The sequence below is a fragment of the Triticum urartu genome, chromosome 1A (assembly GCF_056163025.1).
Source record: "Triticum urartu cultivar PI428250 chromosome 1A, HENAU_Tu73, whole genome shotgun sequence".
Classification (NCBI taxonomy): domain Eukaryota; kingdom Viridiplantae; phylum Streptophyta; class Magnoliopsida; order Poales; family Poaceae; genus Triticum; species Triticum urartu.
In genome coordinates, this window is record NC_141873.1 from 509,003,955 (window position 1) to 509,076,043 (window position 72,089).

Here is a 72,089-nt window from a genome sequence, read left to right on the forward strand (position 1 = left end):
TCTACACACTTAAGGTTCGGTGACGCTAGGGTTATAGAGATATTAGTATGCGGTAACCCGAAAGTTGTTCGGAGTCCCGGATGAGATCCCGGGCGTCACGAGGAGTTCCGGAATGGTCCGGAGGTAAAGATTTATATATGGGAAGTCTTGTTTTGGTCGCGGAAAAGTTTCGCGCATTATCGGTATTGTACCGGGAGTACCGAAAGGGGTCCGGGGGTCCACCTGCCCCGGGGGGCCACATGGGTATAGGGGTGTGTGCCTTGGCCTATATGGGCCAAGGGCACCAGCCCCAAGAGGCCCATGCGCCAGGAGATAAGGGAAAGGAAGAGTCCTAAAGGGGGAAGGCACCTCCTAGGTGCCTTGGGGAGGATGGACTCCTCCCTGGCCGCACCCTTCCTTGGAGGAAGGGCCAAGGCTGCGCCCCCCCTCTCCCTTGGCCCTATATATAGTGGGGGGAAGGGAGGGCAGCCTCACCTAAGCCCTGGCGCCTCCCTCTCCCTCCCATGACACATCTCCCTCCTCCCGCAGCGCTTGGCGAAGCCCTGTTGGAATCCCGCTACTTCCACCACCACGCCGTTGTGCTGCTGGATCTCCATCAACCTCTCCTCCCCCCTTGCTGGATCAAGAAGGAGGAGACATTGCTGCTCCGTACGTGTGTTGAACACGGAGGTGCCGTTCGTTCGGCGCTAGGATCATCGGTGATTTGGATCACGACGAGTACGACTCCATCAACCCCGTTCTCTTGAACGCTTCCGCGTGCGATCTACAAGGGTATGTAGATCCACTCCTCCCTCGTTGCTAGATGACTTCATAGATTGATCTTGGTGATGCGTAGAAAATTTTGAATTTCTGCTACGTTCCCCAACAGGAAGTCATGTTGCTAGACAAAAATGAACCTACGAGCTATGGAGAAGCGATGGTGGGCCCGGATTTTGAAAATTGGCTCGAGGCCATAAAATCCGAGAGAGGATCCATGTATGAAAACAAAGTGTAGACTTTGGAAGAACTACTTGATGGTCGTAAGGCTGTTGGGTACATATGGATTTTAAAAGGAAGATGGACAATGATGGTAAGTATCACCATTAAGAAAGCTCGACTTGTCATTAAGATGTTTTCCGACAAGTTCAAGGAGTTGACTACGATGAGACTTTCTCACTCGCAGCGATGCTAAGAGTCTGTTGGAATTATATTAGCAATTACTGCATTATTTATGAAATCTTGCAGATAGGATGTCAAAACATCGTTCCCTCGACGTTTTTCTTGAGGGAAGGTTGTATGTGAGAAAACCAGAAGTTTTTGACAATCCAGAAAGATGCTAACAAGTATGCAAAGCTCCAGCAACCCTTCTAAGGACTGGAGTAAGCATCTCGGAGTTGGAATGTACGCTTTGATGAGATGATCAAAGATTTTGGGTTTGTACAAAGTTTATAAGAAACTTGTATTTCCAAAGAAGTGAGTGGGAGCACTATAGAATTTATGATGAGTATATGTTGTTGACTATTGTTGATCAGAAATGATGTAGAGTCTCTGGAAAGCATATAGGGTTATTTGAAAAGTGTTTTTCAATGGAAAACCTGGATTAAGCTACTTAAACATTGAGCATCAAAATCTATAAGGATAGATCAAAATCGCTTAATAGTACTTTCAAACGAACACATACCATGACAAAATTTTGAAGAAGTTCAAAAATAGATCGACAAAGAAGGAGTTCTTAACTGTGTTATAAGGTATGAGTATTAAGTAAAACTCAAAGACCTGACCACGACAGAATTGAACATATAAATGAAGCTACGCAACCCGCCGTTCTAGCGCCATCGCTGGTTCAAATTCATCCGGCTCGCTCGATATGCCTCGCTGGCCGAGGCCAGCGTACTTTCCATCGCCGTGGTAAACATCCGTGCATTCATTTTTCTGTACGCTGTCTACTCGGGCTAGAGCGGCTGACGGCTGGGCCAGCCTCTAGCGCGAGTCCGTCTGTGTTCGTATTTGTGTCTGGGTGGAAAAAGGCAGCGGTGATCGTCGGTTGCCAGAGCATCCATCATGGGTGGACCGAGTCAAGCCCGAGAAAATATCCGCGCCGCCTCCTCTCCTTCCTCTCTCTCCCTCTTCGCCTCCTCCTCTCCTTCCGCTCTCCCTCCGCGCCGCCTCCTCTCCTCTTCATGCGCGGCGGCGTATCGTCATCCCTAGCCCCCGCCGTAGCCTCCCAACCCCCTCCCCCTCCTTCCTCATGAACCCTAGCAGAGAAGGAAGGAGAGGAGAGGCGGGAGAAAGGGAGAGGAAAGATGAGAGGGAGGTGTGGCGGCTTACGGGAGATGGTCACCGGCCGGCGTCGGCCTGCGCTGGCGAGGTCGGGCGCGGCCTTGTGGTTGGCGGCGGCTCGATCCATTCCTGAATCGGGAGCTGTGAGGAGCTCGAGGCTCGGGCATGATGCACGGGAGGCTGCACCCCGCCTCCATCTCTACGCGTGCGGCGGCGACCTCGGGAGGAGCTCGAGGCACAGTGGTGGTCCACGTCGCCGCCGTCGGTAGGAGGAGCGTGGGTCGCAGAGACGGCCGACTCCATCCGGCTTTCGCGCTGCCGTCCAATCCATCCACCCGAGAGATCAGTCCCCGCGTCCTCGCCTACATCTTTTCTCGCTGTCACGTGCGCTCTCTCCTCCATCCTCTTACGCACGCCCTCGTGGCCAGATATTTGGTAATTTATTTTCTGAGAATAAATAGATATTGTGCCCCCATTTGTTTGTTGTTTTGCCCAGCTGAAAGGTGGATCAAATATGAAATACGTGAACGTTCAATAGTGTGAAAAGCAAGCCCTGGTTTTGTTGAAATTCCATTGAATCTCTGTGATACCTAAGTACTAATGCTCATACTTTGCAATTTTCTCTCCACATCTTTCAGTCATGGGTTCTTGAGGAAAGCAGGTAATGCATTTTGTTTGTGTCAACTATACTGAATCTGCAAAGCCTTTTTTGTCTGCAGAGAAACTCACACTATGCATTAGTTGCAAAAGCTGCTGATTTTGATCTTAACAATTGCAAGGAAACTATGGAGAAACTTGCACAGTTTGGGCAGCGTCAGCAGGCAGAGTTGCTGTTCAAGTAGCAGCAGATCACCAGCGCGTGGACTAGGAGATCCAGGTCATGGGCCATCCCCATTCAGGTAAGCTTGCCTTTCATTTGTGTTTTTTGTTTGAAGGTTTTTTTAGGGCTTCTTTGATGAATTACTCATATGTGAGGACATTATAGGCCATGCACACATTGAGTGAACAGATTCAGCTTTCTTTTTTTATCCCTTGGTAGTTCTCATTGAATCTTCAATTACAAATATCGTTGCAATTAGCAAGCAACCCTGATGGCAGAAGCTAGCTAGATGCCTAGATTGATGTGTTCCGTTATTCTATGCAGATTCTGCACTCCAACTAATTGTTTTTCCGTTGTTAGCTGGATCCTTCATGGTTGGAGTAAAGGAGCAGGGGGGCTGGCAATGGGGGAAGGAGCAGCGAGGCCGGGCCGGCGGCGCGGACATGTTGCCTCTTCTTTCGTGGACCATGGATACTTGGTACGTCGCTTTGCTTTCCTTTGTTGGGGATGGTGACGATGTAGTAGTCCACTCCTTACACAACTCGGCCTAAACGCTTCAGTGTGCGGCAGCCGCTGGAGATTTGAGTTTTGTACAGGGAGGCACATCGGAGGGCAGTAGTCGATGTTTTAGCCAATCATGATGTATTGCACATTGCCTTTCGTTTGCCTCTCACTCTTATTCTTGACATGTTGATTTTTCACTGACATGGAGAAGAAGAGAGATTATAGGGCGACATTAACTTCCGTTGTTTTTAATTTGACTATGATTGCAACTTTCAGATTTATCATTTTCTAATACTTGGTGATTTGTATTTTGTAGGTGATGCTGGATGCTTCTACTCTGCAATGCTCATATCCGATGCAATATATTTTTGCTTTATTGAAGGGGACTAACTTGTGCTGGGAGAGATTCCTGAAGGTGATGTCAGATCATTGCTAAATAACAAGGAATCCTTGGCACTTGTGATCCAGTAGTATTTGTCTACGACAGGTATGCATTCTGTCCAGCTAGGCCGAGTGTTCCAGATTTAGTAATGCTAGAGACACAAACAGATTTTGTATACATTTTGATGTTTTAGCTTCCATAGTGAGAGCAAGTTGCAAGACCATATGCGGTCTTATGTTTGCGAGTTTCCTAAATTTATAAGATTCTTGGTCCAATCTGAAGTAGCAGTACAAATGGTTCATTAACTTTTCCACTATGTCTGCTTCTTAGATTTACTACATTCAACTCCTGCATGAATATTTTTTGGTGCCCTCTTTCTGGTGTAGAAGATTGGCAATGCCACAAGATCGAAATATGTTCCATTTATTAGTATACGACTCTGCACCAAACTGCTATGGTTGTCAAGTGCATATATAGTGGTATTCTTCTACAAGAACACCCAGTAGGTAAATGATCTTAGATTTTTTTCCAGCCATCTTCAGCTGCAGTGCTATTCCTGTTTTCTGAAGTCATGGGATGCAAGGCTATGCAATCTCTTAACTGTATATTGCACCCTGTTAGCAAGTAAGTCCTTTCTCTTTCTTCTTTATTTCCTGTTTGCATTCAGAATAATTATGTCTAGGCATACTAACCTATAGTTTTCTAACGTGTGCTTCTCGAGAATGATCTGCATTCGGAACAAACAATTGGAGGGGGGGACCTGGTTTCAACTGTTGATGAGGCACTGTCCGAGGAGAGACAGTAGGTAAATGCAAATGTCCCCCAGCGCCAGAGGAGATCCTTTCTATGGAGAAACACCACATACGTACATAATTTTCTGCCTGGATTCTGGAAACGACCAAGGATAAGCAACTCAAGCGAAAGATTGCTTTGGTCGATCCTGCTGTGTTATTCTTCTCAAACATGCTAAAGAAAGGTTGGTACGATTGGTAGCCAACTAACTTACATAACACGCACACATTACTCTGTTTTTCTAATGAGTGTATGTGGATGCATACAAATAGTTTGGTATATTCTCTATTTCTTTAGTGAGTATATGAGGATGCGTAACAGTTCTATGCTTTTCACGGATATATGTTGAAGCATGGAAAATGTATATGGTGCGTTTCATTTCTGCTCATCCTGATTTAACCAAACCAACCCCATGCATTTGAGGTTGTTGTGCCTGTCAGGTTTGGACATGTCCTTATTTGTACTAAATCACTAAACTAAACTTTATAAATAAAATAGCCTCCCCCTCCTTTCCAACAACTTATTTATTATTAGAGCAAGAAACGACGTGTTATCATGCTCGCTTTCTTGTGAGCAGTACTTGAGTTTAGATTGCATATACTCTTAGGTGTATAGAATCTTTGCCTACCTCTTGCCTATTTGGCATAGATAGATGGTTTGCTTTGGAGAGGGATTAGATAAGGCCTATGAGTCCTAAGTAAGCGTGATAAGCAGCAAGCAGTACACTTCTATTTACTATTAAGCGGCTACTGAATTTCTGATAATGGCGTTACAGGGATGATACAATCAATCCAACTGTTACCCTCGGTGTGATTTTTTGAAGGACTAATCTGAAGATGCTGGCTAGCTTGCACCGCCATCATACAGTCTAGAAGCAAAGGCAAGGATTACAGGGAAAATAAAGGTGCAATGCGCCCAATATATTTTACTTTTTGGCGAATTTTTGGTGCTTGCGCAAGAAAGTAACACCATTATTATACCTACTGATCCTTCTTCCCAGGCAATTCGCCATCCGAAGAAATGCCAACTAACTCATTTTTGTACTTCCTCTGTTACAGAGGTAAAAATACTACTGCTTTTCGAAAGCTTTTTGTTGTTGCATGTTCCCCTTTCTTAATCTTGTATTTATTCAATCTCACCATTCTATCGTTTTCCTGAAAAATTATACCCACATAGTAATATTTTCCTTATTGGTGATCTTCTGTTTGGCCTTCATTTGGTGTGCATATGGCATGGGATATTATAGGCTTATTTTTATTATTTGTTCATGCACTAATGCATACTCCCTCCTTTCCCAAATATAAGCCTTTTTCTAGAGATTCCAACAAGTGACTACATACAGAGCAAAATGAGTGAATCTACACTCTAAAATATGTCTACATACACCCATGTGTTGTAGTCCATTTGAAATGTCTAAATGACTTATATTTAGGAACGCAGGGAGTAAATCTTTTGGTTATGCTCTTATTATTTAGTCTAGAGCTATGTAATGACAACCATGGCTTTAGTCTTTAGGTGAGTGCCATAGACTGAAGAACCCTTGGCATCTTATCTAAATTCTTTAATCCTATATTATGCGTGCCCAGTTAAAGTTAAAGTACCTTATACCAGTACCTTAATTAGTCTCTTCTGACAATTGATTGTTTGAACTGTTATAGTAGGACTCGGACTTTCAAAGTTATTAGGCATGTGAACATGTTTTTATTTTAGTTTATACAGTTTTGTGTTCTTTTGGCTTCAGGTTGCTCCTGCAGAGAATGTTTGATAGCATAGGAAAAACAAAGGAATTCTACAAAGAGGTTTGAGTGGATGGAAATTTTCCTCCAAAATGTAGTACAAATGGATCATATGGAAAAATTCCTAAGGATGCCAATCCTACGAATCAAACGAGCATCACAGGAAAAATTCCTAAGGGTTTAAATCCTCCAAAAATCCTATGCAATTCCTTTGAATCAAAGGAGCCCTTAGTTAGAAGATACTCTTTTAAAGGCGGTCACTCAACTAAGTATCTTATACAATATACCCAGCTGGATGATTGGAGCAGTCTCAGCTGCTAATTAGTGCTCCTGTATTGAATCACTCAGCTCAGTATCAACACTGCCCTCGAGACTTGGCTATTAGCATAGTAGCAACGAGCTCACACACAAAATCTGCAGATTCATCAAACACTGAAGGAGGTTAGTTCTTACCTGAGTGGCAACGGCGGCTGCCGTGCTGGAGCATCCCTTGCCGTGAAAAGTTACCAGCTTCAGGGAGTGCCGGCACAGCCAAAACTGATGCCACCTACGGCCGAAACTGACGCCACCTACGGCAGGGAGCGACGGTGGCAACTAAGGATTTGGCTCGCCGGTATGAGCAACAGTGGCACCATTTGCCGGTTCCGCAGCTCCAAGCTACAGAGGTAGCTGCCGGGCCACCAAGATGCAGATGGAGCCGCAACGCCTCTGAGCTGCAGCAGGAGCCGCTCTGCCGCCAAGCTGCAGCGTCAGCCGCCGCCAAGATGGAGCCCAAAGTGTCGGTGGCAGCCTCCACCAGGTGCTTTATCACTTCAGTACGAGTAGAATGGGGAAAGGAACGGGACAAAGATGGTGAACTGGTGGATGGAACAAGACAAACAGTCAACCACGTGCTGACCTCCGATGTTACATGTGTGACGCGTGTGTATAGGTGTCCAGAGTGTGTGGTTCTCTTGTCCCAATGGCACAGTTGTAATTTTATTTTTCTTGCTAATTTGTACTGCATGTACTGATATGATTTGTACTGTTTCATGCAGTCTATTCCTATTTATTTTGACTTCCTTTTATCCTGTATCATATAATAATAAGATATAAGTATCTATTAAGTTAATTTTAAATTAGTGGCGTGCTGTCGCTTTTTGCGCCATGGGCGCAACGAGTCATCCAGTAGAGAGAAAGGACGAAGGTCGTCCCATATGCTTTAGACGTAGGCTCTAAACTATGCTATGTTGTGTACCGCACCTGAAGTGTGCCAAGCCATGAGTCAGTCAAGGGGTACAAGTGTGATCTAGGAATGGATCACAGGACAACGGTCAAGGTTATCCTTAGTAACTAGTAGACTACGGAATTTTCTCGATTATGGAGGTGGTAAAAGAGTTCGTCGTAAAGGGTTACGCAGATGCAATCTTTGACACTAATCTGGATGATTCTAAGTAGTAAACCGGATTCGTATAGTAGAACAGTTATTTGGAATAGCTCCAAATAGAGCGTGGTAGCTGCATCTACAAGATGACATAGAGATTTGTAAAGCACACACGGATCTGAAAGGTTTAGACCCGTTGACTATAACATCTCTCACAAGCATAACATGATCAAACCCAGAACTCATTAAGTGTTAATCACATGGTAATGTGAACTAGATTATTGACTCTAGTAAACTCTTTGGGTGTTAGTCACATGGGGATGTGACCTTGAGTGTTAATCACATAGCGATGTGAACTGGATTATTGACTCTAGTGCAAGTGGGAGACTATTGGAAATATGCCCTAGAGGCAATAATAAATTAGTTATTATTATATTTCCTTGTTCATGATAATCGTTTATTATCCATGCTAGAATTGTATTGATAGGAAACTCAGATACATGTGTGGATACATAGACAACACCATGTCCCTAGTAAGCCTCTAGTTGACTAGCTCGTTGATCAGTAGATGGTTACAGTTTCCTGACCATGGACATTGGATGTCATTGATGACAGGATCACATCATTAGGAGAATGATGTGATGGACAAGACCCAATCCTAAGCCTAGCACAAGATCGTGTAGTTCGTATGTTAAAGCTTTTCTAATGTCAAGTATCATTTCCTTAGACCCTGAGATTGTGCAGCTACCGGATACCGTAGGAATGCTTTGGGTGTACCAAACGTCACAACGTAACTGAGTGGCTATAAAGGTGCACTGCGAGTATCTCTGAAAGTGTCTGTTGGGTTGGCACAAATCGAGACTGGGATTTGTCACTCCGTGTAACGGAGAGGTATCTCTGGGCCCACTCGGTAGGACATCATCATAATGTGCACAATGTGACCAAGGAGTTGATCACGGGATGATGTGTTACGGAACAAGTAAAGAGACTTGCCGGTAACGAGATTGAACGAGGTATCGGGATACCGACGATCGAATCTCGGGCAAGTATCGTACCGATAGACAAAGGGAATTATATACGGGATTGATTGAATCCTTGACATCGTGGTTCATCCGATGAGATCATCGTGGAGCATGTGGGAGCCAACATGGGTATCCAGATCCCACTATTGGTTATTGACCGGAGAGTTGTCTCAGCCATGTCTGCGTGACTCCCGAGCCCGTAGGGTCTACACACTTAAGGTTCGATGACGCTAGGGTTATAGGGAAAGTATGTACGCGGTTACCGTATGTTGTTCGGAGTCCCGGATGAGATCCCGGACATCACGAGGAGTTCCGGAATGGTCCGGAGGTAAAGAATTATATATGGGAAGTCCCGTTTTACTCACCGGAAAAGTTTCGGGTGCTATCGGTAACGTACCGGGACCACCGGGAGGGTCCCGGGGGTCCACCAGGTGGGGCCACCAGCCCCAGAAGGCTGCGTGGGCCAAGTGTGGGAGGGGACCAGCCCCAGGTGGGCTGGTGCGCCCCCCACCAAGGCCCAAGGCGCGTGGAGAGTGGGAATGGGGCAAACCCTAGGTCTAGATGGGCCTTAAGGCCCACCCTAGGGCGCCCCCCTCTCCTCTCCCCTTTGGCCGCCACCCTAGATGGCATCTAGGGCTGCCGCCACCCCTAGGGATGGAACCCTAGATGGGGGCGCAGCCCCTCCCCCCCCCCTATATATACTTGAGGTATTGGGGGCTGCCCAACACATGATTTGATCTCCCTCTTGGCGCAGCCCTACTTCTCTCCCTCCTCGTCTCTCGTAGTGCTTGGCGAAGCCCTGCTGGAGTCCCGCGCTCCTCCATCATCACCACGCCGTCGTGCTGCTGCTGGACGGAGTCTTCCCCAACCTCTCCCTCTCTCCTTGCTGGATCAAGGCGCGGGAGACGTCACCAGGCTGTATGTGTGTTGAACGCGGAGGCGCCGTTGTTTGGCGCTTAGATCGGAATCGACCGCGATCTGAATCGTTGCGTGTACGACTCCACCAACCGCGTTCTTGCAACGCTTCCGCTTAGCGACCTACAAGGATATGTAGATGCACTCCCCTTCCCCTCGTTGCTAGATTACTCCATAGATTGATCTTGGTGATGCATAGAAAATTTTAAATTTCTGCTACGATCCCCAACAGTAAATACTTACGCAAGCATGTTTTCCAAGATAGTCAAGTGGGCATGGTAGATTATTTTCGAGTTTCATCATAGCTACATAAGATGGCTCAATGTTGCAGTAATCTCAGAGCTAAAATAAAACATAGCTCAAGTATCCATATGCCAGCATGGCGGGGTAGGCGAAGCGGGTGAGTGCCTCACCCTAGATGGCTAAAGTCCAGTAGCCGAAAGCATCACTAGTTTATGCTCTGACCCAAGTAGCATGGGACATGAGATCCCATGTGAATGAGAAAGGACCATCTTGCAAGGCTAAATAATCTTGGGTGACCGATAGCGAAGTAGTACTGTGAGGGAAATTATGGCGGAAAGAACCCTAGTGGGTAGTGAAATAGAACGTGAAACCGCGCTGAGCTCACTCACATCCCATTTTCAATGTTGTCGTAATATCAGACCTAAAACAAAACATAGCAAGTACCCATATGCTAGTGTCATAGACTCGCATCCCATTTATTTTAAATCTTAAAAACTATTGTTCTTATTTTCATTGAATCTAATCATCCACTCGAAGTTTATATCTATACTCCATTTATTATCTTGCTAATCCAATTAGAAGGATGGATACTTGGTGAAGTAGGATTCAAAAGGCACCTCTAAAGGAACTATCTTTCTTTTCAGATTCACCTATCTTCAATTTAGAAATTTCACCTATTCTCCTTACCTTTCACTGTCATATTCCAGGATTATCAGTTATAGCATAAAATCTAAACTCTTAATTATAAAAATATAAAAATAAATAATACAACCAGAGTGCTCTTCCTATGCTTGGCACCGCATCTTGGCGAGCTCGTGTCGTCCAACCAGAGTGCCTTTATCGCTGGCCGCGGGGTGCACGACAACTTTATGCTGGTGCAGCAAACGGTCAGATAGTTCCACAGCAGCAAGGCCCTGCGCATTCTTCTCAAACTTGACATAGCGTGTGCTTTCAACTCCGTGTACTAGCCCTTCCTCCTCGAGGCCCTGCGCACCTTGGTTTTGGCAAGTGTTGGCAAGCATGGGTATCAAATCTTCTGTCCACCTCCTCCACTCGCGTGCTCATAAATGGCAATGCTAGACCTCCCATGGATCACGTGCGTGGCCTACGCTAGGGTGCCCTCTCTCACCCTTGCTATTTGTCCTCGTCATCGACACACTCAATTCCATGGTGCAACACGTAGTTCGGTGTGGTGTGCTACAGAGGCTCACAACAAGACCTGCTGCTTCCAGCATCACGCTTTTCGCGGATGACGTTTTGATTTTTTGCCACCCATCTGAGTCTGGACTGTTGGTGGTGTGTGCGATTCTACAATGCTTCGATGCGGCCTCTGGCATGGCCACCAACTTCAAAAAAGCTATGTCACTCCGATCCGCTGCACACCCGAGGATTATGCGTGCGCGAGAACCATTCAGTCTTGCCTTGTCGTTCCATTCTCGATCTCCTACCTCAGCTTGCCTCTTTCGGTGAGGAAAGTTCCAGTCTCGACACTGATGTTGTTTGTTGAGAGAATGTCCAAGTGCCCTGCCACTTGGCAGGCTTCTCTTCTTTCCCGAGGTGAACGGCTTGCCCTTGTGTGACACGTTCTGTCCACCATGCCCGTCCATATTTTGTTGTCCATGACACTCTAACCGTCCATTCTGAAGCTTGTGATGCGGGTCATTAGAGGTTTCCTTTGGCACAGACGGCGTGAGGCCAGGGCGGGGAACTGCCTCGTCAGCTTGGCCAAAATCTGCCAATCGTTGGAACTTGGAGGTTTGGGCGTGCGTGATCTCCAGCGCATAGGCATCGCCCTTCGCGTGCGCAGGCTCTGGCTGCGAGCAATTGATCCATCGAGGCCGTGGAACCATCTTCCTCTCCCTACCACGACACGCAGGACATCTTCAGGGTTTCCACTTCCCGGACTTTGGGGGACGACAAGACTTCTATGTTCTGGCTTGACCATTGGATCGATGGCCATTCCATTCGTGAGATCGCTCCCACCCTATTTTCCCTTATGCCTTGTCAACACCTCAACCATCGCCTAGTCTGTGATGACCTCAAGTTGCGCTCTTGGATCTAGGACATCCATGGCACTCTCGGCGTGGTGGCCACTATCAAGTACATCTCTTTCTCGCAGCGCCTACACCATGTCAACCTGTTGTTCGAGCCAGACTGCTAGCTATGGTGTTGGACTGACAACAGGGTATATTCCGCAAGCTCTTGCTACATGGCCATGTTACAGGTATCTATCCCCGACCCGCACTAGCACCTAACCTGGAAGGGTTCGGCCCCGACAAGCGTCAAGTTCTTCCTATGGCTTGTGCACCTTAATAGATGCTGGACTGCAGATCATCTCAGAAATCTTGGCCTTCCGTACCCTTCTAGTTGCATGCTTTGTGATCAAGAGGCTGAAACGATCCACCATCTCCTTGTGGGTTGTGTCTTCTCTAGGCAAGTTTGGTACCATGTGATTTCATTGTGCCGCTTCACTGCCATGCCACCGAATGGGACAACAACACTCTTCTATTGGTGAGCTGCAGCGTCGGCATCCTGCCCTCCCAGTTTGCGCAAAGGATTTGACTCCGTTGTCCCTCTCTGTGTCTGGATGATTTGGTAACATCGGAGCAAGCAGGCATCTATCCCCGGCCTAGTGACATCCATCCAGGGTGAAGCACGGGCATGGACTAATGCAGGAACCAAAGGGCTACGTTTGATTTTCGAGCAACCCTGTCTACTCCTTGGGTTTGCCTCCACACCATCTTGTGTACGCGGCTTGGCAACCCCCTAACTCTGTTCTTTGCTTCCCTCTATCAATGCATTGATATGCTCCACCCGTATTGGCGAAAAAATAGTGTACTTAGCAACCATGTTTCAGAAATAATTAAATCGGACATATACTCTGTTTGGTATAGTGAAACATTTTTCATCGTGCGCCCTTTCATTACTCCCCTCCCCCTCTTTATATTTTTCAGAATCCGCCCTGCCACCGCGAAAAAACATGGTTGAGTAACCTCGACTCAACAACCCATGTCAGATTCTTTCAGTTGGTGTGTAAACACAAAAATCTTTCGGTACTTTGGCATATGATCTGGCCAGAATAGACATCATATTTTGTTGGATTAAATTGCAGCAAAGTCGCCTATTTCAGTATTCAATTTGGTCATTTTGGTTTCATTCTGAATGGGATTCAACCAAAATTTGAATTTTGTTTGAACCTAGCCGATATTGAAGGGTTGCCACCGCCTTCTTTGAGACTAAAAGTCATCGCCTTTTTCACCGGAACATAAAGTTCATTGTAATTGGGTGAAATCTCGGTGAAGAATGTCGAGCCTTCGAAATTATTAGCCTCAAGTTCATGAGAGCATTATAATTCACAAGTAACGTACTTGGCAACCGTGTCCGAGACCTCGGTTCATGAGTTTAATCGGATCAAACGAACTAAGAACAGATTCATTCACGAATGATATGATTCAGCACTTAGAAACGAAGTCCAACACAAACTTCACATGTCCAAGACTAAGATAGTTGCCAAGAACAGCACACGTTTGGAATTGTGGACATGGCAAACATGCATGCATGCATGTGCCAAGGACCTGCCAAACAGCAAAGGATCAAGAAGCGTTAATGTCGTGGGCGCTCAGGCTCAGCCGAAGAGCATCTGGGCGTGCGGGGTGAGGTCCTTGTGCACCTCCTTGATGGTGCCCTCGGCGACGCCGGTGGCGACGGACACTTCCTTGACGGACCTGCCGGCGCCGGCGCGCTGCACGACCATGAAGCTGATGGCGGCGGCGACCGACTCCGGGTTGCGGCGCACGTCGAGCCCTTGCTCGACCCTCCGCACGGCCTCCTGTGCGTCGCGCACCTCCTGGTTGCCCAGGCCGAGCCGGGAGCAGAAGCGGCGCAGGTAGTCAGTGGCGCTGACGACGCCGATGTCCATCACCTGGCCGTCCTCCTCCCCGAGGAGCTTCTTGATGTGCGTCGTCATCTTGCCGACGTCCTTCTTGGCGGCCACGCCCCCGGCGGTGACGGACGCGAGCTCCTTGTACGTGCGCGGCATGCCGAGGTTGCGGCAGGCGATGTAGAGGCAGGCGGCGTAGACGGAGTCCCGCTTCCGGCCGCGCGGGCAGCCCTTGGCCTCGTCCAGCTTCTTGAACGTCTCCTTGGCCAGGTCCCGGATGGTGGCCACGAGGCCGAGCCGGTCGGCCATGTCGGCGATGCCGCGGAAGCCGTCGACGAGGGTGTTTTCGGAGGCCACCCCCGCGTCCGGCACCGACATCCTCGGCGGAGCCTTTGTCGCCACGCCGGTGGCGGAGGACTTCCTGGTCTTGTTGGTGTAGTCGATGACGGTGGAGAGCTTGGTGTTGAGGAAGGGGTCGCCAGAGGTGCCGACGCGGCTGGGGTCGCGGTCGTCGCCGCCGCCGTCGTCGGCGAAGTTGCGCCACTCGGAACCCTCGTCGATGTAGTGCGCGTCGAGGACGAGCGCGCACTCGGTGCAGATGGTGTCGCCGGTGCCGTGGTCCAGGACAACCTCCGTCGCGCGGCGGCACTCCGGGCAGTACACGCGCTCGTCCGCCGCGGAGCAGGTGCTGGTGTACATGGCTGCTGCTGCTGCCGCCGCCGCCGTGTGCGCAGTTTTGGTATTGGTTGTGGCGACGGGTTGGGGAAAAGGGTCTGAAGGTTAGATTGGGGGCTTTGGGCTGATATTTATGGACGCATAGGTCGGTTAGTTCGACTCGGTTTTGCACGGCGGTGATTCTTTTGCGAGAAGTTTTTACAATCATTGTCCTCCTCGTACCCATTGTCCGACACCACCCACAGTCGGTTTCGGCTCCACAAAATTTGTAAACACAAGTCCACAGTCGGCTTCGGTCGAGAGATTTTCCTTTTTTCTAAACAAAGAACGAGGGCTCTCACTCGATCCTTCTCCAGCGCCGCCGCCGCCGAAGCACTTCCGTCGCCGCCGGACCAAATCAAAGCTTCGCATCGTCCCCTCCACCGGACCGTGCGTGCAGTATCTTCGGTCGCCGCTGAAGCACTTCCGTCGCCGCCGTGAGATTTTTCTGCGGAATCGATCATCCCAGCTGACCCGTCCTATCCAATTGACACGCAGGGGCTTGTATTTTTGGTGGCAGCAAATCGATCTTGGGGACAAAGATGGCAAGCAACAAGAGGAGGAAGGCTGTGGCCGCGTCGCTCATGCCGCCGTTAGCCGAGTCGCTGCTGCTGCCGCCGGATGAGCTGATGACGGATGTGTTCCTGTGGCTGCCCGTCAAATCCCTCCTCCGCTTCCGGACCGTCTGCCGCTCCTGGGCCGCGCTGCTCTCCTCCGACGAGTTCTGCGGCCTCCACAGGGCCAAGGTCGAGGCCGAGGCAGCACCGCCACCCAAGCTGCTATTCATCTCGCCGGCCGCGAGCTTCGACTCCACGGGGATTTACTCGTGCTCGCCATCAGGCAACGGTCTCCTGCTCACTCTCAACGACGTGCGTGGTGACCATGTGGACATGACGCCCGCGCCGTGCCACGGCATCACCCTCTTGCATGACGCCGTGGAGCCAGCCTACTATGTTTTCAACGCGACCACACGGGCCGTCACCCGGCTGCCGCCTTGCCAAGACTCCTTCATGGCCATTGCTGGTCTCGGATTCGATTCCAGGAGGAGGGACTACAAGGTAGTGAGGTTGTTTTTCGAGAAACACTTCGGGGTTGATAATATCAAGTGCGAGGTGTACGCCCTTGGTGGCGAGCACGGGGATCGCTGGATGCCGGCTGCCGGTGGTGTGCCCTTTAGGTTCCGCAGGTTTGCCACTGCTGCGATAATCGCAACACGGAGTGAAGCTAAGCTGATGCCGGTGTTCGCAGACGGATTTCTGCACTGGGTTGTCGACTCGCCTCTTTTCCTCGCAAAGCCAAGAGCTGCCGTCTTATCGTTCTCTCTCGCATATGAGACCTTTAGATGGTTCAGGTCACCAATCTTCGAGGTCCCAGGAGTGCACCTGGTGGAGCTTGATGGCCACTTGTGTATGGTCCGGGACCTCCGTCCCGATACTAGTATTATGGAGATTTGGGAAATGCAGGACTGCAACTCTGGTGATTGGACGTTGGCACATCGCATTGATTTGTTACAACATGTTCAGAGAGGTTTGACGGAGCCGCAAATTATTAGTCATTGGTTCTGTTGGCAACTGTGGATCAAGGAACAAGGTAATCTTGGCTACATCCAAACGCAAGGTGATCACCTATGACCCAGTATCTGCAACTCTGGAAACCGTTCTTGCAATCAGAGAAACTCATTCGTCTTACGAAACCGAGCAATCTGCTCCTAGAGTCAGTTTATTTAAAGAGAATCTTGCTTCGATGCACAGAACAAATGAAGAGATAGACTCGGGTTCTCCCTGGCCAAGGCAACTAAGGAGATCCTCCTCCGGCTCCCGGGTAATTTTGCCGTGCAGTTCAAGCTGGTCAGCAAGCAGTGGTTTACATTGATCGAGAGTCGAAGCTTCATGCGCTCTTACTATGAGCATAACAACAACATAGACAGGAGGCCCAAGATCATGCTTGTGGGCAAGGGTGCTAGAGGTCTGGGTTTCAGTTTTGCTCCCATGGGTAAATTGCTTCAAGAGGCTCCTAGTCAAGGAACATGGCTTGGCACAAAGGTGGTTTGCTCCAAGCCCTGTCATGGCATGAACCTGTTAAGTACTGAGAGTGAGGACTATCTCTACAACCCTTGCACAGGTTACTGCAGTAGATACCACACTCAAGGGAGGCTTGTTGGGGAACGTAGTAATTTCAAAAAATTTCTTACGCACACGCAAGATCATGGTGATGCATAGCAACGAGAGGGGAGAGTGTGATCTACGTACCCTTGTAGGCCAACAGCGGAAGCGTTAGCACAACGCGGTTGATGTAGTCGTACGTCTTCACGGCCCGACCGATCAAGTACCGAAACTACAACACCTCCGAGTTTTAGCACACGTTCAGCTCGATGACGATCCCCGGACTCCAATCCAGCAAAGTGTCGGGGAAGAGTTCCATCAGCACGACGGCGTGGTGACGATCTTGATGTTCTACCGTCGCAGGGCTTCGCCTAAGCACCACTACAATATTATCGAGGATTATAGTGGAAGGGGGCACCGCACACGGCTAAGAAAACGATCACGTGGATCAACTTGTGTGTCTAGGGGTGCCCCCTGCCCCCGTATATAAAGGAGCAAGGGAAGGAGGCCGGCCGGCCCTATAGGCGTGCCAAGGAGGAGTCCCCCCTCTCCTAGTCCAATTCGGACCAGGGGGGAGGAGGCGCGCGGCCCACCCTGGCTGCCCTTCTCTCTCTCTCCACTAAGGCCCATATGGCCCATTACTTCTCCCGGGGGGGTTCCGGTAACCCTCCGGTACTCCGGTTTTCTCCAAAATCACCCGGAACACTTCCGATGTCTGAATATAGTCGTCCAATATATCAATCTTTATGTCTCGACCATTTCGAGACTCCTCGTTATGTCCATGATCACATCCGGGACTCCGAACTAACTTCGGTACATCAGAACTCATAAACTCATAATATAACTGTCATCGAAACCTTAAGCGTGCGGACCCTACGGGTTCGAGAACAATGTAGACATGACCGAGACATGTCTCCGATCAATAACCAATAGCGGAACCTGGATGCTCATATTGGCTCCTACATATTCTACGAAGATCTTTATTGGTCAGACCGCATAACAACATACGTTGTTCCCTTTGTCATCGGTATGTTACTTGCCCGAGATTCGATCATCGGTATCTCAATACCTAGTTCAATCTCGTTACCGGCAAGTCTGTTTACTCGTTTCGTAATACGTCATCTCGCAACTAACTCATTAGTTGCAATGCTTGCAAGGCTTATGTGATGTGCATTACCGAGAGGGCCCAGAGATACCTCTCCGACAATCGGAGTGACAAATCCTAATCTCGAAATACGCCAACCCAACATTTACCTTTGGAGACACCTATAGAGCTCCTTTATAATCACCCAGTTACGTTGTGACGTTTGGTAGCACACAAAGTGTTCCTCCGGCAAACGGGAGTTGCATAATCTCATAGTCATAGGAACATGTATAAGTCATGAAGAAAGCAATAGCAACATACTAAACGATCGGGTGCTAAGCTAATGGAATGGGTCATGTCAATCACATCATTCTCCTAATAATGTGATCCCGTTAATCAAATGACAACACATGTCTATGGTTAGGAAACATAACCATCTTTGATTAACGAGCTACTCAAGTAGAGGCATACTAGTGACGTTTAGTTTGTCTATGTATTCACACAAGTATTATGTTTCCGGATAATACAATTCTAGCATGAATAATAAACATTTATCATGATATAAGGAAATAAAATAATAACATTATTATTGCCTCTAGGGCATATTTCCTTCAGTCTCCCACTTGCACTAGAGTCAATAATCTAGATTACACAGTAATGATTCTAACACCCATGGAGCTTTGGTGCTGATCATGTTTTGCTCATGGAAGAGGCTTAGTCAACGGGTCTGCAACATTCAGATCCGTATGTATCTTGCAAATCTCTATGTCTCCCACCTGGACTAGATCCCGGATGGAATTGAAGCGTCTCTTGATGTGCTTGGTTCTCTTGTGAAATCTGGATTCCTTTGCCAAGGAAATTACACCAGTATTGTCACAAAAGATTTTCATTGGACCCGATGCACTAGGTATGACACCTAAATCGGATATGAACTTCTTCATCCAGACTCCTTCGTTTGCTGCTTCCGAAGCAGCTATGTACTCCGCTTCACATGTAGATCCCGCCACAACGCTTTGTTTAGAACTGCACCAACTGACAGCTCCACCGTTTAATGTAAACACGTATCCGGTTTGCGATTTAGAATCGTCCGGATCAGTGTCAAAGCTTGCATCAACGTAACCATTTACGATGAGCTCTTTGTCACCTCCATATATGAGAAACATATCCTTAGTCCTTTTCAGGTATTTCAGGATGTTCTTGACCGCTGTCCAGTGATCCACTCCTGGATTACTTTGGTACCTCCCTGCTAGACTTATAGCAAGACACACATCAGGTCTGGTACACAGCATTGCATATATGATAGAGCCTATGGCTGAAGCATAGGGAACATCTTTCATTTTCTCTCTATCTTCTGCATTGGTCGGGCATTGAGTCTTACTCAATTTCACACCTTGTAACACAGGCAAGAATCCTTTCTTTGCTTGATCCATTTTGAACTTCTTCAAAATTTTGTCAAGGTATGTGCTTTGTGAAAGTCCAATTAAGCGTCTTGATCTATCTCTATAGATCTTAATGCCCAATATGTAAGCAGCTTCACCGAGGTCTTTCATTGAAAAACTCTTATTCAAGTATCCCTTTATGCTATTCAGATATTCTATATCATTTTTGATTAGTAATATGTCATCTACATATAATATCAGAAATGCTACAGAGCTCCCACTCACTTTCTTGTAAATACAGGCTTCTCCAAAAGTTTGTACAAAACCAAATGCTTTGATCACACTATCAAAGCATTTATTCCAACTTCGAGAAGCTTGCACCAGTCCATAAATGGATCGCTGGAGCTTGCATACTTTGTTAGCTCCCTTTGGATCGACAAAACCTTCCGGATGCATCATATACAACTCTTCTTCTAGAAATCCATTCAGGAATGCGGTTTTGACATCCATCTGCCAAATTTCATAATTATAAAATGCGGCAATTGCCAACATGATTCGGACAGACTTAAGCATCGCTACAGGTGAGAAGGTCTCATCGTATTCAATCCCTTGAACTTGTCGAAAACCTTTTCCGACAAGTCGAGCTTTGTAGACAGTAATATTACCGTCAGCGTCAGTCTTCTTCTTGAAGATCCATTTATTCTCAATTGCTTGCCGATCATTGGGCAAGTCAACCAAAGTCCATACTTTGTTCTCATACATGGATCCCATCTCAGATTTCATGGTTTCAAGCCATTTTGCGGAATCTGGGCTCACCATCGCTTCTTCATAGTTCGTAGGTTCATCATGATCTAGTAGCATGACTTCCAGAACAGGATTACCGTACCACTCTGGTGCGGATCTTACTCTGGTTGATCTACGAGGTTCAGTAGTATCTTGTTCTGAAGTTTCATGATCATTATCATTAGCTTCCTCACTAATTGGTGTAGGTGTCACAGAAACTGGTTTCTGTGATGTACTACTTTCCAATAAGGGAGCAGGTACAGTTACCTCGTCAAGTTCTACTTTCCTCCCACTCACTTCTTTCGAGAGAAACTCCTTCGCTAGAAAGTTTCCGAATTTAGCAACAAAAGTCTTGCCTTCGGATCTGTGATAGAAGGTGTATCCAATAGTTTCCTTTGGATATCCTATGAAGACACATTTCTCCGATTTGGGTTCGAGCTTATCAGGTTGAAGCTTTTTCACATAAGCATCGCAGCCCCAAACTTTCAAAAACGACAACTTTGGTTTCTTGCCAAACCACAGTTCATAAGGCGTCGTCTCAATGGATTTTGATGGTGCCCTATTTAACGTGAATGCGGCCATCTCTAGAGCATATCCCCAAAACGATAGCGGTAAATCAGTAAGAGACATCATAGATCGCACCATATCTAGTAAAGTACGATTATGACGTTCGGACACACCATTACGCTGTGGTGTTCCGGGTGGCGTGAGTTGCGAAACTATTCCACATTGTTTCAAATGTACACCAAACTCGTAACTCAAATATTCTCCTCCACGATCAGATCGTAGGAATTTTATTTTCTTGTTACGATGATTTTCAACTTCACTCTGAAATTCTTTAAACTTTTCAAACGTTTCAAACTTATGTTTCATTAAGTAGATATACCCATATCTGCTTAAATCATCTGTGAAGGTGAGAAAATAACGATATCCGCCACGAGCCTCAACATTCATCGGACCACATACATCTGTATGTATGATTTCCAACAAATCTGTTGCTCTCTCCATAGTACCGGAGAACGGTTTTTTTGTCATCTTACCCATAAGGCACGGTTCGCAAGTACCAAGTGATTCATAATCAAGTGGTTCCAAAAGTCCATCAGTATGGAGTTTCTTCATGCGCTTTACACCGATATGACCCAAACGCTAGTGCCACAAATAAGTTGCACTATCATTATCAACTCTGCATCTTTTGGCTTCAACATTATGAATATGTGTGTTACTACTATCGAGATTTAATAAGAATAGACCACTCTTTAAGGGTGCATGACCATAAAAGATATTACTCATATAAATAGAACAACCATTATTCTCTGATTTAAATGAATAACCGTCTTGCATCAAACAAGATCCAGATATAATGTCCATGCTTAACGCTGGCACCAAATAACAATTATTTAGGTCTTATACTAATCCCGAAGGTAGATGTAGAGGTAGCGTGCCGACCGCGATCACATCGACTTTGGAACCATTTCCCACGCGCATCGTCACCTCGTCCTTAGCCAATCTTCGCTTAATCCGTAGTCCCTGTTTCGAGTTGCAAATGTTAGCAACAGAACCAGTATCAAATACCCAGGTGCTACTACGAGCATTAGTAAGGTACACATCAATAACATGTATATCACATATACCTTTGTTCACCTTGCCATCCTTCTTATCCGCCAAATACTTGGGGCAGTTCCGCTTCCAGTGACCAGTATGCTTGCAGTAGAAGCACTCAGTTTCAGGCTTAGGTCCAGGTTTGGGTTTCTTCTCTTGAGTAGCAACTTGCTTGCTGTTCTTTTTGAAGTTCCCCTTCTTCTTTCCTTTGCCCTTTTTCTTGAAACTAGTGGTCTTGTTGACCATCAACACTTGATGCTCCTTCTTGATTTCTACCTCCGCAGCTTTCAGCATTGTGAAGAGCTCGGGAATAGTCTTATTCATCCCTTGCATATTATAGTTCATCACGAAGCTCTTGTAGCTTGGTGGCAGTGATTGGAGAATTCTGTCAATGACACAATCATCTGGAAGATTAACTCCCAATTGAATCAAGTGATTATTATACCCAGACATTTTGAGTATATGCTCACTGACAGAACTGTTCTCCTCCATCTTGCAGCTATAGAACTTATTGGAGACTTCATACCTCTCAATCCGGGCATTTGCTTGAAATATCAACTTCAACTCTTGGAACATCTCATATGCTCCATGACGTTCAAAACATCGTTGAAGTCCTGATTCTAAGCCGTAAAGCATGGCACACTGAACTATCGAGTAGTCATCAGCTTTGCTCTGCCAGACGTTCACAACATCTGGTGTTGCTCCAACAGCAGGCCTAACACCCAGCGGTGTTTCCAGGACGTAATTCTTCTGTGCAGCAATGAGGATAATCCTCAAGTTACGGACCCAGTCCGTGTAATTGCTACCATCATCTTTCAACTTTGCTTTCTCAAGGAACGCATTAAAATTCAACGGAACAACAGCACGGGCCATCTATCTACAATCAAACATAAACAAGCAAGATACTATCAGGTACTAAGTTCATGATAAATTTAGGTTCAATTAATCATATTACTAAAGAACTCCCACTTAGATAGACATCCCTCTAATCCTCTAAGTGATTACGTGATCCAAATCAACTAAACCATGTCCGATCATCACGTGAGATGGAGTAGTTTCATTGGTGAACATCACTATGTTGATCATATCTACTATATGATTCACGCTCGACCTTTCGGTCTCCGTGTTCCGAGGCCATATCTGTATATGCTTGGCTCGTCAAGTATAACCTGAGTATTCCGCGTGTGCAACTGTTTTGCACCCGTTGTATTTGAACGTAGAGCCTATCACACCCGATCATCACGTGGTGTCTCAGCACGAAGAACTTTCACAACGGTGCATACTCAGGGAGAACACTTCTTGATAATTAGTGAGAGATCATCTTAAAATGCTACCGTCAATCAAAGCAAGATAAGATGCATAAAAGATAAACATCACATGCAATCAATATAAGTGATATGATATGGCCATCATCATCTTGTGCTTGTGATCTCCATCTTCGAAGCACCGTCGTGATCACCATCGTCACCGGCGCGACACCTTGATCACCATCGTAGCATCGTTGTCGTCTCGCCAATCTTATGCTTCCACGACTATCGCTACCGCTTAGTGATAAAGTAAAGCATTACAGCGCAATTGCATTGCATACAATAAAGCGACAACCATATGGCTCCTGCCAATTGCCGATAACTTGGTTACAAAACATGATCATCTCATACAATAAAATTTAGCATCATGTCTTGACCATATCACATCACAACATGCCCTGCAAAAACAAGTTAGACGTCCTCTACTTTGTTGTTGCAAGTTTTACGTGGCTGCTACGGGCTTAAGCAAGAACCAATCTTACCTACGCATCAAAACCACTATGATAGTTTGTCAAGTTGGTGCTGTTTTAACCTTCGCAAGGACCGGACGTAGCCACACTCGGTTCAACTAAAGTTGGAGAAACTGACACCCGCTAGCCACCTTTGTGCAAAGCACGTCGGGAGAACCGGTCTCGCGTAAGCGTATGCGTAATGTCGGTCCAGGCCGCTTCGTCCAACAATACCGCCGAACCAAAGTATGATATGCTGGTAAGCAGTATGACTTATATCGCCCACAACTCACTTGTGTTCTACTCGTGCATATAACATCAACACATAAAACCTAGGCTCGGATGCCACTATTGGGGAACGTAGTAATTTCAAAAAAATTCCTACGCACACGCAAGATCATGGTGATGCATAGCAACGAGAGGGGAGAGTGTGATATACGTAGCCTTGTAGACCGACAGCGGAAGCGTTAGCACAACGCGGTTGATGTAGTCGTACTGTTGGGGAACGTAGTAATTTCAAAAAAATTCCTACGCACACGCAAGATCATGGTGATGCATAGCAACGAGAGGAGAGTGTGATCTACGTACCCTTTGTAGATCGACAACGGAAGCATTTGGTTGATGTAGTCATACGTCTTCACGGCCCGACCGATCAAGCACCGAAACTACAGCACCTCCGAGTTTTAGCACACGTTCAGCTCGATGACGATCCCCGGACACCGATCCAGCAAAGTGTCGGGGAAGAGTTCCGTCAGCACGACGGCGTGGTGACGATCTTGATGTACTACTGCTGCAGGGCTTCGCCTAAGCACCGCTACAATATTATCGAGGACTATGGTGGCTGGGGGCGCCGCACACGGCTAAGAATAAGATCACGTGGATCAACTTGTGTTCATGGGGTGCCCCTTGCCTCAGTATATAAAGGATGGAGGAGGAGGAGGCCGGCCAAGGCTAGGTGCGGCCAGGATGTGGAGTCCTACTAGGACTCCAAGTCCTAGTAAGAGTCCACCAAGAGGGGAGGAAGGGAGAAGGAAGTGGAGGAGAAGGAGAGGTGGCCGGCCCCCCTTTCCCTAGTCCAATTCGGACTAGAGGGGAGGGGGCGCAGCAGCCCCTTGGCCCTTTCTCCTCTTCCCACTAAAGCCCATCAAGGCCCATTGCTTCTCCCGTAACTACCCGGTACTCCGAAAAATACCCGAATCACTCGGAACCTTTCCGATGTCCGAATATAGTCGTCCAATATATCAATCTTTACGTCTCGACCATTTCGAGACTCCTCGTCATGTCCCCGATCTCATCCGGGACTCCGAACTCCTTCGGTACATCAAAACTCATAAACTCATAATATAACTGTCATCGAAACCTTAAGCGTGCGGACCCTACGTGTTCGAGAACAATGTAGACATGACCGAGACACGTCTCCGGTCAATAACCAATAGCTGGACCTGGATGCCCATATTGGCTCCTACATATTCTACGAAGATCTTTATCGGTCAGACCGCATAACAACATACGTTGTTCCCTTTGTCATCGGTGTGTTACTTGCCCGAGATTCGATCGTCGGTATCTTAATACCTAGTTCAATCTCGTTACCGGCAAGTCTCTTTACTCGTTCCGTAATACATCATCTCACAACTAACTCATTAGTTGCAATGCTTGCAAGGCTTATGTGATGTGCATTACCGAGAGGGCCCAGAGATACCTCTCCAACAATCGGAGTGACAAATCCTAATCTCGAAATACGCCAACCCAACATGTACCTTTGGAGACGCCTGTAGAGCTCCTTTATAATCACCCAGTTACGTTGTGACGTTTGGTAGCACACAAAGTGTTCCTCCGGCAAACGGGAGTTGCATAATCTCATAGTCATAGGAACATGTATAAGTCATGAAGAAAGCAATAGCAACATACTAAACGATCGGGTGCTAAGCTAATGGAATGGGTCATGTCAATCACATCATTCTCCTAATGATGTGATCCCGTTAATCAAATAACAACTCTTTTGTTTATGGTTAGGAAACATAACCATCTTCGATTAACAAGCTAGTCAAGTAGAGGCATACTAGTGACACTTTGTTTGTCTATGTATTCACACAAGTATTATGTTTCCGGTTAATACAATTCTAGCATGAATAATAAACATTTATCATGATATAAGGAAATAAATAATAACTTTATTATTGCCTCTAGGGCATATTTCCTTCAGTCTCCCACTTGCACTAGAGTCAATAATCTAGTTCACATCGCCATGTGATTTAACAGCAATAGTTCACATCATCATGTGGTTAACACCCATAGTTCACATCGATATGTGATCAACACCCAAAAGGGTTTACTAGAGTCAGTAATATAGTTCACATCGCTATGTGATTAACACCCAAAGAGTACTAAGGTGTGATCATGTTTTGCTTGTGAGATAATTTTAGTCAACGGGTCTGCCATATTCAGATCCGTAAGTATTTTGCGAATTTCTATGTCAACAATGCTCTGCACGGAGCTACTCTAGCTTATTGCTCCCACTTTCAATATGTATCTAGATCGAGACTTAGAGTCATCCAGATCTGTGTCAAAATTTGCATCGACGTAACTTTTTACGACGAACCTTTTTGTCACCTCCATAATTGAGAAATATTTCCTTATTCCACTAAGGATAATTTTAACCGCTCTCCAGTGATCTACTCTTAGATCACTATTGTACTCCCTTGCTTAACACAGTGTAGGGTATACAATAGATCTGGTACACAGCATGGCATACTTTATAGAACCTATGGCTGAGGCATAGGGAATGACTTTCATTCTATTTCTATCTTCTGCCGTGGTCGGGCTTTGAGTCTTACTCAATTTCACACCTTGCAACACAGGCAAGAACTCTTTCTTTGACTGTTCCATTTTGAACTACTTCAAAATCTTGTCAAGGTATGTACTCATTGAAAAACTTATCAAGCGTCTTGATCTATCTCTATAGATCTTGATGCTCAATATGTAAGTAGCTTTACCGAGGTCTTTCTTTGAAAAACTCCTTTCAAATATTCCTTTATGCTTTCCAGAAAATTATACATTATTTCCGATCAACAATATGTTGTTCACATATACTTATCAGAAATGTTGTAGTGCTCCCACTCACTTTCTTGTAAATACAGGCTTCACCGCAAGTCTGTATAAAAATATATGCTTTGATCAACTTATCAAAGCGTATATTCCAACTCCGAGATTCTTGCACCAGTCCATAGATGGATCGCTGGAGCTTGCATATTTAGTTAACACCTTTAGGATCGACAAAACCTTCTAGTTGCATCGTATACAACTCTTCTTTAGTAAATCCATTAAGGAATGTAGTTTTGTTTATCCATTTGCCAGATTTCATAAAATGCGGCAATTGCTAACATGATTCGGACAGACTTAAGCATAGATACGAGTGAGAAAATCTCATCGTAGTCAACACCTTGAACTTGTCGAAAACCTTTTGCGACAATTCTAGCTTTGTAGATAGTAACACTACTATCAGCGTCCGTCTTCCTCTTGAAGAACCATTTATTTTCTATGGCTTGCCGATCATCGGGCAAATCCATCAAAGTCCATACTTTGTTCTCATACATGGATCATATCTCAGATTTCATGGCCTCAAACCATTTCGCGGAATCTGGGCTCATCATCGCTTCCTCATAGTTCGCAAGTTCGTCATGGCTAGTAACATGACTTCCAGAATAGGATTACCGTACCACTCTGGTGTGGATCTCACTCTGGTTTACCTACGAGATTTGGTAGTAACTTGATCTGAAGTTACATGATCATCATCATTAGCTTCCTCACTAATTGGTGTAGTAGTCACAGGAACAGATTTCTGTGATGAACTACTTTCCAATAAGGGAGCAGGTACAGTTACCTCATCAAGTTCTACTTTCCTCCCACTCACTTCTTTCGAGAGAAACTCCTTCTCTGGAAAGGATCCATTCTAAGCAACGAATATCTTGCCTACGGATCTATGATAGAAGGTGTACCCAACATTTTATTTTGGGTATCCTATGAAGACGCACTTCTCCGATTTGAGTTTGAGCTTATCAGGATGAAACTTTTTCATGTAAGCATCGCAACCCCAAACTTTAAGAAACGACAACTTTGGTTTCTTGCCAAACCATAGTTCATACGGTGTCGTCTCACAGATTTAGATGGTGCCCTTTTAACGTGAATGCAGCTGTCTCTAATGCATAACCCCAAAATGATAGTGGTAGATCGGTAAGAGACATCATAGATCGCACCATATCTAATAAAGTACGGTTATGACGTTCGGACACACCATTACATTGTGATGTTCCAGGTGGCGTGAGTAGTGAAACTATTTCACATTGTTTTAAACTGAAGGCCAAACTCGTAACTCAAATACTCTTCTCTACGATCAGATCGTAGAAACTTTATTTTCTTTTTACGATGATTTTTCACTTCACTCTGAAATTCTTTGAACTTTTCAAATGTTTCAGACTTATGTTTCATCAAGTAGATATACTCATATCTGCTCAAATCATCTGTGAAGATCAGAAAATAATGATACTTGTCGCGAGCCTCAATATTTATCGGACCACATACATCAGTATGTATGATTTCCAACAAATCTGTTGCTCGCTCCATTGTTCCGAAGAACAGAGTCTTAGTCATCTTGCCCATGAGGCATGGTTTGCAAGCATCAACTGATTCATAATCAAGTGATTCCAAAAGCCCATCAGCATGGAGTTTCTTCATGCGCTTTACACCAATATGACCTAAACGGTAGTGCCACAAATAAGTTGCACTATCATTATTAACTTTGCATCTTTTGGTTTCAATATTATGATTATGTGTATCACTACGATCGAGATCCAACGAACTATTTTCATTGGGTGTGTAACCATATAAGGTTTTATTCATGTAAACAGAACAACAATTTATTCTCTTACTTAAATGAATAACCGTATTGCAATAAACATGATCAAATCATATTCATGCTCAACGCAAAAACCAAATAACACTTATTTAGGTTCAACACTAATCCCGAAAGTATAGGGGAGTGTGCGATGATGATCATATCAATCTTGGAACCACTTCCAACACACATCGTCACTTCACCCTTAACTAGTCTCTGTTTATTCTGCAACTCCCGTTTCGAGTTACTAATCTTAGCAACTGAACTAGTATCAAATACTGAGGGGTTGCTATAAACACTAGTAAAGTACACATCAATAACATGTATATCAAATATACTTTTGTTCACTTTGCCATCCTTCTTATCCGCCAAATACTTGGGGCAGTTCCGCTTCCAGTGACCAGTCCCTTTGCAGTAGAAGCACTTAGTCTTAGGCTTAGGACCAGACTTGGACTTCTTCACTTGAGCAGCAACTTGCTTGCCATTCTACTTGAAGTTCCCCTTCTTCCCTCTGCCCTTTTCTTGAGACTAGTGGTCTTGTCTACCATCAACACTTGATGTTTTTCTCGATTTCTACCTTCGTCAATTTCCGCATTACGAAGAGCTTGGGAATCGTTTCCGTTATCCCTTGCATATCATAGTTCATCATGAAGTTCTACTAACTTGGTGATGGTGACTAGAGAATTCTGTCAATCACTATCTTATCTAGAAGATTAACTCCCACTTGATTCAAGCGATTGTAGTACTCAGACAATCTGAGCATATGCTCACTAGTTGAGCGATTCTCCTCCATCTTTTAGCTATAGAACTTGTTGGAGACTTCATATCTCCCAACTCGGGTATTTGCTTGAAATATTAACTTCAACTCCTGGAACATCTCATATGCTCCATGACGTTCAAAACGTCTTTGAAGTCCCGATTCTAAGCCATTAAGCATGGTGCACTAAACTATCAAGTAGTCATCATATTGAGCTAGCCAAACGTTCATAACGTCTGCATCTGCTCCTGCAATAGGTCTGTCACCTAGCGGTGCATCAAGGACATAATTCTTCTGTACAGCAATGAGGATAAACCTCATATCACGGATCCAATCTGCATCATTGCTACCAACACAATTTTCTCTAGGAACATATCAAAATAAACACAGGGAAACAACAACGCGAGCTATTGATCTACAACATAATTTGCAAAATACTACCAGGACTAAGTTCATGATAAATTTAAGTTCAATTAATCATATTACTTAAGAATTCCCACTTAGATAGACATCCCTCTAATCCTCTAAGTGATCACGTGATCCAAATCAACTAAACCATGTCCGATCATCACGTGAGATGGAGTAGTTTCATTGGTGAACATCACTATGTTGATCATATCTACTATATGATTCATGCTCGACCTTTCGGTCTCCGTGTTCCGAGGCCGTATCTGTATATGCTTGGCTCGTCAAGTATATAACCTGAGTATTCCGCGTGTGCAACTGTTTTGCACCCGTTGTATTTGAACGTAGAGCCTATCACACCCGATCATCACGTGGTGTCTCAGCACGAAGAACTTTTGCAACGGTGCATACTCAGGGAGAACACTTCTTGATAATTAGTGAGAGATCATCTTAAAATGCTACCGTCAAACTAAGCAAAATAAGATGTATAAAAGATAAACATCATATGCAATCAAAATATGTGACATGATATGGCCATCATCATCTTGCGCCTTTGATCTCCATCTCCAAAGTACTGTCATGATCTCTATCGTCACCGGCATGACACCATGATCTCCATCATCTTGATCTATATCAATGTGTCGTCACACGGTCGTCTCGCCAACTATTGCTCTTGCAACTATTGCTATCGCATAGCGATAAAGTAAAGCAATTATTTGGTGCTTGCATCTTATGCAATAAAGAGACAACCATAAGGCTTTTGCCAGTTGCCGATAACTTTAACAAAACATGATCATCTCATACAACAACTTATATCTCATCACGTTTTGACCATATCACATCACAACATGCCCCGCAAAAACAAGTTAGACGTCCTCTACTTTGTTGTTGCAAGTTTTACGTGGCTGCTACGGGCTTAAGCAAGAACCAATCATACCTACGCATCAAAACCACAACGATAGTTTGTCAAGTTGGTGTTGTTTTAACCTTCGCAAGGACCGGGCGTAGCCACACTCGGTTCAACTAAAGTTGGAGAAACTGTCACCCGCTAGCCACCTTTGTGCAAAGCACGTCGGGAGAACCGGTCTCGTGTAAGCGTACGCGTAATGTCGGTCCGGGCCGCTTCATCCAACAATACCGCCGAACCAAAGTATGACATGCTGGTAAGCAGTATGACTTATATCGCCCACAACTCACTTGTGTTCTACTCGTGCATATAACATCAAACCATAAAAACCTAGGCTCGGATGCCACTGTTGGGGAACGTAGTAATTTCAAAAAAATTCCTACGCACACGCAAGATCATGGTGATGCATAGCAACGAGAGGGGGGAGTATGATCTACGTACCCTTGCAACTCTTCCTCGACACTTCCGCGACGGTAGAACATCAAGATCGTCTCCACGCCGTCGTGCTGACGGAACTCTTCCCCGACACTTTGCTGGATCGGAGTCCGGGGATCGTCATCGAGCTGAACGTGTGCTAAAACTCGGAGGTGCCGTAGTTTCGGTGCTTGATCGGTCGGGCCGTGAAGACGTACGTGAAGGAAATATGCCCTAGAGGCAATAATAAAGTTATTATTTATTTCCTTATATCATGATAAATGTTTATTATTCATGCTAGAATTGTATTAACCGGAAACATAATACTTGTATGAATACATAGACAAACAAAGTGTCACTAGTATGCCTCTACTTGACTAGCTCGTTAATCGAAGATGGTTATGTTTCCTAACCATAAACAAAAGAGTTGTTATTTGATTAACGGGATCACATCATTAGGAGAATGATGTGATTGACATGACCCATTCCATTAGCTTAGCACCCGATCGTTTAGTATGTTGCTATTGCTTTCTTCATGACTTATACATGTTCCTATGACTATGAGATTATGAAAGGGTACGTAGATCATACTCCTCCCTCTCGTTGCTACGAAATTTTTTGTGAGCGTAGGAAATTTTTTGAAATTACTACGAAACCCAACAGTGGCATCCGAGCCTAGGTTTTATATGTTGATGTTATATGCACGAGTAGAACACAAGTGAGTTGTGGGCGATATAGGTCATACTACTTACCAGCATGTCATACTTTGGTTCGGCGGTATTGTTGGACGAAGCGGCCCGGACTGACATTACGCGTACGCTTACGCGAGACCGGTTCTCCTGACGTGCTTTGCACATAGGTGGCTTGCGGGTGACAGTTTCTCCAACTTTAGTTGAACCAAGTGTGGCTACGTCCGGTCCTTGCGAAGGTTAAAACAGCACCAACTTGACAAACTATCATTGTGGTTTTGACGCGTAGGTAAGATTGGTTCTTGCTTAAGCCCGTAGCAGCCACGTAAAACATGCAACAACAAAGTAGAGGACGTCTAACTTGTTTTTGCAGGGCATGTTGTGATGTGATATGGTCAAGACATGATGCTAAATTTTATTGTATGAGATGATCATGTTTTGTAACCGAGTTATCGGCAATTGGCAGGAGCCATATGGTTGTCTCTTTATTGTATGCAATGCAATCGTGCTGTAATGCTTTACTTTATCACTAAGCGGTAGCGATAGTCGTGGAAGCATAAGATTGGCGAGACGACAACGATGCTATGATGGAGATCAAGGTGTTGCGCCAGTGACGATGGTGATCATGACGGTGCTTCGAAGATGGAGATCACAAGCACAAGATGATGATGGCCATATCATATCACTTATATTGATTGCATGTGATGTTTATCTTTTATGCATCTTATCTTGCTTTGATTGACGGTAGCATTATAAGATGATCTCTCACTAAATTATCAAGAAGTGTTCTCCCTGAGTATGCACCATTGCGAAAGTTCTTCGTGCTGAGACACCACGTGATGATCGGGTGTGATAGGCTCTACGTTCAAATACAACGGGTGCAAAACAGTTGCACACGCGGAATACTCAGGTTATACTTGACGAGCCAAGCATATACAGATATGGCCTCGGAACACGGAGACCGAAAGGTCGAGCGTGAATCATATAGTAGATATGATCAACATAGTGATGTTCACCAATGAAACTACTCCATCTCACGTGATGATCGGACATGGTTTAGTTGATTTGGATCACGTAATCACTTAGAGGATTAGAGGGATGTCTATCTAAGTGGGAGTTCTTTAAGTAATATGATTAATTGAACCTAAATTTATCATGAACTTAGTACCTGATAGTATCTTGCTTGTTTATGTATGATTGTAGATAAATGGCCCGTGCTGTTGTTCCGTTGAATTTTAATGCGTTCCTTGAGAAATCAAAGTTGAAAGATGATGGTAGCAATTACACGGACTGGGTCCGTAACTTGAGGATTATCCTCATTGCTGCACAGAAGAATTACGTCCTAGAAGCACCGCTGGGTGCCAGGCCTGCTGCTGGAGCAACACCAGATGTTGTGAACGTCTGGCAAAGCAAAGCTGATGACTACTCGATAGTTCAGTGTGCCATGCTTTACGGCTTAGAACTAGGACTTCAATGACGTTTTGAACGTCATGGAGCATATGAGATGTTCCAGGAGTTGAAGTTAATATCTCAAGCAAATGCCCGGATTGAGAGATATGAAGTCTCCAATAAGTTCTATAGCTGCAAGATGGAGGAGAACAGTTCTGTCAGTGAGCATATACTCAAAATGTCTGGGTATAATAATCACTTGATTCAAATGGGAGTTAATCTTCCAGATGATTGCGTCATTGACAGAATTCTCCAATCACTGCCACCAAGCTACAAGAGCTTCGTGATGAACTATAATATGCAAGGGATGAATAAGACTATTCCCGAGCTCTTCGCAATGCTGAAAGCTGCGGAGGTAGAAATCAAAAAGGAGCATCAAGTGTTGATGGTCAACAAGACCACTAGTTTCAAGAAAAAGGGCAAAGGGAAGAAGAAGGGGAACTTCAAGAAGAACAGCAAGCAAGTTGCTGCTCAAGAGAAGAAACCCAAGTCTGGACCTAAGCCTGAAACTGAGTGCTTCTACTGCAAGCAGACCGGTCACTGGAAGCGGAACTGCCCCAAGTATTTGGCGGATAAGAAGGATGGCAAGGTGAACAAAGGTATATGTGATATACATGTTATTGGTGTGTACCTTACTAATGCTCGCAGTAGCACCTGGGTATTTGATACTGGTTCTATTGCTAATATTTGCAACTCGAAACAGGGACTACGGATTAAGCGAAGATTGGCTAAGGACGAGGTGACGATGCGCGTGGGAAACGGTTCCAAAGTCGATGTGATCGCGGTCGGCACACTACCTCTACATCTACCTTCGGGATTAATATTAGACCTGAATAATTGTTATTTGGTGCCAGCGTTAAGCATGAACATTATATCTGGATCTTGTTTGATGCGAGACGGTTATTCATTTAAATCAGAGAATAATGGTTGTTCTATTTATATGAGTAATATCTTTTATGGTCATGCACCCTTGAAGAGTGGTCTATTCTTATTGAATATCGATAGTAGTAACACACATATTCATAATGTTGAAGCCAAAAGATGCAGAGTTGATAATGATAGTGCAACTTATTTGTGGCACTAGCGTTTAGGTCATATCGGTGTAAAGCGCATGAAGAAACTCCATACTGATGGACTTTTGGAACCACTTGATTATGAATCAATTGGTACTTGCGAATTGTGCCTCATGGGCAAGATGACTAAAACGCCGTTCTCCGGTACTATGGAGAGAGCAACAGATTTGTTGGAAATCATACATACAGATGTATGTGGTCCGATGAATATTGAGGCTCGTGGCGGATATTGTTATTTTCTCACCTTCACAGATGATTTAAGCAGATATGGGTATATCTACTTAATGAAACATAAGTCTGAAACGTTTGAAAAGTTCAAAGAATTTCAGAGTGAAGTTGAAAATCATCGTAACAAGAAAATAAAGTTTCTACGATCTGATCGTGGAGGAGAATATTTGAGTTACGAGTTTGGTGTACATTTGAAACAATGCGGAATAGTTTCGCAACTCACGCCACCCGGAACACCACAGCGTAATGGTGTGTCCGAACGTCGTAATCGTACTTTACTAGATATGGTGCGATCTATGATGTCTCTTACTGATTTACCGCTATCGTTTTGGGGTTATGCTTTGGAGACGGCCGCATTCATGTTAAATAGGGCACCATCAAAATCCGTTGAGACGACGCCTTATGAACTATAGTTTGGCAAGAAACCAAAGTTGTCGTTTCTGAAAGTTTGGGGCTACGATGCTTATGTGAAAAAGCTTCAATCTGATAAGCTCGAACCCAAATCGGAGAAATGTGTCTTCATAGGATATCCAAAGGAGACTATTGGATACACCTTCTATCACAGATCCGAAGGCAAGACTTTTGTTGCTAAGTTCGGAAACTTTCTAGAGAAGGAGTTTCTCTCAAAAGAAGTGAGTGGGAGGAAAGTAGAACTTGACGAGGTAACTGTACCTGCTCCCTTATTGGAAAGTAGTGCATCACAAAAAACTATTTCTGTGACACCTACACCAATTAGTGAGGAAGCTAATGATAATGATCATGAAACTTCAGAACAAGATACTACTGAACCTCGTAGATCAACCAGAGTGAGATCCGCACCAGAGTGGTACGGTAATCCTGTTCTGGAAGTCATGCTACTAGATCATGATGAACCTACGAACTATGAAGAAGCGATGGTGAGCCAAGATTCCGCAAAATGGCTTGAAGCCATGAAATCTGAGATGGGATCCATGTATGAGAACAAAGTATGGACTTTGGTTGACTTGCCCAATGATCGGCAAGCAATTGAGAATAAATGGATCTTCAAGAAGAAGACTGACGCCGACGGTAATATTACTGTCTACAAAGCTCGACTTGTCGCAAAAGGGTTTCGGCAAGTTCAAGGGATTGACTACGATGAGACCTTCTCACCCGTAGCGATGCTTAAGTCTGTCCGAATCATGTTAGCAATTGCCGCATTTTATGATTATGAAATTTGGCAGATGGATGTCAAAACTGCATTCCTGAATGGATTTCTGGAAGAAGAGTTGTATATGATGCAACCGGAAGGTTTTGTCGATCCAAAGGGAGCTAACAAAGTGTGCAAGCTCCAGCGATCCATTTATGGACTGGTGCAAGCCTCTCGGAGTTGGAATAAACGCTTTGATAGTGTGATCAAAGCATTTGGTTTTATACAGACTTTTGGAGAAGCCTGTATTTACAAGAAAGTGAGTGGGAGCTCTGTAGCATTTCTGATATTATATGTGGATGACATATTACTGATTGGAAATGATATAGAATTTCTGGATAGCATAAAGGGATACTTGAATAAGAGTTTTTCAATGAAAGACCTCGGCGAAGCTGCTTACATATTAGGCATAAAGATCTATAGAGATAGATCGAGATGTTTAATTGGACTTTCACAAAGCACATACCTTGACAAGATTTTGAAGAAGTTCAAAATGGATCAAGCAAAGAAAGGGTTCTTGCCTGTGTTACAAGGTGTGAAGTTGAGTCGGACTCAATGCCCGACCACTGCAGAAGATAGAGAGAAGATGAAAGATGTTCCCTATGCTTCAGCCATAGGCTCTATCATGTATGCAATGCTGTGTACCAGACCTGATGTGTGCCTTGCTATAAGTCTAGCAGGGAGGTACCAAAGTAATCCAGGAGTGGATCACTGGACAGCGGTCAAGAACATCCTGAAGTACCTGAAAAGGACTAAGGATATGTTTCTCGTATATGGAGGTGACAAAGAGCTCATCGTAAACGGTTACGTTGATGCAAGCTTTGACACTGATCCGGATGATTCTAAATCGCAAACCGGATACGTGTTTACATTAAACGGTGGAGCTGTCAGTTGGTGCAGTTCTAAACAAAGCGTCGTGGCGGGATCTACGTGTGAAGCGGAATACATAGCTGCTTCGGAAGCAGCAAATGAAGGAGTCTGGATGAAGGAGTTCATATCCGATCTAGGTGTCATACCTAGTGCATCGGGTCCAATGAAAATCTTTTGTGACAATACTGGTGCAATTGCCTTGGCGAAGGAATCCAAATTTCACAAGAGAACCAAGCACATCAAGAGACGCTTCAATTCCATCCGGGATCTAGTCCAGGTGGGAGACATAGAGATTTGCAAGATACATACGGATCTGAATGTTGCAGACCCGTTGACTAAGCCTCTTCCACGAGCAAAACATGATCAGCACCAAGGCTCCATGGGTGTTAGAATCATTACTGTGTAATCTAGATTATTGACTCTAGTGCAAGTGGGAGACTGAAGGAAATATGCCCTAGAGGCAATAATAAAGTTATTATTTATTTCCTTATATCATGATAAAAGTTTATTATTCATGCTAGAATTGTATTAACCAGAAACATAATACATGTGTGAATATATAGACAAACAGAGTGTCACTAGTATGCCTCTACTAGACTAGCTTGTTAATCAAAGATGGTTATGTTTCCTAACCATGGACAAAGAGTTGTCATTTGATTAACAGGATCACATCATTAGTTGAATGATCTGATTGACATGACCCATTCCATTAGCTTAGCACCCGATCGTTTAGTATGTTGCTATTGCTTTCTTCATGACTTATACATGTTCCTATGACTATGAGATTATGCAACTCCCGTTTGCCAGAGGAACACTTTCTGTGCTACCAAACGTCACAACGTAACTGGGTGATTATAAAGGAGCTCTACAGGTGTCTCCAAAGGTACATGTTGGGTTGGCGTATTTCGAGATTAGGATTTGTCACTCCGATTGTCGGAGAGGTATCTCTGGGCCCTCTCGGTAATGCACATCACTTAAGCCTTGCAAGCATTGCAACTAATGAGTTAGTTGCGGGATGATGTATTACAGAACGAGTAAAGAGACTTGCCGGTAACGAGATTGAACTAGGTATAGGATACCGACGATTGAATCTCGGGCAAGTAACATACCGATGACAAAGGGAACAACGTATGTTGTTATGCGGTCTGACCGATAAAAGATCTTCGTAGAATATGTAGGAGCCAATATGAGCATCCAGGTTCCGCTATTGGTTATTGACCGGAGACGTGTCTCGGTCATGTCTACATTGTTCTCGAACCCGTAGGGTCCGCACGCTTAAGGTTACGATGACAGTTATATTATGAGTTTATGCATTTTGATGTACTGAAGGTTGTTCGGAGTCCCGGATGTGATCACGGACATGACGAGGAGTCTCGAAATGGTCGAGACATAAAGATTGATATATTGGAAGCCTATGTTTGGATATCGGAAGTGTTCCGGGTGAAATCGGGATTTTACCGGAGTACCGGGAGGTTACCGGAACCCCCCGGGAGGTATATGGGCCTTAGTGGGCCTTAGTGGAAGAAGAGAAGAGGCAGCCAGGGCTGGGCCGCGCGCCCCTCACCCCTAGTCTGAATAGGACAAGGAGAGAGGGGGCCGGCGCCCCCCTCCTTCTCTCTCTCTCTTTTCCCACCCCACGAATCCTATTCCAACTAGGAAAGGGGGGAGTCCTACTCCCAGAGGGAGTAGGACTCCTCCTGGCGCGCCACACCTTGGCCGGCCGGCCCCCCCTCCCTTGAACCTTTATATACGGAGGCAAGGGCACCCCTAGAGACACAAGTTGATCCACGTGATCATATTCTTAGCCGTGTGCGGTGCCCCCTTCCACCATAGTCCTCGATAATATTGTAGCAGTGCTTAGGCGAAGCCCTGCGATGGCAGTACATCAAGATCATCACCACGCTGTCGTGCTGAGGGAACTCTTCCCCGACACTTTGCTGGATCGGAGTCCGGGGATCGTCATCGAGATGAACGTGTTCTAGAACTCGGAGGTGCCGTAGTTTCGGTGCTTGATCGGTCGGGCCGTGGAGACGTACGACTACATCAACCAAACGCTTCCGTTGTCGATCTACAAGGGTACGTAGATCATACTCCCCCCTCTCGTTGCTATGCATCACCATGATCTTGCGTGAGCGTAGGAAATTTTTTGAAATTACTACGAAACCCAACAACGCAGGTGGGCGATGATGACTTCCTGGTGGTGTTTCCCTCAGCAGATCTCCCGCACATGGCCAAGTCAAGTGGAAAACTTTTCCTCCCTTCCCATGACATTACCGCAAGGGTGCGGGACAGACTCCATGAGGTGATCCAACCGATGACCATGCCGGAAGTGTGGGTTAAACTCCATGGCATCCCCTAAAAACACCGCAGGGAGGAGAGGGTCAAGGAAGGCTTTAAGATGTTGGGGCGGCCAATTGTGGTGGATGAATTGTCTCTCATTCGGTTGGGGCCAGTGAGGATGAAACTGGCTTGTAAGGCACCAGAGAAGCTGAACGGCACGGTGGAAGTGTGGTTTAACCATGAAGGATATCAGATTAAGGTTGAGGTGGAGCGGCCGAACCAGCATAGGGGCGCGGGTGGAGCGGGGTCTGGTGTTGGGCGATCCGGAGCGTCCCAACCTCCCCCTCCGCCCAAGGCCAGTGATCCGGCCCCGGTGGCCCCTAGTGCTGCCAAAGGCAAGCCGGAGGCGGGGCAGAGTGCTGGGCAGTCGCGGCAGGACGTGGTGATGGGAGGGCAAGAAGAGGATCTAGAAGACATCATGCAAGATACTTCCATTGACACAGAGACTTGGGACAAACTTGGCGTGATGGATGGGCGGGCGATGGTGGTGGCGACCCAGGATACCGCCGTGAGTGGCCCGAACCTGGCGCGTGATCTGGCAGGAGCCTTTGATGAGTATGGATCCAACTTGCCGCTATAGTTTCCGGCGCCTCGTCCCTCCCTGGCGTTAGCGTCCGGGGCTGATACTGGTGCGGGGCTGGTGGGGGGGAGGACCTCAATCCCCTCCTCTCCGGTGGCTGTGCAGGGTGGGGCTGCTGAGCTGACCAAGGATGGTGTCACCCCGGCCTCGGGCAAGCGGGGCTCAGGGGGAACGGGCAGGCCGCCCAAGAAGACGGCGGGCAGGAAGCCGGGGCCCAAGACTATGGCCCAGTCCACCCCAAGCGTGGTGGCTTCCTTGCGTGGCGAGCTGGGGACAGAGTTGGCGGCGGGGGATGTGGGCTTCAAGGCCAAGCGCTCCAAGGCCACGCCGGTGGCGACGCGGGAGCCGAGTACCAGGGTGAAGGCCAAGCTGGGGGATCTCTCATCCATGGAGAGCGCGAAGCTGCGTGCGGTAGACAAGAACTTGGACGTGTCAGGTAACCCCCTCCCATCTTTTAAAATACTCAGCGCATTCTCGGATGAGCATCTTGCTTCGATTTTACATGATAGTGGGGTTGAATTGGGGACTAGCCCTACTGCTATTATTTCGTTAGTGCGCGCGCGCGAGGAGGCACAAGCTGCCTTGGCCGAGGCGGCGGCGCGGTGCCATGCCTCGGATGCACAGAACAACTGCCCAGGGGGTCAGTTGGCAGTGGTGGTGCCCGAAGGGGAGGCAGAGCCGAGGGAAGGTTCTGACATCCCCTCTTCCAGCCGTGCGCCGGCTAGGAAGAGAGTGCAAAAGGCGGTGAGCTCGCGAGGAGTTCGCCTTCGTAATCGGGTGCTGTAATGCGGTTTTTGTTTTGGAATATTCGGGGCTGTGGGCATGTAGGGCGCCGCACGCAGCTCAGGGAATACATGGCCAAGGAGCGCATTGACGTGGTTGCGTTACAGGAAACCATCAAGGCTGACTTTTCTTCCCGTGATTTACTTGCGATCGACCCGTTACAGTGATTTGATTGGCGTTGGGTTCCTGCTTCGGGCCATTCGGGTGGCCTTCTCATGGGTTGTAAAAGTGATGTATGTGATGTAATGTTGTGGGAATTTGGTGTATTTTGCATTATGGCCACGATTAGGCACCGTGCTTCCAACCTGGTTTGGGTAGTTATTGGTGTCTATGGGCCTGCGGATCATTCGAAGTCTGCAGGTTTTCTAGATGAGGTCTCGGTGATGGTGGGGGCCAAACGGGCAGCTAACCTCCCGATCATTGTGGGAGGGGATTTTAACTTGATCCGATCGGGTTCGGACAAGAACAACGGCATTGTCGACTGGGCTAGGGTGTCCCTTTTCAACAACGCAATTGCGGCGGCCTCGTTACGTGAGGCTTCCCGGACCGGGGCGAGATATACGTGGACCAACAAACAGCTCCATCCGGTTAGGTCAGTTCTTGATCGTGTATTTTTTACCCCGGAGTGGGAAGCGCTTTTCCCGATGTGCTCGTTAGTGGTAGAGACTAGGATCGGATCTGACCACATCCCGCTGATCTTTTCCTCAGGGGAGGAGCAGATTCGTCGTAGTAGTAGATTCTTTTTCGAAACGGCATGGTTTGAAGCAGAGGGCTTCGAGAGCATGGTGCGCGAGAGGTGGGATTCTATTGTGTCTCATATGGGCCCCCAAAGGGGCCCGGCCGAGTTTTGGTCGATAGGCGCGGCTAGGCTTCGTGCGTTCCTCAGGGGCTGGGGAGCCAATTTTGGTAGCGAATCCAAAAAGGAACGCGCCAAGCTGATGGATCAAATCACGACGCTTGACGCGGAGGCGGACGTGCGATCCTTCTCTGAGCAGGAGTGGGCGCAGAGATACGCGCTGGAAGACCAAGTGCTCTCCATCCTGAGAGCCGAAGAGGAGTATTGGCACCGTAGGGGCGGCATCAAGTAGGTGACCAAAGGCGACGCAAATACAGGTTACTTTCATGCGTACGCCAACGGAAGAAAGCGTAAATGTGCTATCCTTCGCCTTAATCATGGGGATAGGGTCTTGGTCACCCAGGCGGAGATCAGTAAGCACATTTATGACTTCTTCATAGGGCTGTTAGGGACGGCCGAGGAGAAGCGGCTCTGTCTTCGGGAGGATTTGTGGGAGCCTCCCGAGCGGGTCTCTCAGGAATAAAATGCAGGACTAGTCCTGTCTTTTCTCGCGGAGGAGATTGACCGTGCGCTTGCCTCCATGAAAGCGGGCACGGCCCCGGGTCCTGATGGGTGGCCGGTTGAGTTTTTCAAAAAAAATTGGTCGAGCCTGAAACATGTGTTTCACGCAATCGTCAATGGCTTTGCACTGGGCCAAGTGGATCTGGCCCGTTTAAACTTTGGGGTGATTAGTCTCATCCCCAAAGTTAAGGGCGCGGATTGCATCAAGTTATTCATGCCTATCACGCTAATTAATGTTCCTTTTAAGCTGTGTGCCAAAGCCTACGCCGTCCGACTGACACCTATTGCTCAACGGGTGATTAGTAGGTATCAGACCGGGTTCATCAAAGGGCGCAACATATTGGAGGGACCAATTGCACTCGTGGAGATCGTGCATGAGCTAAAACGAACAAAAGAGCAAGGGGTTCTGCTCAAGCTAGATTTCGAGAAAGCCTACGACCGCGTGAACTGGGAGTTCGTGCGGAGGTGCTGCTCAAAAAGGGTTTTGATGCAGGCTTTGTTCATAGGATTATGCACCTGCTTAGTTGTGGGCAAACAGCGGTGTCAATCAATGGGGAGATGGGCAAATTCTTTCGAAACAAAAGGGGACTCCGGCACGGAGACCCTAGCTCCCCTTTGATATTTAATTTCGTGGCCGACGCGCTTGCTGCGATGGTGGCAAGGGCTCGAGGGGCGGGTCATGTGAAAGGCTTAGTGCCACACCTCATTCCAGGGGGGGATGACGCATCTGCAATACGCGGATGATACGATGTTGTTGTTTCAACCCGATGAACACAGCATTGCAACTATCAAGTTGCTCCTCCTCGCCTTTGAAATGCTGTCGGGGCTCAAGATTAATTTCCTCAAAAGTGAGGTTTTCATAATGGGAATGGACCAACACGATCGGGCCAAGATAGCTAACCTCCTTAATTGTAAACTAGGGAGTTTTCCAATTAAGTACCTGGGGCTCCCAATCTCGCATAAAAAGCTTGCCATCTCCGAATGGGAACCGTTGTATGGTAAAGTCGCCAATAGGGTTAGTCTGTGGCGGGGACGTTTTATGTCTTCTGCGGCTAGATTGATTCTCACCAGCTCTAGTTTGTCCTCCCTCCCTCTGTTTACGATGGGCATGTTCTTGTTGGCAGATGGGGTGCATGGGAAGTTTGATACCCCGTGATCCAAATTCTTTTGGGAGGGAGCAGGGCTTAAAAAGAAATACCATATGTTGAAATGGGCAGCGGTGTGCCGTCCTAAGAAGTATGGTGGGTTAGGGATCACTAATTCCAATGAATGTGGCCTTGCTTACCAAATGGTGGTGGAAATTAGCTTCTAATGAAGGTGGTCTATGGGCGGACCTCCTTCGGGCAAAATACTTCCCGGACGGGAATGTGTTCACTGCCAAGGCATCGGGCTCGCCGTTTTGGAATGGGCTCCAGGCGGTTAGGCCGGCCTTCTCGCTAGGGGCGAGATTCGAGGTGAATAGCGGCAGGTCTACCAGGTTCTGGTTGGATCGTTGGTTGGGTGACAGGCCGCTTTGGCAGGAGTTCCCGCTGTTATACCAAGTGGCGGCGGACCCGCTAATTTTGGTGGGAGACGCTTTACGCTCGACGCCACCTGCAATTCACTTTCTGAGACAGCTGAACGCGGCGGAAATAGCAAGTTGGGACTTGCTTCAAGCGCAAGTGGGACACACTACTTTGAATACGGATGAGGATGTGGTCTCTTGGGACCTGGCGGCGTCTCGTAAATTCTCGGTGAAGTCCCTGTACAATAGGTTGACGGAGGGTCCCGCTGTAGATATTGCTAGGAACCTTTGGAAGGCTAGGGTGCCGCTAAAGATTAAGATTTTCCTTTGGCAATTGTTCCGCAATAGGTTACCGACGGTTGATAACGTAGCTAAACGCAACGGGCCCTCGGACGGGACGTGTGTGGTATGTGAGTCGCTGGAGGATGCGAACCATGCCATGTTCCAATGCGCACTGGCTTGTTTTGCCTGGAGCGCGGTGCGCCAGGTATTCCAACAGAATTGGAATCCTAGATCGGGGACTGAGCTGTTAACTATATTGCACGCGCAGAGGGGTGCCAAAGCCAGGATTGTGTGGACTTGCGTGGGTGCATTGCTTTGGTCCCTTTGGACAGTGCGTAACAAGATGACTATGGAACATAAGTTTCCGGCTAATCCGACTGACGTTATTTTCAAATGCCATTTATTTTTACAGAGCTGGGCGCCGCTGGGGAAACAATGTGATGTCGACCTTATGAGGAGCACAATGGAACAGATCGCTACAAGTATCCCAAGACTGCGGCAAGCGAATTGAAGCGCCTTCTGTTTCCTTTTGGGGTCTAGCTTTTGAGTTAGAGTGGGTCGGGTCCTACCTTAAGAACTTTGTGATGTGTTGTGCATGGCTGATGTGGCCTTTTGAGACTGATGTGTGATGTGTGTGCTGTGCAACCCTTGGATGTTGCCTCTGTGGCTTTATTAATTTAAAGCTGGATGCGACTAGCGTCTACGTTCCAAAAAAAATAAAGTTATGCCTCTCGTCCCAATGTTATACGAGGAGAGCTTGGCAAGCTTTCCCCGTCTTCGCAAAACTAGGTGGTTAAGCTGATGTGTTACCAAAAGTTAAAAAGTCCAACAGTTTCGTTTTGGTAGCACCGTGTGTTTTCTGACATGTGTCAGTTACTCAATATAGGTGGTGGAAACAGCAATTGTACTCCTATTATAGGTTTTTTCGTATTTCTTGTTGAGTTATTTATCATCAACAATTTTTTTGTATAATTGTCTGCTGGGAAAGCTTATGTACTGATGTTTTTGTAAGGTTACTTACTCTTTGTGTTCAGAGATTTACTTTTGCTATGTAATTGTATTATTGTTCTCCTTGTTAGACCTGGTTGCCAATGCCAGGACATATGTATACTTGAGTCGAGCTCTGGGATGTGTAGCCAATTCCATTCTTCTAACTGCATTTCTGATACTATGGTGGCGTGGCTGATTACGACGAGAGTAGAATTTTAGAAATATATACATATCCTGGGGAGTGTCAAATGTACTACCCTACGGAGAGTAAGAATTTATGGCAATTCCTTGATGAGAAATTGATTAGGAGAGAACAACTGGAGGTGTATTTGTGTGGGTCTTTAGATCATACAGATGGATCGACTATTTTCAAGCATTGTTTGTTCGTCAGTTGCAAAATTTACAAGGTTTTCTAGCTAGGAACCTAAATTTGCAAGGCTTTTGTTCCCTCGCCCCGACGAGCTCTGCTGCATCTGTCTATCTCGGTTTTTTAGGACAACTCAGTCAGAATGATCAGATTCATCAAGCACAAAAAAGGTTCAGTCAATTGTGTGTATTGCCAATGCTAACATTACTACTCCCAGTGCATTCATTCCTATCCTGGGAGGCTGGGACAAAAAGCATATAGAGAATACTAGTACCTTGTAACTAAATATAACTCGAATTACGATGATCAGATAGCTCATAACCAAGAAGCTTAATGACTCGAATCATTGATGTGCCGTGAAGCAAAATTCATGTACAGATTCACTAGCTAAAGCTGCTCCAGTCAGAGAGCAACTGTCATGTTTTACTTGTTGTGACAATCCGTAGCATGCAGTGCTTCCAATACAAATAGAAAACAGAATGGTTTGGTGCCTTTGCTTTCAGAAAGAAAAATCAAGCAATCAACTGCTGGAGATAATTAGAGTCTACTAACACACAAGGTCTGCTCCATGTCACAGAGTGAACCAAATATTCATGATACAAAGTGAATCTAACGAGTAAATGGCACCGGCAGTCCGAGAACTTACGTTGCGGGTGCACTTAAGTCACGGTACTTGTAAACTGGAAAAACCCGTCATAGAACTTGCATTGCGGGTGCAGATAAGTCACATATGCCATCTGAACCGGCCAGTTGTCCTATTTTCGAGAAAAATCCGTCATAGAACTTGCGTTGCGGGTGCAGATAGGTCACATTTCAAACTTTTCGTTCCTGGACATTTTTTTAAAGTCACGAATCACAAATATTTCTAATAAATATTTTTTAATTTTATCATCCGAGAACATTTTTTTAAAGTCGCGAATCACAAACATTTTTTAAATGTTCACCACTTAAAACAAATGTTCGCAAATCACAAATATTTTTCAAATTTATCATTCACGAACATTTTTTAAACTCGTGAACAAATATTTTTCAAAATAGTCGTTCATGAACATTTTCAAATTTATTGTTCGCAAATATTTTCAAAATTTTCATTCGTGGAAATTTATTAAAGTCACAAATCACAAAAAAAAATATTTTTTAATTTAACGTTCGCGAACTTTTTCTAACGTCGCGAATCACAAATATTTTCTTAAATGTTCACAACTTAAAAAAATGTTTGTGAATCACAAATATTTTTCAAATTTATCGTTCTCAATTTTTTTTAAGTCATGGACAAATAGTTTTCAAATTAATCATTCACCACATTTTCAAATTTATCGATTGCAAGCATTTTCAAAAAAAATCGTGGACATTTTTTTAAAGTCACGAATCATAAATATTTTTAATAAATATTTTTTTATTTATCGTTCGCGAACTTTTTTTTAAAGTCGTGAATCACAAATTTTTTAATGTTCACAACTTTAAAAAAAATGTTCACGAATCAAAAATATTTTTCAAATTTATTGTCTCGACCTTTTTTTAATGTCGTGAATAAATACTTTTCAAATTAATCATTCATGAACATTTTTAAATTTATCATTCAAAAACATTTTCAAATTTTTCGTTCCTGGACATTTTTTTAAAGTCACTAATCACAAATATTTTTAATTTATCGTTCGCGAACATTTTTTTAAAGTCGCTGATCATGAATATATTTTTTGAAATGTTCGCGAACATTTATTTAAAGTCGTGAACAAATAGTTTTCAAATTTATCGTTCACGAACATTTTTTGAAAGTCACGAATCACATATATTTTTAAAGTCGTGAACAAATTTATCGCGCTTGACCATTAGAAGGAGAAAACCGGGCAGCTGGCCGGTTCAGATGACCTGTGCGACCTATCTGCACCCGTAATGCAAGTTCTATGACGGGTTTTTCCGGTTTGCAAGTACCGTGACTTAAGTGCACGCGCAGCGCAAGTTCTCGGACCGCCGGTGCCATTTAGTATAATGTTGGTGGATCAAGTACCATGACAACAATGCGAGGGAAATTAAAGTAGCAAATACAATGTGTCCATGGCAACAATTACAAGGACCACGAACCAAATCCAAATGTGATCAGAAAGCAATTTAAGTACATAAACTGTGAGGATCTCTAATGGGACACCAAACTCAACCTGGGGATATATAAAAGCTAACGGGGCAACAGTTGCTGTGGTCTTAAACGTGGAAATTCTTCCATCTCCGTTTAGCTCGTACCGATCCTGCTCGACAACAAATCTTGCAGCACCCGCAGAAAAGAGGTGACGCCAAGACACGTAGAAATATGAGAGAGCATTGTCGGCGCGCTCCGCTCTGAAGAAGATCATTGGCTGTGTGGGCGTACGTACCATGTAATGCTGATGAATCCCCACGATGGAAGTTGATGAAGCCGCGGCTGATGGCAGCCGCAAATGCACCGATCGCAGTAAGTCTCGGTGCAGCATGAGGCGAACCTTGTGCAGCGCGCGCGAGGCAGCGGCCGGGGATGGAAGCCCATCACGCCCCAAGGCTCCGTGTCCGGTCCATATGCCAGTCGTCTTGGCCGGGAGGGGCCTCGGCCACGCGCTGCTGCTCCGGGAGCGCCGACGACGCCGCGTCCTTGACGGCCGGCTGGGGTCGTGACGGTGCGGTGCTGTGCTCCACGGCAGACGGCCGTTAGTGTTGACGGGTGCACGAAGCAGAAACCATCGGAATGGGATGGCGTGTTTGTTCCGCCAACATTCGCAATGCAAAAATAGGGGTAGCAACCGTGACTCGGTCCTCAAAGGACGATCAAAGGCCACCGCGCACAGTACAGTACCATCGGGCCTACAAAATCGGGCTTGAACCCGAGAAAGCCCGACACGGCCCGGCCCGACTACAGCTAAAAAAGTGTTTTGTGCATGCCCGAGCCTGGCCTTGCCTGCCTGCCGGGCTCAGTTTCTAGGCGTGAGCCCGGCCCGACGGCACACTCGGGCTCAGCCCGGCCCGGGATTTTTGGGCCGGGTTGGGCCGTTTGGGCCGGGCTGCCCATGGCCAGGTTTAGTCGAGACCCTGCAGCTCCACATCGCCGAGACTCCACGTCATCGATGCGTCACATGAAATACCGTTCCATTGCTGAAACCGTTCATTGGTCCATTGAGCCAATGCACACCTCCAAGAGTGATAGCCCCAAGGGAAACAACACAAGAGCGTCGTCGTTATCCGATAGGCTGATCTAGGGCCACGTCCCTTTCATGCACGTTGGCAACGAATTCATTCATTCATGCACGTTGAAAGCCAGGGCCATATCCCATTCCTTTTCATCACGGGCTACCCAGGTGCTTCTCCACTTCAGAGAAAAGGCTCGGCTAAGCCCAAGTAGGGCTTGGACCTAACCTGGCTTTAAATTAATAAAGGCATTAACCGGCCAGGATACAAACAGCAGCAACATACAAGCATAATAGAACAAGAAAAGGGAAAGGAAAATGCGGATGCAACCCCAAACGGCAGATACAAGGTGAGTAAAATAAGCAAATGGTCAGCATACGTTTAATTTTTAGGCACTATTATTTTTTGTTTTACTATATTTCTGAAATGGAAAATATTGTATTTACATATTTCAACATGATCATCATACATTTAATTGTTTTAGCACGGCGTAAGAAAATGTTCGTGCCTCTTTTATATAATATTGGTACCATTTGAATAAATGTTCGGCATTCAAAAAATGTTCGCATGTTTCAAAAATATGTTATTGACATATGTAATAAGCAGGCACCATTTCCCATATTTTCCAACTTTTTAGCACATGAATATAATGTTTTGTACCCTCAAATCAAAGAATACAATGTTTTAATATGTTAGTTGTCTATAAATGGGGCTTTGGGCCACCTAACCCTACTCAAGGCTCGATAGATCCAGCTGAGTGCTAATGATTGTCGAAGGAAGTCCCGACGGGCAACGCTATATCTCGCTTAAAGCGAGACCTAGCGTGCTCTCGCGTAAGGTGCCTTCCTAAATGGGCCGCCAATTTATACTTTCAAATATTCTAAATAAATATATTAGAAAGAACAAATTCCATAAAAAAATTAAAAAATGTTAACCAAGCATTTGAAAAATGTTAAATATATATAGAGAAATTGTTTCTCATAAAAACAGAAAATGTATACACGAAATATACAATGTGTGTGAAAACGTTGATCATGTGTGTAGAAAATATTAATCAAGCATTTATAAAAAATATTGAATGAATATTAAAAAAATCAAGCATTCAAAAAATGTTAAATATGTATAAACAATTTGGTCATGTATTAAGAAAATGTTTAACATGTATTTAAAAACGTTAGATGTGTATTGAAAAAATGTGACTACGTATCTAAATAAGTTTATCTTGCATACCATGTTAAAGAAATATTTGAACAATGTTAATCAATCATTTTAAAAATGTTAATGTATATAGAAAAAATGTTGACCATGTATCAAAAATAGTAAATTTTGCAATAAAAAATGCTCATCAACAATTTAAAAAATGTTAAATTTGTACATAAAAAATGTTGACCATGCATTAAAAAAAATGTTAATCTAGTATTTGAAATTTTTTAATCAGCCATTTGAAAATGTTAAAAATGCGTATAAAAATGTTGACTGTGTATTAAAAAAGGTCGCCACAACGTAGCAGCGCCGCATAGCTAGAAAAAAAATATTAATATTATATTTTAAAATTGTCAATCAACCATGTGAAAAATATAAAAAACGTGTACAGGAAGTTGACCATGTATTCAAAAACTGAGAAAGAAACAAAGGAAACCGGTGAAAACCAAAAAAAAACATAAGGCTAAAGAAAACTATTGAAAAATAGAAAAACCAAAAGAAAACAAGAAAGAAGATGAAACGAGTACATCAACCAGCACGAGCGATCTCCTCGGTCCGAAACAGCAAACAGGAAAAACCGACGGAAAACAGTCTGGCCTAGTACTGTAGCGGTGTTGAATATGCTTTAGATGAGACCTATTGAAACAGTCGCTATATGTGAGATAGAGCATTTGCGATGCATCGAATAGGGATTACCACAACCGCTCGCACCTTGGCACTTAATAAATGGCCTGGCGAACGTGGGAGGTGGGGGGCAGGGGGGCTTTTGCTCTCCAGCGGATGCCTATTTTTCTTGTTTTATTGTACTTGTATTTATATTTCTAAAATGAAAAATATTTTATTTACATATTTCAAAATGCTCATAATACATTTAAATTTTTAATGTGGTGTAACAAAATGTTCGTGCCTCTTTTAAATAATAATGGCAGCATTCGAAAAATGTTTGTGACATTTAAAAAATGTTCGCATTTCTAAGTAATATGTAAGAACTATTTCCCATATTTTCCAACAGTTTAGCACATGAATAAAATACTATAGTATGTTAGCTGTCTGCTGCCAGGGCTTTGCGCCGCCCGACCCTACTCAAGGCTCGATAAATCCAGCAAATGCTATTGATTGTTTATTTATATGGGCCTGCCAGCCGCACGGGTCACCAGGACCCTTTTTCATGTTTTTTTATTTTTTTATTTCTCTATTTTTTTATTACTTTCATTTATACTAATGTATATTATAAATAAGTGTATTACAAAAAGCTTTTCATAATAAGACTTTAAAAATGTTAACTAAGCATTTGAAAAATATTGAATGTGTATAAACAAACTGTTTCTCATGTACACAAAATATACAATATGTGTGAAAACATTAATCATCTAAAAATTGTTATCAAGCATTTGCAAAAAAATTGAAAAATTATTCAAAAAAATTGAATCAAGATTTTGAAAAATGTTAAATTTGTGTAAAAACATGTTTGCCATGATTTAAAACGAATGTTCAACATCTATAAAAAATATTAATCAAGCATTTAAAAATTTTAATTGCATATAAAAACACGGTGACTATGTATTAAACTTGTAATTGAATAATGTTTATCAGGCATTTGCAAATTATTAAATGTATATAGAAAACATGTTGATCACTCATGAAAAAACAAATTATTTTGCATTCTAAAGAAATATTTATCAAGAATTTGAAAATGTTATACCATGCATTAAAAATATTAATCTTGGGATAGAAAAATATATATGAAGCATTTAAAAATGTTAAAAATGTGTACATGAAATTCTTGACCATAATAAAAAAATGTTAAGCTTGTGTATAAAAAATCTAAATCGAGCATTTGAAAAATGTTAAAACGTGTAAATAAAGTTGACCATTATTTGAACCAATAAAGAAACAACAAAAAAATAGATGAACCAAGGAAGGAAAAAAGGAAAATGAAAGAAGAATGTAAAACAGAAAAAAAATAACTACATGAAAACAGAGAAAGAACCAAAGAAAGACGAAGAAAAGGAGAAAGAAAAGAAAGAACAGTGAAATTAATGAAAGAAGAAGAAAACCGGTGAAATAAAACATATTACTAAAGAAAACCGTTCAAAAAAATAGAGAAATAGAAAGACGAACTAAAATAAAACTAAATAGGAAACACAAAGAAAAAAGGCTGAAGAAACTATTACACCAACTAGGCAACTACCATGACTGATCTTCTTGATTCAAAATAGCGAGCAAAAAACAGACGAAAAACGGGGTGGCCCACTACTGTAGGAGGGGTGTATATGCTAGAGGCGAGACCGTAGAAACACTCACTATAAACGAGATATAGTATTTGCAAAGCGTGAAATACGGATTACCACGACCGCTCGCCCTTGGCACTTAAGAAATTGCCCATCAAATGTGGAGGAGCTTGGGTTTGCGAGCGGCCGTCCTATTTTTTATTATACTTTTATTTATATTTCTAAGATGGAAAGTATTTAATTTACATATTTCAAAAATGCTCAGCATACTTTAATGTTTTTAAAATAGTGAAAGAAAATATACGTGCCTCTTTTAAATCATATTGGTAGCATTAAAAATCATCATATTCAGAAATGTTCGCGCGTTTCGAAAATATGTTATTGACATATATAATATGCAGGCACTATTTCCCAATATATTTAGCATATGAATATATTGTTTTGTATCACTAGAAGAAAGAATATACTGTATTAATATGTTAGTTGTGTGCAGACGGGGATTTGAGCCGCACGTCCCTACTAAGGGCATCTCCAGCCGCGCCCCCAACAGGCCCTCCCCAGGCGATTTTGCCGCGCCGGCGCCAAAAAAACGGCCCAGTCGCGCCCCAGAAGCCCGTTTTTTGCCGGCTCGGGCCAAAACTGGTGCCGGTGGACTCAGGTCGAACCCGGCGCCCTGGGGGGCGCTTGGGGAGGCGGCACAAGCGAAAAAGGCGCGTGGGCCCGCCCTGGCGGCGACCCGAGGGCCTTTTCCCGCCGCTTCTTGACGCTTTTCCCTCGCATCTCTTCCGCTCGCTCGCCTTCCTCCCGTCATTCCCTCCCTTTCTCCCCCCAAACCCCCTCCAGCTCGCCTTCCAGTCGCCGCCATGCCGCCGAAGAAGTACGCCATGCCGCGCGCGGCGGCAACCACGACTGGCACCGTGGCCCAGCCGAAGCAGAGGAAGCCGAGGGAGCCGCCATCGAAGCCACTGGGCATGTCAAGCGCCGAGTGGAGGGTGGAAGTTCAGCGACGCGACGCAGTCACCACCGACCGGCGGAACAGGGCCATTGCCAAGAAGGCCCGCGACAACGCGGCGCGTGCTGCGGCGTCTTCCTCATCGGTCGACCACACGGGGATGATGAATCCACCCGTCGTCAGCCACGCCCAGTACGCGTCCTGGGGACAGCAAGGCGTCGGATCTCCATGGGGATCGTCGTCGCCCGGCTACGGCGACGGTGACGCGCACGGGGGGTTCAACCCAAACGTGACCTTCCCCCATGGCCACCCCGCGACGCGCACACCCTCGCCCGCCTTCGTCGGCGTGCAGTACCCTTCATACAACTACTCGCCGCCCGCCGCCTACGCGTCCACACCGATGATGAAGAACAGCGCCATCAAGCTCGACCTGCTCCGGACGAACGTCGCCGCGAAGAAGAGGAACACAGACATGGCTTTTTTGATGGGCGGGGCGGACATGCTCCAGAGCAACGACGAGCAGCTCAGGGCGTGGTACATGGCGGAGCGCGGCCTCATCCTGAACCAGATGCAGACGGCAACGCCGACGACGCAAGCTCCCGCGCCCACGACCACACGGACGCCAAGCCCGAACGACGCCTCTACATCGCCGCCCAGCAGTGCCGAAGCCGCGCCGACACAGCCCAGCACCGAAGCAGCTCCGGCACCGCCGAGCCCGCGCACGCCGACTCCGCCAACGCCTGGAGCCGACCCCGCCGAGTGAATCATTGCGCACGCGAACTTGCGGCGTGTGGTGCTCTGTTTTTTGTAACGCCAGACTACGTCCGATCGCCGGATTTGTGGCGTCTTTTGAGAGCGGGAACGACCAAGTTTAAATTTCCCGCATCCTGGGGCCGGTGTTTGAGGGCGTGACTGGGAGTTAGGTCGCCCCCAGGGGCCGAACTAGCACCGGCACGCCCCAGGCCACTCTGTTTAGGCGCCTTGGGGGGCCGAACGGCTGGAGATGCCCGGCTCATAGGTCCAGCTAAATAGTGATCATTGTCGAAGGAATCCGGACGGACAATTCCGTGTCTCGGTTGTAGCGAGAGTTAGTGCGCTCTTCCGCAAGGCGCGTCCATAAATGGGCCCGCTAGGCGCACGGGAGGCCAGGGCCTCTTTTTAGTTGTTTTCTATCTTTGTTTATTTTTTGTTTACTTTCATTTATACTTTCAAATATTCTTAATAAGTACTCCCTCTATTCCAAAAAATAAGTGTCTCAACTTTGTACTAACTTTAATACAGAATTGTAATAATCTTGAGACACTTATTTTGGGATGGAGGGCCTATATTACAAAAACGTTTCCATAAAGTATTTGAAAAATAATCTTAACCAAGCATTTGAAAAATGTCAAATACATGTAAAGAAAATGTTTCTTGTGTATACGAAAAATGTATACGCAAAATATACAATGTGCGTGAAATATGTTAATCATGTATTTAAAAAATTATTATCAAGCGTTCGAAAAATGTTGAACGGGTATTTGGAAATTTTGCATCAAGAATTTGAAAGATATTAAATGTGTATAAAAAATGTTGGCCATGTATTCAAATAATGTTTACCAAGTATTTGGAAATTTTGAATCAAGCATTTCAAAAATGTTAGATATGTATAGAAAAATGTTGACTATATATTATTTTTTTATTTTTGTATTGTATTCAAAAAACTTAAACTTGCAATTGAACAATATTGCTGGCAAGTGTCATACCTGCACGAGCAAACTCCCTTCACTGACGCGGCCTTTCGTGCCAATCCATGTGCGGGGCATAACACCTGCTATTTTTCAATTTCATTTTCATCGCCATTTTTATGTTTATATTTTGCATTATTTATAGTATATTATATTTATAAAAAAAATGTGATTTAAAAATGATCTGGAAACAAAAAAATACTCGTGCATTTTAAAAAATGTTTGCATATTAAAAAAGTTCATAATTTGAAACAAATGTTAGGAAATAAAAAAATCATGATTTTGAGAAACGTTTAGGAATTTGAACAAATGTTAGAGATTTTTCAAAAATGTTCAAAAATTCAAATAATGCTGGTGCATTAAAACCTTTCATCGATTGAAACAGTGTTTGCTGATAGAAAGTTATTTAAAAGAATTTGAAAGCTATTCAGGCATTTATTAAAAAATATTTGGCTAAATAAAAAATGATCCTGAATTTCAAAAAGTTATTCCCCAATTTCGAGAAAATGTAGGTTATTTCAAAACAACGTTCATGAGTTTAAAAAATTGCGAATTTGATAAAAAATCCGCCATTTAAATTGTTTTTGTGATTTTGAAATTTTATTTTGAATTCATGAAAGTATACATGTATTGAAAAATATTCATGATTAAAAATACATTTTGAAAATATGTTTACAAAATAAAAAGGAAATGAACAAAAGAAAGAATAGAAAATTTAATGTAAAAATGATAGAAAACAGATATTAATAAACAATAAAAGTGAAATGAAAAAGAAATGAAAGGAGATAGGAAAGAATGGAAACAATAAAAAATTGATAAGAGAATAGATCGGTCTGGAACCTTCCTATGACCGAGAAAGAGCTAGTTGGGCCGGCCTAATGTGTACGTCGCGGGAAGTGAGGGGTATGCGTCGTCGGGCCGCCACGTCCGGCTGGGCCCTCGACCGTCGCCCTTCCTGCCCCGGCCCAGGGCCGGTTAAGGCCGGCTAGCCGAGAAGACCATACAGCAGGATTGCAACTTGCAAGGACTTTCCGCGGGAAAATCCTATTCGCCGCTTATTGCGGCAAACTGTCGAGCTGCCGCACACCCCCTCGTCTCGAGTGGGCCGGCCTTTTTATTTCCTCTTTCGTGCCCTTTTCCTCCCTTGCCCCGACTCGTTCATATTCAGAGTAGCCACAACTTTCCCTTCCTTCCTCGCCTCGCCTGGATCCCCTTTTCCTTCGTTGCGGCGGCTGGTTCTTCTGCTTCCTCCGCCGGCTGCTGCTTCTTCTGCTCCCTCCGCCGGCCGCTGCTTCTTCTGCTTCCTCCGCCGGTCGCTGTTTCTTCGGCTCCCTCCGCCGGCCGCTGCTTATTCTGCTTCCTCCACCGGCCGCTGCTTCTTCGGCTTCCTCCGCCGGGATCCTACTCCTCAAGAGACTGCGGCTCTCATAAGCAGCCGGTGGGCCTCTCTACTCGCTATTCATCCGCGCCATCGCATCAGATCTTGCTGAGCTAAGCGCGTTGGATGTTTTTTTGCAGGTTTTCTTTGCCTCTGCTAGGGTTTCCTCAAGCTCGGCGTCATCCAGGTCCCGGTGAAGCTCGGCGTCAACTTGGTAACGCGCCCAATCCCCCCCACATCCCGCCCCCCGTTGTGTTCTTTGCTCCCTGTGTTATACCGCGCGATCTAGCCGGTTTTTTTTCATTTAGCGTTTTGGTGAAGTGTTGCTAGGGTTTTGTAGGGGGCTTTGGTCGTAGTGGTGGTGTTTTGGATGTTATGGAGATTATACAAGGGGGTTTTGTTCAGATATCTGGATTAGGGGGTTTGATTCAGCATGATGATGTTAGGGGGTTATGTTAAGAGATTTGGAGTCAGGGGTATGATTTTCAGCATGATGATGTTAGTGGGTTGTGTTCAGAGATTTGGAGTCAGGGGTATGATTTTCACCATGATGTTGTTAGGGGGTTATGTGTTCTGGTACTTGTCCTTGAGATTTTATGTTTTGTTTTGTTGATGATGATAGGTGCTTTGTGTAGCATGGTCGTCTCTGTGTGTTTTCTGAATTTTGTAGTAGCATCTGAAGATGACATGGAATTTTTTTTTCACATATGTTTGTGTAACTTTTTACTAGTACTGTATCTGTACTGGATCATATTTTGACAAATCAAATTTTTGATTCCACTATGATTTGTGCAACCAAAGTGAAGGTTCTTCATATTTGATTTGTGCCTATGCAGAAAATAATTTGTTGGCTTGTTGACTGAGTTTGTTGATTTCTTAATCAGGCTGGAAAATAATTTGCGTACATTTGCACCATCCAAGAAATTGTCCCTTAAATCACCCCCCTCTCATTAATCTGGCAGCGTTGTGATGCACAATCGTTTTTCTGCCATAGGACTGATAGACATTTGATATGTGCTTATGCAGAAAAAGTATTTTGTAATTGATAAGCAAAGTTGGAAATCTATTTTTAACTGCTTGACTGAACGCATTCAACTGTTGCGTCACATGTTTTATACTTTTATTGATTCCACGCCTATCCTTGTCGATTAATTCATAGATGCATCCATAAAACCCTATCCTAGCCTAGTGTAGTGAGTGGCAAAAGCGACTTTCAGGGTTCCGGCGCGTGGGGTGTGGGGAAACGAAACGAACGTGAACGGTAGGAATAGGTGGAACCAACAATCAGTGCCTGCTTTTATTGTTTGTTTGCTATGAAGTTATATGTCATTTCTTTTTGTTAATCTGATGTTTACTAAGGGGCTACTTTTTATTGTGCCCTTTTTTTGTTAATCTGTTTTCGAAGTTGTTGAACTTGTGGCATTTTTTATACATTGATTCCTGTTAATTCACTGCTTTTATATTTGATTGGAGAATCACTCTTCTCTTCTTTTTCACAATAAACCATGAAATAAGATATGAATAAGATTTGCTTAAATTACAGTTTTGAGAATAACTTTTGTGTGCTACCCTTTTTTCACATATGGTTCTCATGTTAGTTTCATTTTTTTAGACGACTGTTATTACGTGATGAGTTATATATTCCATATAGTATGTTGTTGTGGTTTTTCATATATGATGTAAACCCAGCAATGCAAGATGAAACTTGCAAGATGTGGTACTTTTTAGGTTGATGTTTATAAAAAAAATTTCTTCAAATGTGTTTACATGTTTTTAACATACTTTCTTCTGTGTGTTTAATTAGTCTTTGTTTCATGACCTTAGTTTTTTTATTTTTATACAGGTCTCCCACAACTCTAAACATGCCTAGACTTTACAAATATCCTGCTGGTACCATCAAGCACAGGTTTTCTACCATCAGGTGGCATAAAGCAGTTTCTGATTTAAGTGATAATCAAAAGTCGTTTGTTAGGAAATATGAGCTCGATAATCTTCTGAATATTCATCCTCACTTAATGGTTCCAATACCAATCCTTCAATGGGTGGCGGACCACCTGAATTGCAATGGGACTGGAGTTTTCAGAAAGGGTGATAAAATAATTCATCTTAGAAGAGATATGGTAATTCAGGTTTTTGGGATCCGTTCTGGTTCTGTGCCTTTTCCTCTGGATAGCACAGATCCAGTTGTTGTGGCTAGAGTGTTACAACTTAGGTCTCAGTATCTCGGTAATGGCCAGAAGAACATTCAATTTGATAATATCATCACTATCATGAAGAATGACGAGACCGAGGAAGGATTCATGCGGAGTTTCTTATTTCTGTTCATAAGTTCTGTTTTCTGTCCAACCACTCGGAGTTGTGCAAATTGGAAAATTCTTTATGGGCTGCACGACATTAGCAAGTTGAAGACCCTTGATTTGGCTCAACTTTGCATTGATCACTTGAACAAAGAAATTGATAACTTCAGCACCAATCTATTCAATAGGACTGAAACTCCATTGAACAATTCAATCTATGTTGGTGGATGCTTACATTTAGCTGCTGTAAGTTTTATAATTTTCCCTCCTTTTCATTTTTTAAACGTATTGTTAAGTTATGCAATTTTTGTTTATATTTCACTGATTTGGTGTTTCATGTTCTCTTATGACTCCCAATATTCTTAGATTGTCTATGTGGACTTTGTGGACTTCACAAAAGCTTCTCAACAACGAAGCATCAATTATGGAGTCCCTAGAATGGCCTATATTCAGAATGATGACTTTGACTATCTAGCTACAGTGGACTTAAACCCAAGATCCAAGAAGACGTTTGCATTGGGATTCTTACCAGTAAGCTTGTTCTATCTTTTTTTTCCGCATTTGTTTAAGTGACGACAAAAGTTGTAGAAAATACTTTCAAACAATAATGAGAAAATATTTTCATTCTTAATTCTTTGGAATGACATTTTTAGGTGACTTTAAGAACTTTTCAGAACTGTTTGTTGACTTTGTTTTTTCTTTTCAGCTGAAAGACATTTCTATGACACCTTACGGTGCTCGTGCAATTGTATTGGCTCAAGAGAAGTGGTCCAAAGCCCCACAGAGTTATGTTGCTGAGGAAAATCTCATTCCAAAGTCCAATGACATCTCAAATGTTGCATCTACCTCGAACAGTAATCCAGAGGTATGTTTTATCTAGTTGTTATTAACCTTTTTGTTTACCAATTCATTTTAGTCGTCTCACTTTAGTGTCATAGCGAACTAGGAAATCAGTTGCCATACGTCTATAGTCTGTTCACAAGAAAACGGATTACATAATATGCTCCTAGTATAACATAATAGAATGAGTTCTGCATTCATAAAATGAACATACTGTGTTCAGGATGTCAACTGAGGTAGGAATTTTGTTAGAGGTAATTTCCTCCTTGTCAATTAGGCGGTTCTCTATTGTATTGATATTGTATCAGCAATTGACAAGAGTAAAATGAAACACAAGGAACACAGTCTGACTATTTTTCATTGTTTACCAATGACATCTCACACGATTTTTTCAATGCATGAATCTGTTCCATGTGCAACATATGAATAGTCAAAGTATAAGAGTTGCAGTGTTAACAATACAACTTATGAGTACTTCAATGCATAATTTGTTCCTCTGCTTTGAACATATAATCATTTTACTAGATAATGATTTGGTCCTTCTATGTTTATCTGCTTATTTTTAACCTTTTTTACCAATATATTTTAGTCTTGTCATTTCACTCTCATATCACAACTAATACACATGTAACTTTTCTGTCCTGAAATAATAGGTTATGAATATAATATCTCAAGTTGCTGCAAAGCATGATGAAATTTGGAAGAAGCTTCATGAACAGCATATGCAAAATATGTTTTCAGATCTCAAAACAACTCTCATGTCTCTTCAGCCAAATACAAACAGGCAAGTAAACATTGCTGGTACTTCAACCATGAATCCTATTGTTCTTTCAACACGCAGCAACATGAATAACCAGAATGAACCAATAAATGCAAACCATCGCCCAGTCCAGATAGTCAGTGAGCCAATTAGAGCATCTTTATTCCAAGATCATGTACAAGTTACTCCTACTCCTGAGGTTACCTTAATGCACAACAGCAAGGACATACAACTTGAAAAAGCAGTTCCAGTTAAAGAACAAGATTCAGTTCCTCAGCAAGTGCAGCAAACTGAGCAAGCACCTTCAGTTGTAAACATTGTTCAGAATGAAGAAATTTCACCTCGGAACAATGGTATTCATACTGACAACACACTTGATCAACCTATTTCTTATAGTCAAATAAGTGACGGTACTCAATTTGCTGTTAACACTCTTATTGAGATCTCAGGTACCTTCTCTGAAACAATTCATACTCGACCAATCTCAGTATTGCAACCAGTGGACTGCATTCAACATGCAGTCAATAGTGAGCCATATGAAATGGAATTTCAGCATGTGAACGCCACAACAGTCCATATTCAGGAAACTCCCGTTTCTGTGAGCAAAGAAACTCGATTAGTGAATGAGCCTCCAATGAAAGAAGTGCCTTCTTCGTCAACATTCTAACTAAAGATGCCATTATGCTAAGGAATGTGATCTCACAATCAAATGACAATCTGGGAGGTGGCATTGAAATTGCCATGAAGTATGTTGATGACATTAGAATCCCAGAACTTGATAAGACGGTCCCCAAAGGTACTTCCCATCTTTTTTGAAATCAACCGCTTTTCCCTTCTGTTCATTTTTGTTTGCTTTTCACTGTATTGAATTTTTACTTCCAATTTGCTTGTTTTAGTTTTTGGAATGTCCTGCCTTCTTTTTACATGCTTCATTGTTTTTCATACCAAAGCTTATTATATGTAATTGGTTCATTGGACAGGTCCTGTAGTACCTGAGCACAAATCATCTCATGCAGCATTGAATATATCTGGTCCCAGCACTATAGAGAAGAGAAATCGAAAGAAAAGGAAAGCAAAAGATCTATGCGCTCAAGATAAAATATCAAAGATAAGTGTTGAACCTCATGTTCAGGAGTTTTATAAGAAATACCTTGGAAACATATTCTTCAAGAATGAAAAGCAAGTTTTTTCAGGAACATCTTACTTTATATGCATGAAACAATCTATCTTTTTGTTGTATATTCTATATGTTAACTATTTCAATTTTTAAAAATGCAGTCCAACCATTATTGACATCAATGGATTTACTGTCGAATATAAACATTTCTATAATTCACTCAAGGCAATAGGAAATGTTCACAGTGAAGTCTTCAATGCTTATGTCCAAGTTTTCAATTATGAGAATGAAAATCCAGATCCAAAAAGTAAGGAACCTTCGAAATACTGCTTTACTTCGTACTTCACGGTAAAGTTTCCTATTCCTAATCTATAGTATTTCCTTTTGTTTTTGTTCCGTGTTGAACTTTTTGCAACTTCTGTTCTTACTGTTGTTATCTCTTTTTTTTGGATGTGCAGGAGAACTTACTTAATGATCCCAAGAATTTCAACTCTCGATCTTGTGTAAGAGAATTCAAGAAACTCAACTGTGGCAAGAACTTACACAAGCGTGATATGGTAAACATCAGTTATCAATGCAACTTCTCCAAATTATCACATGCTCTCTTCATCTGTACTGATTTTACTTCTTTGTTTGCGATCCAGCTATATTTCCCTAGAGTTGATTCATTCCACTGGACTTTGTTCTGCATTAACAATCTGTTTGAAACCGTCAATTTCTTTGATTCAAGGAGTTCTGTTCCTCAAAATCAAGTCAACAAGTTAACATCAAATCTGGTTTGTTTTTCTACTGTTTTTTAGTTTTTACTCTTGTGCCTTTTGTAACATCAAGTCTTTTGTGACTTTTAGTTTTTACTCAGTAGTTACTCGCAGATAACTGAACTACTGTTTTATTTTCTACAAAAATTCTGCACTGGTTGAATTCTTATACTTCTTTTAATATAGATCATCAACATGGGCACCATTCTCAAGTCTTCTGGATGCACATACAAGAATATTGAGAATTTCGACTGCATTTCTCCTGAGGAATACCCCCAGCAAGACAACCTGTGAGTAAAGCAACCATCATTATGTTGCATGCACTTTTCTGTCTTTAACTCTTATAATGAGTTAACATTCTGGCACCCAAGAAGTTCCTTTTGCTGAAATTTATGTATACCTTTCTACAGCCACAATTGTGCTCTCTATGCTCTCATGTATATGGATATCTTTGATGGGAAGAACATGAAAGAATTTGATGATGTATGTCACTAGCAAATCACTCTTCATCTTTCTTGGTCTATAACTTCTTTCACAAATTATCCCCCCCTCCCGCCCAACAACATCGAGGGCTTGTTTGTATGCTTTTGCTAATGTGTTGTTTACTGTTTCATTTGTCACAGGGAATTATTCCTCAATTTCGTCAGGTCATTGCTTACAAGCTGGCAAAGTGTGACATCAACGGAAAAAATGTTGAGGGACTTGAAGATGATGTTTCAACCAAGAAGAGGAAGAAGCGCCGCTAGTTGTGTGGAGAAAGCAAGTACTTTGAGTTTCTAGAATTGAATGTGCACCACAACTACTGATAACTCACCGGTGTCATTGCTTGGAAAACTTATAAGTTCCCTTTTTCCCTTTATGTGGAAATCACTCTTTTGTGTGCAAAACATTTATGTTGGAGACTCAGCACAACTTATTTTTCTGTTCTTGTGTGAGACAGTCAAAGAAACTTAGTTCTAGAATAACAATGAGGAGCAATTAAAGGTGTGTTTGCTTTACCATACCAACATGTGTCTTCAAGGATTTTTTTTTCAATGAAGTGTGTTGTTTATTTCTTTTTCCCAAAGTAGATGTGTGATTGATTTCCATGAAATGGAAATTGTCTTACTTTTAGGGGGAACGAAAAATGTGCTTTTTTTGTAGCAAACGAGACGAAAGGAAACATTTGTCATTTTTTTACAAAAGCAATAGTAACTTCTCTTAGGAAATTTGGCATTTAGGAGGTACGGCCTCAATATCAAGAATATCTACTGTAAAAGAGTTTTTGTAAAAAAAATCCATTATAATTGTTGTCAAACAATTTTTTACTTCAAAAGGATGTCTACTTCAAAAAGATTTTCTCAAAAAAATGAAAAAGTCCCCTAAATAATGTTCTGTAAGCAATGTTTCCTAATATTTGTTGTTAACGTTCCCCAAATAATGTTTCTCTAAGAGAATGTTTGCTGGATTTTTTGTCCACTTTTTTTTGTTTCCCTAAAAAAATGTGAATTCTTAGGGGATCTTATAACATCATTATGCACTTGCTCGGGTAATTTATTGGGATATTTGTTTTTGGACCCACACACGGGTTATGAATATAGTTTGTTTGGACTAGAATTTGTTTTCGCTCGTTCATACAACATTCTGTTTCAGACAACATTATTCAAGAACATTTTAAAATTTCAGACCGCATTGGGTCTTTCTAAAGACATTTAGTCATTTTTTAAGAACATTGTCGAGGGAACATTATTCAAGTAACATTTTTTTATCCTTGTACTAAACTTTTCTTATTCAAGGAAATTATCATTTTCTTAATGTTCATTCAAAAATGTCCCTTTAATAATGTTCCTAGTTAATGGTTTCCTTGCCATAATTGTTCATGCCGATGAGTAACTATTTTGACTAGAAGAACATATTCAAATTTCACACAATATTGTGTTTTTCAAAAAACAATTTAATAATTTTCATTTCAAAAAATATCCCTTTAATAATGTTCCCCAATTAAATGTTCAATTTCTTTTTGCTCCCCAAAATAATGTCCCTTTGAATAATGTTTCTTTCATATTGTTCTCCAAATAATGTTCATTCAAAATACAATAATGTTCCCTAAATAATGTTCCCCAAATAAACATTAAAAGATGTTCCCCAAAAAATGTTCATTTTCTTTTTTTGCTACTCAATAATGTTCCCTGAATAATGTTCCTACTAAAAGAACATTAAAAAAATGTTCCCCAAAAAATGTTTATTTTCTTTTTTGCTCCTTAATAATGTTCCCTGAATAATTTTTTAAGAACATTATTGTGGGAACAGTATTCAAGGAACATTCTTTTATCCTTTGTAGTAAACTTGCCTTATTCAGGGAAATTTGGTTGACCGAAGGGAACATTATTCAATTATTACTTTTAAAATCTTCATTTGAAAATGTCCCTTTAATAATGTCCCCAAGTAAATGTTCAACTTTTTTCTCACCTATAATGTCCCTTGATTAATATAATAATGTTTTCGCCAAATAATCGTTGATGCGGACGTAATTTTATTTTACTTGAAGAATATTTTTTAACCCATGAGAACATTTATTTGAGAACATTATTCAAGGAACATTATTCTTGTAGTAAACTTTCTTTATTCAATAATCCCCCCTTTAATAATGTTCCTCAAATAAATGTTCACTCTCTTTTTCGCTCCAGAATAATGTTCCCTGAATAATGTTTCTTTAATATTGTTCTCCAAATAATGTCCCCAAAATAATTGTACATACCAAGGAGTTATCATATTTTAAGAACATTTTTTAAGAACTTTGTTCAAACAACAATAATGTTCCCCAAATAAACATTCAAAAATGTTCCCCAAAAAATGTTCATTTTCTTTTTTGCTCCACATTAATGTTCCCTGAATAATTTTTTAACAACATTATTGAGGGAACATTATTCAAGGACATTCTTTTGTCCTTGTTCTTATTCAGGGTAACCTGGTTGACCCAAGGGAACATTATTCAATTATTACTTTTTAAATCTTCATTCGAAAATGTCCCTTTAATAATGTACCCAACTAAATTTTCATTTTTTCCACCTATAATGTCCCTTGATTAATACAATAATGTTTTCTCCAAATAATGTTTCCTCAATAATATTTTTCTTTAATTATGGTCCCCAAATAATGTCCCTTTCAATAATCGTTGATGCGGATGTAAATTTATTTTACTTGAAGAACATTTTTAAGCTCACGAGAACATTTATTTGTTTTGAACAGAAATTACCCACTTTTTATCTACATTATTCGAAGAACATTATTATATTCTTGTAGTAAACTTTTTTATTTTCAAGGAAATTATAATTCCCCCTTTAATAATGTTCCTCAAATAAATGTTCATTCTCTTTTTTGCTCCACAATAATGTTCCCTGAATAATGTGTCTTTAATATTGTTCTCCAAATAATGTCCCCAAAATAATTGTTGATACCGAGGAGTATACTTTAAGAACATTTATTATATTTGTACAAAAAAAATTTTATTCAAGGAAATTATCATTTCTTAATGTTCATTCAAAAAATGTCCCTTTAATAATGCTCCCTAAATAAATGTTCATTTCTTTTTGTTCCCCCAATAATGTTCCTTGAATAATGTTTCTTTAATATTGTTCTCCAAATAATGTTCCCCAAATAATTGATGATACCGAGGAGTAATTATTTTTTTAAACTCTTGAGAACATTTATTTATTTTTGAACAAAAATTACTCATTTGTTAAGAACATTATTCAAGGAACATTATTATATTCTTGTAGTAAACTTTTTTTATTCAAGGAAATTACAATCCCCCCTTTAATAATGTTCCTCAAATAAATGTTCACTCTCTTTTTGCTCCACAATAATGTTCCCTGTATAATGTTTCTTTAATATTGTTCTCGAAATAATGTCCCCAAAATAATTGCTGATACCGAGGAAGAATTATATTTTAAGAACATTTTTAAGAACATTATTCAAGGAAGATTTTATTATATTCTTGTAGTAAACTTTTTTTATTCAAGGAAATTGTCATTTCTTAACGTTCATTCAAAAAATGTCCCTTTAATAATGCTCCGTAAATAAATGTTCATTTCTTTTTTGCTCCCCTAATAATGTTCTTTGAATAAAGTTTCTTTAATATTGTTCTCCAAACAATGTCCCCCAAATAATTGTTGATACCCAGGAGTTATTCTTTTTTAAACTCCCAAGAACATTTTATTTGTTTTTGAAAAAAAATTACTCATTTGTTAAGAACATTATTCAAGGAACATTATTATATTCTTGTAGTAAAAAAATTTTATTCAAGGAAATTATAATTCCCCCTTTAATATTTGTTCCTCAAATAAATGTTCACTCTCTTTTTTGCTCCACAATAATGTTCCCTGAATAATGTTTCTTTAAAATTTTTCTTCAAATAATGTCCCCAAAATAATTGCTGGTACTGATGAAGAATTATATTCTAAGAACATTTTTTGAGAACATTTTAAAGACCATTATTCAAGGAACATTATTATATTCCTGTAGTAAACTTTTTTATTCAATAATTCCCGCTTTAATAATATTCCTCAAATAAATGTTCACTCTCTTTTTCGCTCCAGAATAATGTTGCCCTAATAATGTTTTTTAAATATTGTTGTCCAAATAATGTCCCCAAAATAATTGTCCATACCAAGGAGTTATCATATTTTTAAAAACATTTTTAAGAACATTTTTTAAGAACTTTGTTCAAAACACAATAATGTTCCCTAAATAATGTTCCCCAAATAAACATTCAAAAATGTTCCCCCAAAAAAATTTCATTTTCTTTTTACTCCACATTAATGTTCCCTGAATAATTTTTTGAGAACATTATTGAGGGAACATTATTCAAGGACATTCTTTTGTCCTTGTTCTTATTCAGGGAAACCTGGTTGACCCAAAGGGAACATTATTCAATTATTATTTTTTAAATCTTCATTCGAAAATGTCCCTTTAATAATGTCCCCAAGTAAATGTTCATTTTTTTCTACCTATAATGTCCCTTGATTAATATAATAATGTTTTCGCCAAATAATGTTTTCTCAATAATATTTATTTATTATTCCTTGGGTAAGCGTTGCACCTGTCCACTTGAATTCTATAGAAACGGAAACAAATTTCAAACTCCCCCCAAAAAACAGAAAAAATAAAAACATTTTTTTAGAAAACTAGAACATTTTTGAAAATAATGTTCCCCAATTAAATGTTCAATTTCTTTTTGCTCCCAAAATAATGTCCCTTTGAATAATGTTTCTTTCATATTGTTCTCCAAATAATGTTCATTCAAAACACAATAATGTTCCCCAAATAATGTTCTCCAAATAAACATTAAAAAATGTTCCCCAAAAAATGTTCATTTTCTTTTTTTGCTCCTCAATAATGTTACCTGAATAATGTTCCTACTAAAAGAACATAAAAAAAATTTCCCCAAAAAATGTTCATTTTCTTTTTTGCTCCTCAATAATGTTCCCTGAATAATTTTTTAAGAACATTATTGTGGGAACAGTATTCAAGGAACATTCTTTTATCCTTTGTAGTAAACTTGCCTTATTCAGGGAAATCTGGTTGACCGAAGGGAACATTACTCAATTATTACTTTTAAAATATTCATTTGAAAATGTCCCTTTAATAATGTCCCCAAGTAAATGTTCAACTTTTTTTCTCACCTATAATGTCCCTTGATTAATATAATAATGTTTTCGCCAAATAATGTTTCCTCAATAATATTTTCCTTTAATTATGGTCCCCAAATAATGTTCCCTCAATAATCGTTGATGCGGACGTAATTTTATTTTACTTGAAGAATATTTTTTAACCCACGAGAACATTTATTTGAGAACATTATTCAAGGAACATTATTCTTGTAGTAAACTTTCTTTATTCAATAATCCCCCCTTTAATAATGTTCCTCAAATAAATGTTCACTCTCTTTTTCGCTCTAGAATAATGTTCTCTGAATAATGTTTCTTTAATATTGTTCTCCAAATAATGTCCCCAAAATAATTGTACATACCAAGGAGTTATCATATTTTAAGAACATTTTTTAAGAACTTTGTTCAAAACACAATAATGTTCCCTAAATAATGTTCCCCAAATAAACATTCAAAAATGTTCCCCAAAAAATGTTCATTTTCTTTTTTGCTCTACATTAATGTTCCCTGAATAATTTTTTAACAACATTATTGAGGGAACATTATTCAAGGACATTCTTTTGTCCTTGTTCTTATTCAGGGTAACCTGGTTGACCCAAGGGAACATTATTCAATTATTACTTTTTAAATCTTCATTCGAAAATGTCCTTTTAATAATGTCCCCAACTAAATTTTCATTTTTTCCACCTATAATGTCCCTTGATTACTACAATAATGTTTTCGCCAAATAATGTTTCCTCAATAATATTTTTCTTTAATTATGGTCCCCGAAAATGTCCCTTTCAATAATCGTTGATGCGGATGTAAATTTATTTTACTTGAAGAACATTTTTAAGCTCACGAGAACATTTATTTGTTTTGAACAGAAATTACCCACTTTTTAACAACATTATTCGAAGAACATATATTTTATTTAATTCAACCTGCGCTTCTTTTCTTCTAGAAAATGGAAGATATATTGCCTCCGGCCTATGCGTCATGGATGGGACACTTCTTTCTGTGAACCAGAGTTCCGTTTGGCTAACATGTGGATATGTTAGGTATACTGTGAACACTTGAGCATTTGAGGAAATTGTATGCATAGTTAATTATTTTCCTAGCAATATATTGACATTAACAGTACATATTGATTTTGTGAAAAAAAGATCTTTTGGGAATTCAGTTATCATTTATTACGAGATAATACACAATGTATATACACTGTTTTGGGATACCGAGGAGTAATTATTTTTTAAAACTCCTGAGAACATTTATTTATTGTTGATGCATCTACTTAGCAAGGCATTTGTAACAACATATCTACATAACATATCAACGACCTCCTACAACAGTATCAAAACAGTTTTTCAATTTAGAAAATACATTTAGCACTTCCTGTGTCTCAAATCTACTTAGCAAGGCATTTGTAACAACATATCTACATAACATATCAACGAAACATATTTAGTTTTTAAAAACTTTTCTTATTACCACAGAATAAACTAAATAGCTCAAGCTCAACTATAGCTATAACAAGTGTAACTTATCAAAAAAAATTATCAACACAATAATCAAAATCCATCTAAATTTTCTCAGCTAACAATGCAAAAAGTTCTTCATCGAGAGAAATTATCTTCTTCCTTGCTGCAAACAGAAATTATCTTTCTTCATTGGTGCAAACATGATATGAGCATCAACCAGTCTTCTTTTTTGGAGCCGCTTTCTTCCTAGATTTCTTTTCAGATTGTGGCTTCAATCTTTCTCCTTTGTTCACAGACTTGGATGGCCGTATAGGAGGATCTTTCAACGAATTTTCCGACTGCACTTCCGGTTGCTGTTTCTTTCCTTGCAAGTACTTTGAATGGATTTGAGCAACAACATCCAAAAGTTCTTTGCTAAGTTCAGAATCTTTGCTGATGTCTGAGCAAGCTTCACCAACTTTACTCATCAGAATAGCATATCTGACTACATTGTGTGACTGATCTTCACCTGTAAGCAGCACCATTTCTTTCTTGCACTTATCCAACTCTTTTTCTCGAAAAGAAATAGTCCACCTCTCAACAATCAGCTTATCTGGAATATGGGTAATGTCAAACTGCGTAAAAAGTCTGAGGATATGGCAACAAACAATACCATCACGCTCAAACTTCCCACAGAAACATTTGAATGAACCAGTAGTAAGGTCCACATGGACTCTGAACATTTCTCTTGTGAATTCTGGTTTCTCATACCTGATGTGTTTTTTCAAATCATACACTTTATCCTTCTCAATTTCAATAACTTTAAAAGCTGTTGCATTCACTAATTCTGTCAAAAACTTCAAGTAGATTCCTCTGGTATATATTGCTGTTGCATGCCGTTCAACAGCGTGATGATTCCAAAAGACAGGAGTCTTCTCATTTGACAAGAACCTGTCCTGATTTTCTATGTGAACAACATTCTCTTGGAATAGCACGTACTGTTTCGTGAATGCCTCTATAGTATCTTTCCTCTTGATGTAATCTTTGAAATTTGAGTTGAAGCTTTCGCTACGGCTGGTTGACCTGATGAAAGGGCAAAACATCCCTTGAAAATAAGCAGGAACAAAGAAGGTCCGGTTCTCCCACATCCTTTTGATGTGAGCATGTTCAGTACACTGATACTTCAGAACAAATTTCTCCCATCTTTCTTCAAATTCTTCAACGGTAATGGATTGTAATAAACACTTCATCATATCTTTCTCCATGTTTTCCCTCATAGCCATGAAAGCACTCATGTTTTCCCGCACATTTTTAAATATATGCCAAAGACAGAACCTATGGAATGCATCTGGAAATACTTGAGGAATAGCAGCTTTCATCCTTGCGTCTTGGTCTGTCAATATTATCCCTGGTTTTTCCCACTACATGACCTCCATGAAAGTTTCAAATAGCCACACAAAGGTATCTGAAGTCTCATCTTGCAATAGCGCCCATCCAAACACAATTGTTCTTCCATGGCCATTAATTCCCACTATAGGTGCAAAAGGCATGTTATATTTGTTTGTGCTATAAGTGGTGTCAAATGATATAATCTCACCAAACAAACGGTAGTTCAATCGGGAACGAGCATCTGTCCAGAACAAGCTGAGAACCGTGTTGTCTGTATCTCTTTGCATCCTGTAGCAGAAACTAGGAGTATCAATCTGCAGTTTCTCAATGTACTGCAATGTCCATTCAATATCTGTGTTCTCCTTTTTGCGCACCCATTCTCCCTGTTTCAAATTATCCAGTTTCTTCACATCAAAGGTAATGTTTCCCAGCTTCCCACCACAAAGCTTTCTGAATATGCTCATGATTCTTCTTGGTTTCACTCTGTGTTCTTGAAGCAGTTTTGACAACATGATTTCTGCCTCATTCATGTTTCTGTGGCTTAAGAAAAATTTGGTAAGTGATGGAGACCTCACTAGATCATGGTTATGCTCGAGAGACATTGATGCAATATGCCACTTGTCATCCACCAACTTCACTGTTATACTCATTGGACAATTTTTCCCTTCAACAATGTTTCTTTTCCTTTTCCTCAAACCAGTGTTGACACTTGGTCTTTTCCTACTTTTGTTGCATTGGAAATACAACTTCTTGTTCTTATAATTCCTTCCTTTTATCATTGCGAAACCATTCAACTGAGCATAAACATTTACAAAGCGGGAAGCTTCATCCAATGTTGAGAACACTTTACCAACTTCTGGTGTACTAGCATTGTGTGTTTCGTCTGGTGTAGGGAACACATACTCTTCATTCACCGTACAAGCTACTGTGTCTTCATCAGAATCTTCACTCTCAGAATTTCCTTCATAATCACAGTCAGAATTCTGAGCCAAAGAAAGTACCTGCAAAGGGAAGGAACACAACTATTCGACATCAGAATAAGAATCTTTAGAAAACAAAGTTAATATCTAGAAACTCTTTTTTTATTCTTTTCCCAGAAATGCAGAATCTTACCTCACGGCAAATATTTTCCACTTCTTCTGTTGTTGTCAAAGGTTCACCGCACATGTTCTCACCAACACTGTCCTGTAAAAATTTAGTTATGTGTTAATAGCCATATCATTTCTCAATTTACTTTATTTCCCAACACAATCACTTGCAGCTTTTCCCTTTTTTTCTCACACTAACCTGTTTGCTCAAACTTAGCACTACTGCTGAAGATGATTCCGTAACATTGCAGTTGTTCTCATCATTTATGTCCATTGCCTGGCAAAAACAATGAAAATATACTTTCTTTCAAACACTACAACCGCAGTCAAAATCTTGCCACAATTTATGATTGAGAAAAATATATGCTAGAATTATATTTGCACTACCCAGTTTTGTAAGTACTTACAGTCTGTTTGTTATTTGACATTCGCAAATGTTCCGTGATGATGTTTGGTGCAGCTTCTTCTATTTCTTTGTCAATGCCCCCAAATAAATTGAACCCTATTTCAGCTTCTTGGCTCTTAATCAGTTCCTGGAACACCATTTTTGTGTGTTAAAATTTGTTAGTTCATATCACTTCCTAAGAAGAAATGCATTTTGAAATCACACATACCAAACAACCAACCTCAGTTTCTTTCCTCAAACTTTGATATTGAACAAACTGATCAAATTCTTCGATCAAAGGACACCCCTAAGAGAAAAGTGAAAGGAATTTAAATGATTTTTTCATCCTAACTGAAATCCTACATGAAGCGATGACTGAAAATCAAGGACAGTGACCTACCACAGTAGCAGGTTCTGCAGCACATTTGCCCGCTGTAGGTTCGAGCAGCTTGTCATTATTGTTGTTCCTTCTCTGCTTCACTTCTTTTCCATTGGATCCATTTCTTTTGTAAGTTTGCTTCTGCATCCACAAGAAAACATCACACATTTTTCTTTTTTTATTCAGTTTTAAAATAACAGACTCAACTTGTACTTTTATAAACAAGAAACGTAGATGCTAACCTTCTTACTAATCTCTTTCTTCTTAGTAATTACTTGCTGGTTAGCAAAACTGCTTTCACCTTCCATCTCGATGTACCGTACACTACAACCATAATACAGAATCATCTGTTACTTCTTTTAAACAAACAAGACAGTATGCGAAGTAAAACGAAATGGGTGATAGCAAAAGCAGAACAGAAAACGTGAACCCAATTACTGTTCATCGAACTCCAAAGCTGCATCTATCTATAATTCTAACAACAAGTGCAAATCAGACCACACGAAATTATTCACAGCATTAAACTAGGTATTTGTTTGCCAGATCAACAGCAACTAACTGGCCAACGTTCAACAACTCCCCAATTTTAGCTAAATCTTAAACTAGGTATTTGTTCGCCAGATCAACAGCAACTAACTGGCCAATTCTACCTGTTAGTCTCGTAGAACTACAACTAAATTTTCTTCCACTTCTTCCGCCTTTTCCCCCAACCATTCTTTCTTCAATACACAATACAATTAAGGAAAGTAAAGGAAGTAGATCAAGAAGAGCGAGCGAGGTATTACCTCTGCGCTCGAGGAGCGCCGCCGGTGGAAACAAGATGGAGGCGCCGTGGCGGCGTCGCCGCTACCCTGCCGCCGCGCCTGTCTTATCCACGGATTGGTGGAACAGATCGATCCACGTACCGCCCAGGTCTTATCTCCTCGAAGCCTGTTTTTTTCCTCGTCTATTTTCTGTTCAG

The 72,089-nt window shown here is 42.5% G+C and overlaps 3 pseudogenes; 1 reads left to right on the forward strand and 2 right to left on the reverse strand.

The window, feature by feature from the left end:
* Window positions 1–13,485: 13,485 nt before the first annotated feature.
* On the reverse strand, window positions 13,486–14,687 carry LOC125536819 (transcription initiation factor IIB pseudogene; annotated as a pseudogene).
* A 390-nt stretch (window positions 14,688–15,077) lies between these two features.
* On the forward strand, window positions 15,078–39,890 carry LOC125532990 (uncharacterized; annotated as a pseudogene).
* A 28,230-nt stretch (window positions 39,891–68,120) lies between these two features.
* LOC147992034 (protein FAR1-RELATED SEQUENCE 5-like) overlaps window positions 68,121–72,089 on the reverse strand; it is a 4,141-nt pseudogene continuing 172 nt past the window's right edge.